General features: G+C 51.0%; 3 protein-coding genes across 5 annotated transcripts in view; all 3 read right to left on the minus strand.

The window, feature by feature from the left end:
• Positions 1 to 425: 425 nt before the first annotated feature.
• Kif21b (kinesin family member 21B) lies at positions 426 to 48,256 on the minus strand. The gene is made up of 35 exons (XM_027417488.2): positions 47,906 to 48,256; positions 34,664 to 34,886; positions 34,177 to 34,359; positions 32,027 to 32,176; positions 31,806 to 31,940; positions 31,305 to 31,475; positions 30,906 to 31,021; positions 30,199 to 30,394; positions 27,918 to 28,107; positions 27,146 to 27,209; positions 26,831 to 27,049; positions 26,384 to 26,468; positions 25,880 to 25,997; positions 24,911 to 25,102; positions 22,910 to 23,109; positions 20,226 to 20,333; positions 19,679 to 19,747; positions 18,509 to 18,741; positions 17,952 to 18,099; positions 17,559 to 17,753; positions 17,361 to 17,462; positions 16,165 to 16,330; positions 15,945 to 15,996; positions 15,705 to 15,762; positions 14,390 to 14,595; positions 14,233 to 14,310; positions 12,414 to 12,527; positions 10,155 to 10,193; positions 8,011 to 8,147; positions 6,858 to 7,038; positions 5,601 to 5,765; positions 5,235 to 5,352; positions 4,546 to 4,716; positions 3,868 to 4,067; positions 426 to 2,831 (listed from the first exon to the last, which is right to left on the minus strand). Exons 1-35 carry the CDS (start codon positions 47,944 to 47,946, stop codon positions 2,777 to 2,779), a joined length of 4,878 nt encoding a protein of 1,625 aa, XP_027273289.1. The 5' UTR covers positions 47,947 to 48,256; the 3' UTR covers positions 426 to 2,776.
• A 10,531-nt stretch (positions 48,257 to 58,787) lies between these two features.
• Positions 58,788 to 59,983, minus strand: LOC100765797 (spermine synthase-like). The gene has a single exon (XM_035445174.1). It carries the CDS (start codon positions 59,946 to 59,948, stop codon positions 58,848 to 58,850), a length of 1,101 nt encoding a protein of 366 aa, XP_035301065.1. The 5' UTR covers positions 59,949 to 59,983; the 3' UTR covers positions 58,788 to 58,847.
• Positions 59,984 to 62,601: 2,618 nt separating this feature from the next.
• Positions 62,602 to 69,514, minus strand: part of Cacna1s (calcium voltage-gated channel subunit alpha1 S) — a 63,613-nt gene continuing 56,700 nt past the window's right edge. For 2 of the 3 annotated variants that reach the window (XM_027417492.2, XM_035445209.1), the window contains 10 exons: positions 69,460 to 69,514; positions 69,217 to 69,319; positions 68,372 to 68,473; positions 67,976 to 68,100; positions 66,160 to 66,288; positions 65,215 to 65,465; positions 63,872 to 63,954; positions 63,323 to 63,414; positions 62,918 to 63,070; positions 62,602 to 62,775 (listed from right to left, as the gene is read on the minus strand). The exon at positions 69,460 to 69,514 is cut by the window's right edge and continues 42 nt beyond it. In XM_027417492.2, the coding sequence (XP_027273293.1) occupies positions 62,602 to 62,775; positions 62,918 to 63,070; positions 63,323 to 63,414; positions 63,872 to 63,954; positions 65,215 to 65,465; positions 66,160 to 66,288; positions 67,976 to 68,100; positions 68,372 to 68,473; positions 69,217 to 69,319; positions 69,460 to 69,514 (1,267 nt within the window). Of the gene's footprint in view, positions 62,776 to 62,917; positions 63,071 to 63,307; positions 63,415 to 63,871; positions 63,955 to 65,214; positions 65,466 to 66,159; positions 66,289 to 67,975; positions 68,101 to 68,371; positions 68,474 to 69,216; positions 69,320 to 69,459 lie in introns of all 3 variants that reach the window. The other variant, XM_035445208.1, reaches the window with a different exon arrangement.

The raw sequence follows: 69,514 nt of genomic DNA on the forward strand, positions 1-69,514 counted from the left end.
ATCCAGATGGAAGCCAATCAGCTTTGGAAGCATGGATGTGGAGGTTAGCTCAGGAGATGTGAGCCTGGGTCCAGGCTCTTCAGGCTCAGTATGGTGGGGTACAGCTATAGGGGAGTTTTTTAAAGGCCTGGGGTATGGGGATCTCGGGAGGGCCCCACAGCATACAGATGTGGCCTGGGCCTCAAGTCTTAGGATGGGCACAAGAATATGAAGTCCCAGAAGTACGTGGTAAGTCAGGGGCATCCCTAGTCTAATTTATGATGGAGAGTTACCTGGGAAAAGCCTGCTGGGCCCAAGTTTGCCCATACTGTCTACCTAGGACCTACTATTGTGCTCAAATCACAAAGCCTCCTGGGCCCAAGTATGTCCATACTGTCTACCCAGAGACCTGTTATAGGCCTAGTCCTATAATCACAGCTACTTGTGCTTCTGACAGGTAGGACTGTTGTGCAATGAGTGGAACTAGGGGCCTGCCCTGACTATGTACCTTGGACACCCCTGAAAGAGTGGGCAGGGACTCCAACATTCCCAGAACACAGCTCAGAATGGCTCGGGGACGATGCGCTTAGAGCTCTGAAGTATTTCAAGTTTAGTCAATGACACTCGCTGGGACAGCATAGCAGCCCCGCCATGAGGTAGTGACCCATCAGAAATGGCAGAAGGGGCAATGACGGTGAGCACCTCTCGCGGGGCTGTAAGACCACACTTTGTACAAGAACTGGCCTTGCAGCTATACAGTACAGACACCCCAGGCTGGGCAGCCCAGCCCATGGGGTCAGGATAAGTCTCATGTGTTTCTGTAGTTTGTAAACAGTCATGCAGATAGGTTCTGGGTTTTCTTACAGGATGTGAGGTTCAGGCTTTCCATTCAGGGAGAGAGGGGTGGAGGAGAAAACGTGGTCACTTCTGAGTGCTAAGGCTGCTTCTTAGCACTCCCAGGATGCACGGAGGGAGGAGGATTTCTGGTCACTGCAGACAGACTGGCCAGGTTCCAGGTGACCCGCTTTCCCAGAACATTCTAAGAATCCACATACCCAGACTTAACACCATGTCCAGCAAGGGCCACAATAAGCGGGCCATCATCTTAGTTTCAGCCTCAGACACAGCTCTGGGATGGTTCAGAGAGGGTCTGTCCTCAGCAGGGGACCTCCCATCCTAGGGCCACATGGACAGGCACCAAGGTACCTGGCCACAGAGGGAGAAGAGTCAAGTGCAGATGCACTATGCTAGCTCTCCGAAGTCCACACGTTTGCCATGTCCTCTGAATGGAGCTGGGGTTCACGGCTCCCGGAATGTGACCAGGAAGCACAAGACCAGTGAAGCAACAGAGTAAGTATGGGCCAGCTTAAGGGCAGGGGAAGCCAGGGGTGAGGAACGGAGTTGCCCCCTTCTCAAGGCCTAGTCCTATAAATTCAGAGTTGTTCCGATAGGGGGCGCCAGACATTGATTCCACCTCATCCCTGCAGCTGAGTCCACAGCCCCACGGGAGAAGCAAGGAAGGAGGAGTGTGAACCTCCTTGTGCTAATCTAAGAGGGAGGGCTTTTGGCCCAGGCTGGTTTTAAGGCTTGGAAATCTGTTTCTAGAACAACTAATGGAAAAGAAGCTGAGGAGGCTCCCTCTCCCCTTGGGGGCAGAAACATAATTAGCTGGGGGTTAGGCTGGTAGTCTTACTACCCAAGCCGCAAGCTAGTGGACAGTCCACCAAGCTGCATCCCACTGGACCACACGGGACTCTAGGGAGCCTGGGTTCCCTGGTCGTGGGCTGATGGTCCTAGGTGGACTCTGACCTTCAGGGTTTGTGTGCACAAGGCCCATAGGTAGAAGACACATGTGGGCTGCGGACATAAGGCTGCCCAGCATGATGCCAGGCCTCAGGATGGAGAAAGGCACTGCGGCATCAGGCGGCCTAGAGACCTGGACTATACTAGAAGGTGTGCTGGGGTGAGGCAGAGCTGCAGCAGTGGCCAGAGCTGCAAAGGATGGAAGAGGCCTTTCCCTCCTCTGCACACCAAGCAAAGGAAGGTGGAGGTGGAGGGCAGGAGGCTGGAGTGCCAAAGAGAGGACCCCCCACCAAGGGCGGAGGGAAGAAGATGGGAAGAAACTTCAAGTCAGTTTCCAGGAGGCAACAGCAAAACATAAAAATAAAAAAAAATAAAAAACCAATAAATTAAATAACTGCGATATTGCTGACCTTCTCCCCAAAGGAATTGTAAGAGCAGCTCCACTGAGGCCTCAGCAGAAGGGGACCCCACTGGGGTTGGGTGTTGGTGGCCATAGAGTCAGCTGCAGGACTTACATGTGGTTTCCATGGTTACCTGAGAACTACCTTGGTGGGCTCAGAGGCAGGTGCAGTGGCTCCAGAGGTGGGGCTAGGAGACATGGAAGAGGCTAGCTCACTGGAGGACAGACGGTGGGGGAGGGGTTAGGACTGCTTCTCCCTCACAGTGTCACCCTGGGCTGAGAGCCCAGGGGAAGGGCAAGGCTGGCTCAGCAGGAGACAGTGTGACCAGTTGTGCGGAGGGCAAGGAACTCAGTGGGGGGAGGAGGGGTCATGGAGTCATGCCCTTGGCTTCACAGCTTATTCCCTCCTCAGCCTCTCCTTTCTTAGGAGGCAGGGGAGGGACAGAGGGGACCATGAAAGGAAGCAGAGCAAGAGAAGGGCCACACCCTCTGTCCTCAGTGCACCTGGCTGGTCTGGTCAGGACAGGCCACAGCTTCCTTTCCATGCTGGGTAGGCCGCTGGGTCCGAGGGTCTGGCCACCCTCAGTCCTAATTTCAAGGGTGGGCTGCTGGTAGCCGCCGCATGCTCCAGAACTTCACTGTCAAGTCACTGCAGAGGACAGAGTGAGGATGCTCAGCCCTCGATGTGAGTCCAGCTGGCTGCCCCAGTAAAGGTTGGACAGATTTCCCACCTCCCTCACACATGGCTGGGCTAAGGCAAACCCTGCTCAGGAGCAGTGGGGACTACATGGAGACGGGCACTGGACAAAGTGGGGGCCCGGGCCATGGTCTCCAAGACCCCACAGGACTGGTGTCCTGGGCTTTCTCATTGTTTTGTCCAGGCCTCAATGCCCCCGCCCCCTCTGCTCTCTGCTACCTAGGGTTCTGTCCCACTGCTCATGCTTGCAAGACAGTTTGGTGGGGCAATCTGCTGGGTCAGGCAGGGCATGAAGGGAGAATAAGAAGGTCAAGAGTAAAACAATCTCATACCGTGAAGAAGCAGCTCAGATCGAGGTGGGGAAAGACAGGAAAAGGCAAGAGGGAAGAATGAGAGAGGAAAGGGGAGGGTTGGGGAGGGGTCAGGGCAGGGTGGTGGCGCGGCCCTTTATGGCCAGGACTCGTCGAGGAAGGCAGGGGGTGAGTCCAGGGACGTAATTCCACAGCTTTACCCGGCAGTCACTATGGGGGGAGAGGTAGAGAGGCAGAAAGGAGAGGTAGGAAGAGATGGGAGGGGAGAGAAGGGACATGGTGGGAACAAGGAGAGAAAAGAAGAAACCCGGCTGAGTAGTACCCCTGGGACTGAGGGCCTGACACTGCCTGCACAGGGGGCCAGAACCATACAGCTGGAGGAACAGAGGTTTGGGAGTGGCAGGGCAGGCCTTAGCTCCTGCATGGAATTGCTGGGAGTCCCAGTCCTGGTCTGAGGCCCAGTGGCTCCCTGATCCTCTGCCTAGTGCAGCACCCAGGACATTGGGTGCTTAGTGCTCAGTGAAGATGAACAGGAGGTATAGAGAGGAGGGCTCTGTGGGGTTCTGCTCTGTGAATCAGATCTGCGGGGGACAGCTGCATAGCCCTAAGCCAGTTGTCAACCTACTGACTCTAGGAAGTGGGAGGGGAGCAAAGAGGTCCTTCTGCCTAGCACCCACCTGGAGGCCGTAAAGATGTGCTTGCTGTTGGTACAGATGGCATTGATGGGGCTGTCGTGGCCCTTGATCTCACCAATGGGTGTGAAGTTGTCCACATTCCAGACCTTGATGAAGCCTGCCCGGCAGGCGCTTAGCAGCATGGGCCGGCCAGGAACAAAGGCCAGGGCACACACCCAGTCCTTGTGAGCATTGGGGATTTGCTGTGGGAGGGTCAGGGCTGATAAGGTAGAGAGAAGGGAGAGAACCTGCCCCAAGGCCCTGGGAGCACACACGCATCCCTCTTGATAGTGGTGGATGCTACTTGGCTCCTGGCATCTACAGCTATCACGAAGACACCCCAGCATTCCCAGGAGCCAGGCTGAGCTATGCTGCCAGGGAACTCTAAAGCCTAGAAAGGTTCTTCTGCACATTCCCACATTCAAACTTCTGCACTGCTGGAAGTCTTCAACCTCCAGAAGAGCTAGGCTAAAGTCAAGGGCTGGGTGCTGCACATTCAAACTGGAGGCAAGGGCTTTGTGGAGAGCAGGGAACAGAGGGCTCCAAAGGAACCACACCACAGGCTGCAGGGAGAGGAGGGATGGAGACAGCAGGGAAGATGGTAGACGCCAGGCGGTCTTAGAGGGGCTCTGCTAAGGTCTGCCTGGGGCCTTGTCCTGAACCATTCCACCACCCCCGAACCTGAATGAGCTCCTGCTGTTCCAGGTCCCATTTCTTGATGCCATTGTCTCTGGAGCCACTGAACAGTATGTCTCCTTGGATGGCCAGGCATTCGATACCATCGTAGTGAGGGGGCTCAAAGTTGTGGGTTGGACCAATGGTGCCCATCACACAGTCGCCCAGCTGGAACATCTGCAGAGGAGGAGGGGCAGAGCCCAGAGAGGAGCATGTTTGGGGCAGGCCTTGAACACCGTTGGAAGAACATTGCCAGAGTCCCACCACCCCCATCTCCCCTTTAGCCACTTCTTTCCACTTTCTGGCCATATGAAATGTCCAGCTATATCCATAGAGAGCAAACCAAATTAGTGGGTTTTACAAATTTTGTATTTTTTTTCCTATTTATTATTTTAATGGTTGCATCATACCCCATTCGGAGGCTCTACCTACAAGCCTCACACATTTAGGTGGTTAATTTTTTCACCATTTACAGAATAATTGTATGCCCTTAACTGTCACACACATCTTCCTGTCTTCTCTGAGATGCCCCCTCCAGCAGCAATTCCCAGAAGTCTCCTCTTTTTTTATGTGTTCCCCAGGTAACAGGCGGTGAAGGTGGAATAGGCAGAAATAGTGAGAGCAGCATCATTTGGGCCTCAGAGCAGAGGTGGCTCTAGTGGGACCCCAGCTGGTGTCAAGGCAGTTACAGGTACCTTCACATAGTGGTCCTTGGAGCCAGTCACTACGAGGTCATGCTGGTTTGAAGTCTGGGTGACTGTCAGGCACATCACTGGGCCAATGTGGCCTGTCAATTTGCCAATGGGCTGGAACCTACGGTGGGGAGAGGCTAGAGGTTAGAGGCTAGAGGTTGGAGGGAATCTGACCTGGCATAGACAGGCCAGTCTACTGTTTTTCCCTTCAAAGCAGATCAAGGACCAAGGTTTTCAGAGGCAGGAGGTAAGCTCATAAAGTGAGGGACTGGAGGCATAGAACTAAGGTCCTGTCCACCCTGGGGTGGGCTACACCATGCTGAGGGCTGTGGACCTTCCCTGGGCCTATTCTCCCGACATCTCACTGACCTGTTAAGCTCCCAGATACGGACCGCATTGCCAGAGGCAACATACAGCATGGTGCCTGAGGGGCTGAGGGCCATCTGGTTGATCTGATGCTCTCCCTGGGCACTGGTGATGGCCCGTGTAGATGTGGCTATGCAAGCATCTCCTGAGATCACCTGGCCCGAGGATCTACTCAGAGAGAAAAAAAGCAAAGCCAGAGGTCAGAAGAGCCTATCCACACAGGCCAGGAAAACGAATAATCTTTACTCAGACCAGTTTGGAAAAGCCACTGCTTTCAGGATGCCTTCCCTATGTGGGCAGAACAGCTTCCCCTATTCTGCAGGACCAAAGGGAGAGCTACACTCTACCCAACATGTCTCTATGACCTCTTGGTGTGCCCTGGCAGGTTTGAATAGACTGTAAGAGTCAGGGGCAGGCTCTGAACCTGGTTCATGTAGAAATCACTTAACTTCTCTGAGCCCCAGTTTCCTCATCTATTGAAAGAGGTGATAATATTCATTTATGTACTACCCCTTCCCCAGACTTTGAGAGAGAGAGGAAGAGAGAGAGAGAGAGAGAGAGAGAGAGAGAGAGAGAGAGAGAGAGAGAAAATAGCTTTAGGTTCACAGCAAAACTGAGTGGAAGGCAGTTTTCCCATACAGCTCTTTCCTTCCCAACATGCACAGCTTCCCCTGTTGCCAACACTCCACACCACGGCCTTTGCTACAACAGGTGAACCTATGGTGAACCATAGCACCTATGGCATTCAGCAGGGCTCATCCTATGTGATCTACATTCTATAGGTTCAATCAAATATATGACATTATCTGTGATTACTGCATCATGCAGGGTAAGTTTTCAGCCCTAAATATCCTGTGTCTGCTTTTTAAGTATCAAACTCAGCAATTTGTGGCTTATAATGCACACATAAGGACAGAACCTGACTCCTGGAAAGTTTGTGTCCCTGCTCAGGACTATGGTGGGTGGCTCATCTGTGAGGCTGCTGCCCCCTTGCTGGTGTTTTGGATTCCTAGGGGTGTATCCATCTCAAATGGTAGCTCTTGGAGGATTGAGACAAACGTAGGGGCCCCTGCAGGCCAAAGGCTCAGTTAGCACCCTGCTCTTCAGAAACTGTCTCCTAAACCACCTTGTTCCCCTATGGGCCAGGAAGGACCTTTGTGTCCACCTAATCAGGCTGTGCTGTGATCAGTGGACACCAAAGTGGGGAAGCAGTTTTTTCAAATCTGGCCTGGTAAAGCAGGCCTGTGGTGAAATCCTTACGTGAGGGTCCGAATACACTTGGCTGAGTCCCGGATGTCCCACACTTTGATGTAGGAGCTGGACACAGAGAACACCAACCCAGAGTGGCTGCAGTATTTGATAGAAACCACATTGTTGGGGTGGCCCTTGAGAGCTGCGATCTCCTGCCCTGTCACCAGGTTCCACATCTTGCAGCTACGGTCTGCCAGAGACAGGGAAAAGACCATGAAGAGGAGGTAACATCAGGAGCCAGGAAGCTCCCCCAGAGGAGAGTGGGGAGAGACATTTCAGAACTCCAAGTCAGACATTTCAGAACTCCAAGCATGCACACATGTGCAGTCTCATAAAACAAACAAACAAACCTCATGAGACAGAGAAGGGGCTGAGAACTTTAAGTAATGGTTAGCTCTCTGATCATTGCTAAGGTGACCTTGGCTGAAAGAAAATTCCTGCATATCTCAACGATGTGTTATTGTGCTGTCTTTACATTGTTAGATTGCTGAGGAAAGAGCAACAGCTGCTAACAGACATTTGATTATAAATGCTGCTGGGTTAATCCAATACATATCCACTGCTTATTAAATGACAAAGTAGCAAGCACACATGGAAAATTTGGAACCAATCAATCACACCTCAGCTGACAGCTATCCCCTCTCCTGTGTGTATAAATGTGAGTGTCATATATATGCATACATCTATTCATATACGTATATACAGGTCCCTAACGTGCATGCATGCTACAAATATGTTCTTTCTTCTGGTAAAGTCTTTAGCGTCTTTGCTGTGATTGTTTGTGGGACTGTGAACTCCTGCAGCTGAGCACAGAGGAACTCACTGACCGATGCAGCTGCAGAGGTGACTTGGCTGCTGGGTAATATTGGGGAGGAAGCAGTGGTATTAGAAAGCAGAAATGTTGGACTTGAGAGAAGCTTCCCAAAATGTCTGAAGAAGGAGGTGGGGGTAGTGGTAGAGCCAGCAGGATCATGGGAGGGAAGGCTCAGCCAGGAGTGTGTTGACTGAGAGCCCTGAGCCAAGGCAAACGGTAAGCAAGTTCTCCATGTAGCCTCAACTCTTGGGGGGCTCTGTATGCTGTTGCCTTCACAGCCCACGCTGGGGAAGAAATGTGGCGTGGGTGAGAGAACCTAACCCCGTGGCCCCTCAAGTCTCCACGCACCTTTGGACCCCGTGAAAAGCAACTCATCGGTGGCATCCAGGCAGAGGATAGGCTTGGTGTGGCCCTCGGCCATGGAGACACACTGCAGTGGGGCCGTCCGCGCTCCCTTTGCTCCGCCAATGGGGGTGATGATGCCCCTTCCCAGGAGAGAGGGAAAGAGGATGCGCCAGTCAGCCAAGGAGACCATGGCCAGGCTGACTGAAGCACACGTAAGAGAGGGGTCTGAGCTGAGAGGGGACAATGAATAATGAGAGATTCCAGGGCTGCTAGCAAAACTCCACCAAGATCTGGAAGCCAGAAAGTGCTGCGGTTGCCATCCTCAGCCCTGCTGGAGAAGCCCATGCCCGGCACACTGGAAGGAATGGAAGAGGAGAGGCTACCTAACTTGAAGCCAGAGGTAGGCATGCAGCCAGCCCTGGTGGGGCAGGGCTGAGGACCAAGTGCTAGCAGTGACCTCTGGAGCTCCCATCAGTCTGCACACTTCTTGGTGGTCAGAAATGGGGGGAGGGCAGGAGACAGGAAGGATGTTCAGGATGCCACCCTCCCCATACTTCATTTGCCCGTCAGTGTTCCAGGGCTGGCACCTTCCAGCAGTGAGGCAGATGGGACACCTACACAGAGCTTCGAGTTGGACTAGCATGGTCAGACCTGTGCTGATCATTTACAAAGGGATAAATCAGGGCTGGGCACACACCTGTTATCCCAATACTTGGTAGGCTCAGGCATGAGGATTGTTGTGAATTTGAGGCCAGACTGATCAATATAAGGAGCTTAAGGCCAGCCTGGCACACATAGGGAAACCTGTCAAACACAGCAAACCAGCCAACAAATAAACAAAAATCCCTTAAAAACTGCCAATGGATAGATCAAGGGACTGCAGCCCAGCTGGGGTCTGGGATGCTGGGCCCCTCTGGAGCAAGACTGCCTGGGCCTGCCTGGACCTGGAATGGTACCCGCTAGTTCTGCACAACGTTCTGGGAGCAGGAATAATGCCGAGCTAAGTAAGCGTGAGAGCTCTTGGGTTTCTGAGGATGATTTTGACTTTCTCAGGAAGGTCTTTGGGGATGAGACCCAGCTAGTTTACATCGAAAACCACATTCTAGCTCTTGAAAAGAGAAGGCTGCTGCAGACAATAGCACAATGGCTGGGGGTGGGTGGGTACCAAGATGACCCACATCCTGCTTGTAGCAGACTTGCAGGTGCAACACCAGGACACTAGTCAGACATGCCCACATGCCAGATAAGCACATGCATAAACAGCTCCCTGCTTTTGCCTCCAGCTTATGACTCTGGTTTGGGTTGAATTAGGCCGAGATTGTCATGAACATGTATCCAAAGGAGTCCAAAGAGGCTGTTGTATTACTGGTAATATCTATCGGCAAGGCCTCACTGCACAGGATAAATCAGTGGTGTTAACCACAGTCTGGCAGAGCATGGGAACCAGAGAGCATGCCTGGAGAGCTAGAGGGAGCTCTTGGCCTTTATATGGGAGCCTTCTGCTGCCAGGGTCCTAAGTCATACCCCTTGCTGTGGGGGATCTGTGCTCAGTAGGCTTGAGGGACCAGCCTCTGGTTGTCCTGTAGGCTGAAGGGGAATAGACACCCACAAGCTGTGTGCTAATAGATACAAGCAGGGTACTGTCTCCCTTGGTGCCCCTCAGAGCTGAAGTTTGCAAGACTCACCTACCATCACACAGGCTGTTAAGAGAACCACAAGCCACCATAGCCAATGGAACACTCAATAAAGACTAGCAGACTGACAAGGTCCTCATGGCACCTCTTGGCACAGTGAAGCTCTGCTTCAACTCCAGGGCTTCCGTGTCCCTCCCCACCTTGCCCAGGGCAGGAGGGAGAAGAGAACAGGGCTAGCCACAAGCAACTGCACCCTCCCCCATCACAAGCCCTTAGCTCTAGCCAGGCATGGCATAGTCTGAGGCCATGGGGTCACCATGAGAGGAAGGAACCATGGGGCGAGAAGAGGTCTCAGGAGGGCCATGGATGTGGAAGAGGCAGGGGCTAGGAGAGGAGGGGCAGCATGCTGAGGTCAGGGGTACAGGCAGGAGGGGCTGGTGTAGCATGAGGCAAAGAGAAAATAGAAGAGAGAGCAAGAAGGGGGATCAAACACGAGAGACATTCTGTGTGTACCTCAGGACCTCCGACAAAGAGGAGTCGCTGTCATCAGACCTGGGAAGGGCAGAAAATTAGCTGGATTAGGGGAGAGAGGAAAACACACACATAGGAATGGCGGTAGCAGCAGCAGCAGCAACAGCACAGGGAGTCAGAGGGTGGTTATTCTCTTCAGGGAAGGCAGAGAGAGGCAGGGGAGGGGAAGAGGGCCTTCGAGGAAAGTGATGGGGTTGGGGTGGGAACAGACTGGCCTGGGAGCTGGGAGAGCCCCCCAGCAGTGGACCACCAGGGGGTCTCTCAGCTAGCAGGGTAGGGGGGAGGAGAGGGCCATAGGAGTTGTGGGAGGCCAGCCCACTCTTGGGGTTCCAGGGCTCTCTGCTAGTTCCAAGCTCTCTGGTTGGCCCACTGTAAGCTGGGGCCAGTTGTACCACCCCGGCAATGCTCAAGCCTGCCCAAGGACACAAGAAGGCCCTGCTGCTCTTTCCCTCCCTGAGACCATGTCTAGAAGTTAACTCTGTGCTGCATGTGGGTCCCAAGACTGGACCAATGGCTAGGACCAAAGCCTGTAGACCTGGCTAGGATGGGCAGAGTCCTACCCCAATTCGTGGGGGGGGGGACAGGGAGGACAAGTCTAGGATGGATGTAGTGGCACATGCCTGTAGTCCTAGCACTTAGGAGAGTAAAGCAGAAGGACAAGGGTTTGAGACTAGTCTAAATACACATCAAGACCCTGTTTCAAAAACAAAATAAAGAACTAAATGATAGCCAGATGGTGGTGATGCACACCTTTAATCCCAGTACTCGGGAAGCAGAGGAGACAGGCAGATCTTTGTGAGCTCAAGTCCAGCCTGGTCTATAAAGCAAGTTCCAGGACATGCCCCAAAGCTACAGAGAAATCCTGTCTCAGGGGTGGGTGGTGGGGGTGGAGGGAATAATAAACAAAGTGACCAGTCAAGTCAGTTGCATGGCACTGGGGATTGGTGTATCACAATGGGAAGGGAGCATGTCCATAGCTTCTGTATCAGGAGCTGAGATGACGTAAGCTTGGGGAAGAACAGAATGCAGCATGCTGACCTGTGGGGTCTACCCCTCATGGATTTAGCATCTAGGGAGCAGCATTTTAAGCCAGAAGGGGATGTTTCTGTGAGAGCATGGGCAGAGCATGTGTCATGTACAAAGGACAAGCGGTCTATAACCTGAGGCACCCCTGAAGGTCACAGCATCACTGCTTCTCATGGCAGGACATCTTTCAGTAGAAAGAAAGGAGCCCTTTGGGTAACTATAGAACTATGGACACAGTGTGCTTGGGGGAGCACAGAAACGAAGCCAGGACCGATGAGGCCCTCTCCAAGGCAAAGCCCATTGTCAGGGTTAGCTAGGGTCAGCAGCTCCAGAGTTCTGGGCCACTTTTTAGGCAAAAGCTTTGGACCATATTCTTATGCAAATCGGGGAAGACAGACAATTCTTGGGCTGATTCACAGTTCTCATGGAATCATGCCTGCACAGCAGACTGTGAAGCAAGGTTGAACACCTTCTGAATACAGGGGTGACTGCAAACATAGTAGCCCCATAGCAACTACAGCATACCAACAGGAGCTGTGAGTACAGGTGTACTGAGCCTGCCACATAGAGATGACCCAGAGGTCTCTGTTTACCTGGCAATGCTCAAGAATTGCTGAGGCTTTGTGTAAAGCTTTTGCAGTCAGGTAGAACAGTAGTTGGGGGTGTAAGAAAGGGCTTCAGAGCCAGGCGTTGGTGGCACACGCCTTTAATCCCAGCACTCGGGAGCAGAGGCAGGCGGATCGCTGTGAGTTCGAGGCCAGCCTGGTCTCCAGAGCGAGTGCCAGGATAGGATCCAAAGCTACACAGAGAAACCCTGTCTCAAAAAAACAAAAAAATAAACAAAAACAAAAACAAAACCCAAAAAAACAAAAAACAAAACAAAAAGAAAGGGCTTCAGAGAGCAGCAAAGACAGCAGAAGCAGATGAAAGGGGCACTCTAGAGTATCCACTGGTATGCTTGCCCCCACAGCTACCACTCCTAACTGTCTCACCCTAGCGAGGTAACTTCCATCTTTTCCTTTCCTGACAAGCCAGCATGCTCTGGGGAAAGGAGAGACCCTTGGTCAGTACAGAAAAGATGAGACTTTCAAGGGTGTCACGGCTCAGAGGAACTGGAACAGACTGGCTGGAGTCTACCCAGTTGACTGACCGGCTCCCACACACTCCCCTCCCAGCCTCAAAGCCCTGCCTGGCTCTCCACAAGCCTGTTCTTACTTGTCCAGTGCTGACCCCTGGCTCTGGTTGCTGGTGAGTCGAGAGAAGACGTTGCGGTCATTGCGGGGCCGAGTAGGAGGTGATGATGGAGGTGTGAATCCCATGTCTGTGGATCTGGTAAATGAGAACAGAGTCATCAGTGACCACACCCTTATCACAAGTCTACCCAGTATTGGGCTTCCAGCTTCTGTCCCACCATAAAGCCCCAGGATGGCAGGGCCTGTTTTGTAGTGACCCTAGTCAAAATCCTAGATGATACTTTAAAATATTTATTTTATTTTATGTGTGTGGGTGTTCTGCCCACTTTTATATCAGTGCACAATGCCTGTGAAAGCCAGAAGAAGGCATCAAACAACCTAGAACTGGAGTTACAAGTGGCTGTGAGCCCCTGAGGGAGCTGGGAGTTGAAGCCATCATCTCTCTAGCCCCTAGATGCTGTTCTTAAAAGCACACCCATGGTGTATTTGGAGTTTCACTTACTCTTTGAAATTTGTTTGTAATCCCACAGTCAGTGCTCCTGGTGATTTTCTATCTGATTCTCAGACTTACACTGAGCAGTGGAAGTTTATATTTATAATTTATTTATTTTTATTTTATGTGCATTGGTGTTTTGCCTGCATGTATATCTGTGTGAGGATTCTGGATCCCCTGGAACTGAGGTTACAGAGAGTTGTGAGCTGCCATGTGGGTGCTGGGAATTGAACCAGGGTCCTCTGGAAGAGCAGCCAATGCTCTTAACCACTGAGTCATCTCTCCAGCCCCAAGAAGTGGAAGCTTTCAGTAACTCAAGTGTGTGTGTGTGCATGTGTGTGTGCTGTGTGTGCTTCCAGCTGAGGCTGTGTCCACCCTGATCCTGCAAACACATCCCCTGTGGATGCTCTAGTTACTGCCTTTATTGATAATTGTACTTTTGTGTTTCTTAATGATGATTTTGATTTTGATTTGTTTGTTTTGACACATGATTTCACTATGTAGCCCTGTCTAGTCTGGAACAAACTATATAGACCGGGGTGGCCTTAACTTTGCAAGGCTTTAACTGGCCTTCTGCCTCTGCCTCCTGGGTGCTAAGAGTTTAGGTATCAACCCCAATTATGTGGTGATTTTGATTTCTGAAACAGTCCTTTCTGATATTGCTAAGCGTTAGGAATGCTGAGAAACGCTAGACAAGCTTCACCGGGGCCCGAGTAACAGTGTTCATGGCTGAGCTTAATACTATCAGTCGATGCTATACAGTAACTAAAGTGTCTTTGTTTAAACAAGGTGATGCAAATACCACTGAAAACATGGTCAGCTCCTTGAAGGAAAAGGGCCCTCCATCTTCCCTAAGACCAGTTCTGGCTCTGCTTCACTGACTCGGTGTTCAGAACACCTCAAGGAGCTGAACTGTGGACCATGAGAACTGACAGTTCCTTCAAGGAAGAGTCTGTTCATTCTAATCCTCAGACAGCATCTTCCGTGTGTTCTCTGAGTTCACAGATGAAGTCTTTTAGGCTACAAGTATACAGATGTCCTTTCAACTCCTGACTACCAAGGTCATTTACAAGTCAGTGCTATGGGCGTCTGTTTTGGTAAAGGCTGGGGTCTGGAGCAAGTTCTTTTCCTGCCTCTTACAGACTGCAATGATCACTCTGAGTCCAGACGCCTCATCATCTAGCTGTGAAGACCACCAAACCTCTTAAGATTAAGTTTAAAACCATGGAGTCATAAAAGGCTGCATTAGCAAGTGTGTACGGTGATCAATAGAGAAGAATCTCAGAGCCATTCATGCACCTAAGGACTGGACAGTGACTTGAGCAAATTCTAGAACATATTCTCTCACCTGATAGGCTGCCCCCGGTCATAAGACTTTCTTCGGGTCAGAGGGGATGTGTCCGTGCCACCTCGAGACTGTCGAGGGCTAGAAAAGAAGGGTCCAGTGAATCCGAGATCTAACTTTCTGCCCACCTTGACCCACTTACCCAGATCCCCCTCCTTACAAAGTGCTGCCCCGGGTGGGCAGGCTGACCGTGCGTGAGACCTTGTCCCGGTAATAGGGGTCCCGGATAGAGAAGCCCACTCCATCCTCTTTGATCTCAACAAGGGAGGCCAGAGACTTGGTAATGTTCTTGGTGGAACTGTCCAATGGAGGTCCCAGGCATTCTGCAGACACAGCTTTCATTTGGGCAGATAGCTTAGGCTCACCCTAGGAAAGGAAAGATGAGCGGACCAACTTGACCAACTGATGGACCATAAAGGGGAAGTAAGAACTGGGCCTAATGACACAGACCTGTAGGGGAAGCTACAGCCACGCCTTCTTAGGGGCTGGCTACAGGAGTACCTGGGCAGGCTTGTGAGGGCGTGGTCAGAGTGAGTAGGGGGTCTGCCTTTCGTTTTCGGTTTTGCTTGCTCTCTTTGCTGCTTGCTGTACAGACTACCACCGGCTGGCTGGTTCGCTCTGTAAGTAAGGCTTTTCCCTATTAAGTACCCTTATATTTCTACCTGACTCCGTATTGGTAATTTCCTACTATACAGACCTGCTTATTCCAGATACATGGGCGGCTAAGAGTCTAACTCAAAAAAAAAAAAAAAAAAAAAAAAAAAAAAAAAAGCAAGAAAGCAGAAGATCTAGCTCAGTGTGGGTTCAAACTCCAGTATTGGGGAGGAAAAAAAAAAACAAAACAAAAAACCATGAGAAGTAGGTAAATTCTGAGGAAAATGATACTGCCTGGCCTGAGGGAGAGTTGCTGATGGAAGCCCTTAGACTATCAGAGTGTCCATCCAGAATGATCTAATCAGATCGCTCCAGGCCTAGGCATAACTCACTGCTCACGGTCTGCAGTTTCCTACATCTGACTTTAATAAGTCCTGAGTGCTGGTTCGTTCTCATCAATGATCCCTCACCGGTAAGAAAACTTTCTTACTGTCAACTTTCATGTGGTTGAACAAATAGTTGCAGGAAACATAGCCCATGGTTCCAGAGTCAGCTTTGACCCCGAGTCTTGGGCTGGGAGGGAGGCATTCTGAAAAGCAGGGTCTCTGGATACAGTGATATCACAAGGTAGAGCGGAAACAGCTCTAGTCATTTCTCCCATCATGAAAAGAGTGGGCTGCCTGGTCTACATAACAAATTCTAGGTTGGTTTCCCACCACCCCAGCCCTAGTTCCAGGCTACATCCTTCTTGGCATCTCCATTCCTGCTGTAGACAAAACTGAATGGGGGCTGGGGGCATGGAACTATAGTCATAGGGATCGGATGGTGAGAGGAGAGGTGGGCCCTACTAAACCTATAGCCTCATTTCCAGCAGGGCTTACCTTGAACTTGAAGTCGTCATGGCTGGTGGAGCCTTTCATGGTGAATGACTGGGAAAAGCTGGGGAAGAAAGCAAGAGAGCTTAGGGCCATGATAGTTCTACTGTAACTAAGTATCTCTAGGACTTAGTCATATGGGTCCCAGAGAACCCGCAAATCCAAGCTTAGCCCTGGGGGCCCTATGATGACCCCTCCTGCACCCCGACCCCTCCTCTACCCTCAGGTGCATACAGTAAAACTCACCTTCCCTCAGAGAACTCTGAGACTTCCTCATCTGTGCTCGCATAGCCATTCTCTGAGGGAGTGGGGGAAGGAAGGAAGAAGATGGTTGAGAGACCCCGTCAGAATATGCAGAAAGGGGACACAGCCTTTCTCCAGCCTTTCTCTCAGACCAAGGCTTTGGCGGGAATTCTCATGCAGGGGGTTTTGGGAGCTGGAGAGCCTTCCCCACACCGAAGCATACCCTGTTGCACATTGTAGATGAGGGCCTGCAGCTCAGGGTGTGCCTCAGCCTTCTCACGCAAAGCATCTAGGAGCAGGTGGTTCTGGGAAGAGCCTGTCATATCTGTTTGTCTTAGTCGTCCTTCCAGCAGCCGGATTTGGGCTTCCTTCTGTGCTACCTGTAGTCCCTGGGGACAAAGAACAAGGCCTGGGCTTACTCTTCCTAGCCTGTGGCTGATGATGTAGCCCTTCTACACAGACACACACACTCACACACACACACACACACACACACACACACACTCACGTACGTTAGTGAAGGTCACCCTAGTATATACTCCGTTATGGATAAACTTACAACCCCTGCTTCAGTGCAGAAGTCCCAATCCCTGTTACCATAAAATGTAACTGTACTTAGAGACACATCCTTTAGAGTGGGAACCAGGATAATATGAGGTCATAGGGGTGGTCCCTAATACAGTGTGACTGGTGTCCTTATAATAATAGATCATGACAAGCCACGCAGAGGAAAGATTATGTGAAGACATGAGAACAAACAATGGCCATGGAGACAGGCTTCAGAAAAGAACACCCTGCTGACACTAGGATCTTAGACTTAGGAAATCCCTGCTGCACCAGCCACCCAGTCTGTGATGTTTTGTCATGGCAGCCCTAGCACACTAATACAGTACCCTAAGACACAAAGCAACACTGAGGAGCCACTGGCATTCTGGCTAAGAGTTAGGCAGGATGGCTTCCCAACTTCTTTCCAGACTAGCTGGTGTCTGTAACCAAGACTCAGGCCCTAGGACAGGAAGAAACATTCTCCAGCCCAACGACTCCTGGTATTCTAGTAGGCAGGGGATGGGGTGTGAGGGATGTGGAATGTAATTTTTGTTTTCCTGCTCCCCAATCCCTAATGTGCACACATTTCTCCCTCTGCTCCAAGACCCAAGCCCAGTCCTGCTGTGGATGGGCCTGGGCACCTTTAACTGAAGCCATGTACTGTGCCAAGCCCCTTACATGCTGCGTTCTGTACAACCAGCTACAAGCTCTGTATTGTCAATTCTCCGGTTTTATAGCCACAGAATTGGAGGCTTGCAGGTTCAGTAGCTTGTCCCAGCCTGTGAATGACGCAGGTGGGAAGGAGCCAAACCTGTGGGCTTCACCACCAGGGCATGTGTTGCATGCCCAGTGCCCAGGGAGCTGCCAGCTCACCTTGTCAATGGACGCCTTGAGGAAGTTGTCTAGCAGTAGGCGGGCTTCGGCTAGCGAGCAGGAGCTAATGACCACTGACGTATCTGTTGAGTCCAGCTCCTCCTTTTTGAGACCAAAAAGCAGAAACCCTGTCACACAGGGCTGCCAAGCCCACTCATTTCTACCACCCCACCCAGCCAGGATGGGTCCTGTGGGTACCTTGGTTTCCTCCAGCTGCACAATGGTGGCTTGGCAGTCAGTGATGCTGTCATTGATGTAGTCAATATTGGCTGCCAACACTTCAATCTCCTCAGCCAGCTCTTGTAGCCCCTTCTCCTCCTCAGGGCTCTCAGCCTGTAGACGCTCCCGCTTCCTCCGCAGTGCCTCCTGGAGGAGGAATAGCTCCTCCCTTTTCTGAGGGGCACAGGAAGGAGGATAGTTAGTGATGGGGGAGGAACGTCAGCCTAAGCAAGCTCTGCTCTCAGCTCCTACACCAAGCCACCCCCCTGTCCCGGATCATCCAGAGGTCAGAGGTCAGAACAAGCATGAAGAGCCAGAGAAGTGGGTCGTGACTGGGAAGTGGGGTGGGAGAGATGAGGAGGGAGTTCCCACCTTTATGAGACGCTCCATGTCAGCCTCCAGGTTGACAATGGTCATCCTCTGCATGACAATGTCGATGATCCTCCGTTCCAGGGACTGCCATTTGAGTCTTGCGGCCTTACTGAAGCTTTGGCTGGCCCCCTTCTTCTGGAACTTTTTCCTGGGAGACAGAGGCAAAGGGGCTTTGGCTGACTGCTCTGAACCTCCAAAGATCTACTGAGCTCCTACACAGAGCCTGACAGACAGCCCGGGCACCAGAGCAGTTCCTGGAGCTTCACAGTCTCATCCTGTCCTCAGGCACTGCTCACACGCCTCACCTGGCTGGGTTCTCAGGCACTGCTCACACTCCTCATTTGACTGGGCCCACAGGCCCTGCTCACACTCCTCACCTGTCTGGGCTCACAGGCACTGCTCACACTCCTCACCTGGCTGGGCCCACAGGCCCTGCTCACACTCCTCACCTGGCTGGGCCCACAGGCCCTGCTCACACTCCTCACCTGTCTGGGCCCACAGGCACTGCTCACACTCCTCACCTGGCTGGGCTCACAGGCCCTGCTCACACTCCTCACCTGGCTGGGCGGGTGCCATTGACAGTGGCTCCAGGGTGGTCCCCCAGGAAGTGGTTGATCTTTCGGTTCCACTGGCGCACTATACTGGAGACAGAGCGTGCTCCTGATTCAGCCTCAGATGAGGTAGTACTGGCAGACACCTCAGCCCCAGAATCCAAATTGGGTGGCTTCGATCCTACACGCCCAGCCACTCGCTCAGACATGGGTTTTGCCAAGCGCCTCAGTGCAGAAACCTGGGCAAAGTGAGGACAAGAAGAGGGGACCCAGTGAGCAAGGAAGACTGAGCTAGAGGTGTTGGGAGAACACAGGCACTCTGCGCAGGCCTGAGCTTGGGGCTGCAAAGGGATAAGAAATCTTCAATGTAAAATAAACACGAGATGTTTATTCTCTCTCTCTCTCTCTCTCTCTCTCTCTCTCTCTCTCTCTCTCTCTCTCAGGATATGTGTTTTATGGGTGTGTGTGCATGTGCACATCTGTGTGTGCATGTACACGTGTTTCCAAGTGTGTGGAGGCCAGAGTTGGACACCGAGTGTCTTGCTCTATTACTCACTGTCTCTCAGTGAACCCAGAGCTCTCCAGTTAGCTTGATTGGCTGGCCAGCAAGCTCCGAGATCCATCTGTCTCCACCATGCCCAGTTTTTAATGAGGGTGCTGGGGATTAACACCCAGGTCCTCAAGCTTATGTGGTGAGTCATTCTGCTGACAGAGTCATCTTCCTAGCCCCCCTCCTTTTTTCTCTTTGCTGTTGTTGTTTTGTTTGTTTTTTGTTTTTTGAACAGGTTTCTCTGTCTCAAACAGCTCTGACTGTTCTGGAACTCATTTTGTACCAGGCTGGCCTCGAACTCACAGAGATCTGCCTGTCTCTGCCCTCCAAGTGCTGGGATTAAAGTGTGTGCCACCACTACCTGGCTTTTTTTAAATGACCAGCCAGGCCCTGGATTTGAGATGTATGTATCTGCCCTCTAGGCTCTGCTCACTGGTTGAGAAATCATTTTTCACAGGCTACTACAATTTGGCAAGGCTATGCTCACTTAATGAAAGGAGATCCAGGCCACAAGTAGCATGGTCGTCCATCCGTCCGTCCCTGTTCCCTGCCCATGCATCCATCCTCCCCACCCCCCATTGCTTAGAGGAGGGTAACTTGAGAGCCAGCCTGATAAGAGCACGCACCTCCTGGGTTTTCCTCCTCAGGACTATTTCCTGTTGCCGCTTTTGAGATTCCAGGGCCCGTATCTGAAACTGAAAGGAAAGGGTTGGACCACATTTAGCCACCAACCACACTCTTGCTGTCCAGACAGGGCTGGGTGCTCTATAGCCAAAAGCTGAAGATTTTCTTGTGTTGGGTGATTCTCAACACTGCCAAATGGTAGATAAAATGACACTCAGAGTTGTGCCTTTCTACCAGGGGTGGCCATGAGGAATTCCTGCCCACAAGGACAATTCTCTTGGTCTTATCTCCTACCGAGAACATGAATCTGAACTAGCCAGTCTTCTTAGGCTATTTCTTCTGGGCCTGAAGCTCCATGTGTCTGATTTTGCTGGTGACCTTGGAAAATTCATGCCTTTCTCTGGTTGGGACCAAAGTCAACAGTGGCTCTGCCTTGCTGATAGGCTGTATTGTGCTCCAAGCATGGCTGTTGACACTTGGAACAGTAGGAACTGAGGGTGGAGGGTCCCTGGTAGGGAAGGGAGGCTGAAAGCTCCAGGGAGTTCTTACCTCCTGCCTCCGTTGTTCTTTCTTGAGCTGAGCAATCTCCCGGTTCCTCTTGGTCTCCACCAGCCGTCGCCGCTGCTGCTCCTCACGCATCTGCTTCATGAGGGCCACCTGGGATGGCAGAGACAGTGGAGGTGAGGTAGGGCTGGGCAAGAGTGGCTAATATGCCCAGTCACAGCTGGTTGTGAGGACACTGGTCAGGGAGGTAGCCCTCTAGGCATCACTGACTTGGGAGGGTCTGAATCATAAGATTTCCTCCCCGCTTGTCCTAAGAGGCTAAAATAATCTGACAAGCCGTTAAAGAAGTGGCCTTACCACTTAAAGTCTATCCCAGCCCCCACTAAAAGCCACCATCCTCAGCTTGGCTGAGATTCCAGGGTCAGTCTCACAGTGACAGCAATATAGTGAGAACTTGCTACGTGGCAGGCCCCATCCTTATGACACGCAGATGAGAAAGGCATCTCTCCTGTTTTACAAAGAAAGAAATGAGTCTTGGAGACAAAGTGACTAGGAGTCATCGAACTAGGAAGAGCTGGCTAGACATGGAGCCTGGGTTGTCTTGCTCCCCAAATCCAGGCTCCTCTATGTAACCTGCATGTGTGTCTGCATTCCTCAACGCAGGGAGACGAGTGCATGCCTGACGCACACCTGGCACAGGGCGGTATTGAAACGGGCTCAGCACTGAGGCAGCACTGCTCTGCAGGTCTACTGTCAGGAGACCCTGAAGCTGTGGGTCTCACCCCGACAAGATCTGCAGACACAGGCTCTGCTTGCAGTCCTTGGCTGCTCCTCTTCCTACCCTTCTAGGGAAGAACCGGGCCCTGCTCGGGTACCCTGTGAGATAACCCTAGGCTCTTGTTTTCCACTTGCAGCCCGGGGATCACAAGGACATTGTCAGGTGATCAGAGCTAGGTCCTGGATGAAGGGCCTCAGAGGTCTAAGGATGGAGAACATGTACATGGTTGGATTCTTCTGTCTTTGTACCATGTCTTGGGCATTTGGTTGTTTTTTCCAAGATTCAGAAACCTGACGAAAGTGATCCCTTGTGAGGTATCTGGGGTCATTTCCACTCAAGATGGGAGCTGGCTAGGGGAGGTTGGGACTACCCTGAACGGGCACCAGTAAGAAATTGGGGAGTGGTGGTGGTGGTGGGGCATCAACAGGCAAGCGTGTCAGAGTTGGCTTAGCAGTACCTGTAGAAAAGGGCCCAGGTCCCAGTGGACTGCAGACAGCCTGGGGATAGAGCTCACTGGGCCCCCTCTGCATTACCAAAGGGCTCCAGGGGCCCAGGGGACTCTGTGAGTGTTTGAATCGCAAGTCCTTTTACCATCAATGGTATCATGTCTACAAGGTGGAGGCACTGAAGTAAAAGTAAGAATGGGGCTCTTTGGAGCCATGATGGTTTGATCACAGCAAGGCAGGGAGGGACTTCTTCATCAGCAGATAGAGGGCTTGGACCTCCCCGAGGACAGAGCCTGCTCAGGTACAGATCCATTTCCTCTAAAATTGATTAACTGTGTCTTTCCTGTGTGCACTGGTCAGCATCAGTCAGGCCAGCAGTCAAGACACAGTTCCTAGTGGCTCCTATTCCATGAGTCCCCAAGGAGCCCAGCTGGCTGGGGCTAGCACCTTTGCCAAGCTTTGTTAGGGATCTAGTCCCAGAGCTTAGCTCGGGGCTGTGTGGAGAGCTGGGAGACACCAGAAGTTAAGGGCCAGGACAGGAAGGTCAGAGGGTGGTGGAGGATATACACAGAGCAAGGATCTGCAAGCCCCAGCTAAACCACCCAAATGCCAGAAGTTCAAGACCTGAGCCATCAAAAGAGCAGACCCTGCAGACTGTGCCCTGTGAGCTGTGGCCAAGTAGAAAAGGGAGCCCAGAGCCGGGCGTTGGTAGTGCACACCTTTAATCCCAGCACTCGGGAGGCAGAGGCAGGAGGATCTCTGTGAATTCGAGACCAGCCTGGTCTACAAGAGCTAGTTCTAGGACAGCCTCCAAAGCCACAGAGAAACCCTGTCTCAAAAAAAACAAAACAAAAAAAAAAAAACAAAAAAAAGAAAAGAAAAGAAAGAAAAGAAAAAGAAAAGGGAGCCCAGAGCCACCAAGAACACACACCAGTTTGGTACATCAAGGGCAGAAGTTGCATCCCAGCATTATGTCCTGGTAGCAGGAATTACCTTCCCTGAGCCTCAAATCTCCATGAACACAATGGAAATGCTAAATGCTAGCCCCCTTTCCTAAGGATGGAATGTGACTGGGCATGCAAGATGCCTAACCAAGAGCTGGCCATGGTGCCAATTATTACTACCACTAGAGGCTTGTACCAAATGAGGCTTTAAGGCTTCCTTGTGCAGACAGGAAGTATTAGTACAGCTATAGTGCTATATACTAATAGTACATATATGTGTGTGTGTGTGTGTGTGTGTGTGTGTGTGTGTGTGTGTGTGTAACTATTAGTACAGCTTCCCAATACGATGGCAGCATTGAGCAAGGTGCCTGCAATGAAGCCAGCTCTTGGATGAGGGAGGTTACTAGGAAGGAGTGTGCATGCTCGGGGCAGGACCAAATCAGGTGATGTGTATTCGGTGGAAGTTCCACACTTGACAGCAGTGATAATATTTAACGTGGAATATGGATCCTAAGATACAACATAGGTCCCTAGGCCCCACTGCTCACGTCCTCTGCCTACCTTGGCCTTCTTCATCTCGGCTACCTCTGCTTGCAGCTTCTTCAGCTCCCTTTCGTAGCGGGACTGGTTCTTGAGCAGCCTGGCATGCTCCTTTTGGGCAGCCTGTAGCTTCTGCAGGTCCCGGTTCATCTCCCGCAGCCGCTTTTCATAATCCGCCTTTATTTTGTTGGCCTTTTCCTCCGTGTAGCACTCCATGGTGCCTGGAAACAGTGGAAAGCAGTGTCAGAGTTGCAGGCTCCACGGCTCCCACTAAATGTGGGCTCAATGGGGAGACAGGCCCTGAGTTCTAATTTTATAGTTGACCCTTTCCCTGAGCCTACTCCTTCATTTGAACAGTGAGGATGTGGGTTCAGCAGCCGCCCTAGTCCCTTTCCTGCTCTGACACCCCATTGTTCAGTAGTGTTTTCAGACCAAGACTTTGGTCCCTGGAAAGGTGGTGCCAGCCAGAAGCAGATGGTTAACAAGAAGAGCTGGGGTAATGGAACTGCAGCAGAAGGAATACACTGGCTCCTCACCAGACGCTCCCACCAGGACTGGGAACAGACATCCCCAACTGCAGGGCTAAGAGCAACCCGACTTCCACACTTCACTCCATCTCAGAAAACCTCACTGCCTCCTTCCCGGAGGCTCAAATCCCCAGACCCGGCTCCCTTATCCACCATGCCTCCTGTCCACACAACCAAGTCTTGAGCTCAACCTCCGAAGTCCTTGAATCTGACCACATCTTACCACTTGTCCAGTCTGCCTCCTAAGTGGTCTAGTTTCCACTTTCATCTTCCTATACAACAGCAAACATTGTGGTTTAGAAATGCCTTTAAGTCTGTATCACCTCTCCCTCAAAACTCCTTACCCTGTCAACACTCTGAGTCAAAGAAACATCTAACGACAGACATGACCCATTCTCGGACTATTCTAGACCGCCATCCTCCAGTATGCCCGGCTCACGGCTGCCTCTGGGTGTTCACAGCTTCTGTTCCCTCTCTCTTCTTTACATGTATAGTTCTGCTCTAGTGCTGTCTCGTCTCTTTCGAGCCTTGTTCCGAGGTCACCTTCTCCACGAAGCCTTCCATGCCCCAGCCTGCCCACCCCTAAGCTCCCCATCCCCTTCCCTTTCCATATTAAAAAACAAAAGCCCAACTTAGTTGGGCCAGCCTTGCTAGCAATTCTGCTCACTTTATGCTGTCACCCTGCTAGAGTGTATACTCTATGAGAAGGATTTTACACACTAAAACAACTCCAGTCCCCAGAACAACACCTGCTCTATAAGCCCATTCAATTAACATTTGCTAAATAAGTGGACAAGGAAAGGAATCACCGAATGAGTAGGCTACAAAACAGCAGAAGGGGACACAATTTGAGAAGTCTTATAAACTGGATATAGTGTATGTGGGGGGAGTGAGTTTGGGAGGTATCTTAGTCACATGCCTAGGGAGATAAAGGATTAAAGATTTCTGATATTTAAGATAAAAAAAAAAAGAACTAGGCATAGTAGCACCTGCATATGGTTCTACCATCAGGGAGACTGAGGCAGAAAGATTGCCACCAGTTTTGAGGCCATCCTGGGCTACATGGCAAGACTCTGTCTCAAAAAGAGGGGACCATCAAAATAGCTCAGCAGATAAAGGCACTTGCTGCCAAGCCTGATGACCAAAGTTCAATCCTTGGGACCCAGATGGTGGAAGGAGAGAACAGGCTTCTGCAAGTCTGACCTCTGACCTCTACATGTGTGCCACATCTCTCTCTCTCTCTCTCTCTCTCTCTCTCTCTCTCTCTCTGACGCATGAGCATGCACACACACACACACACACACACACACAATTTGAAAGCAAAACAAAAGCAGCAGAGAAACTGGGTTAGATATAAAAACACTTTAACTATGGGCCAACGGTTGCAGCGCGTTGGTCAGAGGTCCCTTGTGCAGAAGGCCAGGTGTCAGAATGATGCTGGGTGTCTTTGGACAGAGCAGGGGATCAGGAAAGAGAAGCATAGTGCTGGCCTCACTGAGGTTCTGCAGCACTCGGTCACGCTCCAGCTGTGTGTCTCGGATCTTGTTCTGCAGCAGGATCAGCTTCTCCTCGTACTGGTGCTTGAGTGTCTGCAGCCGCCGCTGGCTGTTCTCCAGCTCGTCAATCAGCTTCTGCTTGATCTCAATCTCACATGTCAGGTCTGCCAGGTCTGCCTGGAAGTTGACTTCTGCGGGCCGGACAGAGCCAGACTCAGTCCCATGCCAGGGGCTGGGGCAAGGGAGCAAATGTGCCAGTCTGGGGTCAGGGGGCATCCTTTATAAGTAGTGAGCAATCAGTGACTAGAAAGGTAGGCAGAGTGCTGGCTGCCACAAGGGGCAATACATTCAATGATCTGCTTCAGAAATGCACATGGGATCTCAGGAGCTTGGAGGAAGTCCAACACCTTCCCCACCCTGTTGGGCTCATGAGCCATAGGACCATGCTTGGGTGGAGAAGGGTAAAGTGACCCAGAGCACCCTGTAGGGCTGTAGGTGAGAAATGACAACAGGACAGAGCTGAAGGACAGATATCTGCACATCAAAGAGAGGGTGTTGGCAATAGCCAAAGTCATCCATTCAGAAAGGCAACCCTTTCTGGATCCACCAAAGTGTGCCAGGAACCTCTCTGATCATGCTCAGTGGTGACTCAGGGAAGCCTAATACCTTTGCACAAGGCAGTGATAAGCACTGGCTTATTCAAGTCTTGTGAAGGGTCAAACCAAGCATGGTGGTGGGCATATAAGGAGAGTTAAGTGCTACCCATCATTTGTTATTACTATTGTTTTTGTTGGCTTCACATGCAGGAGTCCAAGCCCTGTCTAGACAAGCAGTCTCTGACAACATTAGTAGGCCCGACCCCACCCCAATCCATCTGAATTTTTTTCTTGGGAGCCAAGTTCTGATTGACAGTCCCACCATGGGGACCGACCACAAGCCTCTCATCTCCCCGGTCCCAGCCCACACACCCTTTTCTTCAGGGTCGGAGTCTGAGTCTACCAGGCTCTCTTCGCTGCCGGAGTCTTCATCCTCATCCTCACGACCTTCCTCCTCCTCACAGCCACTCTCCTCTCGCTCCTCCTCCTCCTAGGCACGATGTACCATTAGGGGCTGCACTTGCCTCATGAGATGGGGGCCCAAGGCAGAGACTGGGCCAAATACAAGACTTCAGGGCTATCAGCAGGGGTGGGATCCAGCCATACCCTCCTCTGGGAAGACATTTCACTCCTAGTAGCCTGGGCACAGCCTTTGTGGTAGATGCTCAGTCTAGCATCATCCATTTGGGATGAAGCAAAGGCCAGAGGGATGGAGATCACCATGGCAACAAGTCAGCATTATCAAGAAACTCAAGGATGAACTAAAGGCAACTCTGTTCCATCCCACACAACGCTGATGGAATCTCTACCCCAATAGGGGTGTGGTGCTAAGCCCATGGTGAAGAAGGCAGGGGTGGGGTGAGGGGGTGTCCTCACCTCCTCAGCCTCGTTCTCATCAGTCTCCTCACTGTTTTCCTGATGGAGTTTTGCCCTCTTTTTGAAGGCCTCTTTCTCTGGGCTGCTAATGGAATGAAAATGAAGCCAGATAAGAGACTAACCCCACAGGTTGGTGGTAGTAGGACTAGGTTCCTGCTTTGTAGAGAGCCAGATCTACTTCTCCAGTACCTACCCCCAACCCTGCTCTATCTCCTGGAATTAACCTTGTGAAAAAGCACACAAGAGAAGGCTAGGGAGGTATCTTTGCTCCAAATTGAATAAGTGCATTACTGGTGATGCCCCTAGGAGTGGGGTGAGGTAGTCACCCCACTGTGTAGGGGTAGTCATCCCTGTACATGGGATGGGGAGCAGTCCTCCTGGTTGGTGTGTGTGGGTGTCCACTTTCCAGTGTTCTGGCTTCAGGGGAGGTAGAGACATTCCACTCACCTCTTCCTCCGCTGCCTAACCTCTTTCTTTTTCAGCCTCTCCAGGTCTTGCTTGGCCCTTCGGATCACTTCAGAAGCATCTTCCATGGAGTTGGCCGGGCTGCCCCCAAACACTGGGCCTGCTGGAGATGCTCCCAGGGAGTAGGGATTTCGAGCAGAAGCCCGTGACAGGCTTCTGCGGAGGGACTCATTCATGGCCTCACTCTCCAGCAGCTTTGTTCTGTGTGGACAGAGTGAGTGGGTGGGGCCAGGTGAGCCACACTAAGTTGCCTGGCCAAGGCCCTCCAACCTACTCACAGAGGATGAGCTTACTCACCGAAGCTCCTCAATCTCCCGGATATAGTTCTGGATCAGAGCACCAATGGCTTCATTGCCGTCACCTGAATGGAGAAGACAGACAGGCACAATAAAGAAAACAGTAAGGACTGAGGCCATGGCTCTAAGACTGGTGGCCTTACGTGTGCTTCCAGCATGGTAGCTCACACAGGCTTTTCCGTAAGGGAATCTATGTGAAGGAAATGCTTGAACATGATCACAGTTGTAACCAAGCACTGTTGGATAATAGCATGAAATTGGAAACAATCTAAACGTCCATCAATAATTGCTGTTCAATAAATTATTCAACATCACATATGGAGCACCACGAAGCCATTTAAAAATTAAGTGGATTTGAATATGGAGATTTATAAGACATGATGCTAAATGAGGAAAAGGAAGTCATAAAATAGAAAGTATGACCTCATCCACAGAAAATGCAATGCATATTATTCACATACGTACAAATGATATATTCAAGAGCATTTATACCCAAAACAAATGTACTGAGAAAGTGTGGGAAAACACGGACCCAGCTGCTCAGGGAGGATCCTTCTGAAAGCAGAGACGTGGGTGGAGAGCCTGCTGTGGGGATTTTCATCCTTTGCTTAATGTACTATGTGTCTCTTACATGTTGAACAAGACAGCTATGTGTGTATCACGCTACTAATCTGTGCACTGGCTGGAGCCATCGCAGCCTGCTTGATACCAAGAGGCTGGAGTGGTAGGAGGCATGTTATTGCTCCAAGCTAGTCCACTGTACCCCAACATACCAGCCTTGGCCAGAAGCAGGTTGGCCTCCTGGCTCATGAGTTGTGTGACTCTGTTGTTGATGGCATCAATGGCCTCCTGCATGGCCTTCACACGAAGTCGCAGAGCCCCATTCTCCTTCTGTAGCATGGCATTCTCCCGGAATAGGTCACTGTAGCCCTCTGCACCATCCTCCCCAATTACCCGCTTGCCCTGGGTTGGAGACAGGTAAGAAGTCAGGGGTTAAAGCTCATGGGAGGGGTACAGTGACAATCCTCTTCCACCTGTCTTCAGCCTTCCCCAGGGCAGGGTGGCATTTCTGGTCTCTCCCTTTCTCTAGGTTTCCTAACGCAGCTCCTGTCTCCCAAGGCTCAAAAGCTTACAGTGCTTGCTCACACAGCACTGGATATGGAGCCTTACTGCTTATATCTCACTGCCTGGGAGTCTGAGGCATGAGGGTCACAATCTCAAGGCCAGCCTGGGCAAAATGAGTCCCAGGCCTACCTGGACTACATGAGACTCCTCTTTAAAAAAAAAAAAAAAAAAAGCCTGGCTGTGGTGGTACCAGCTTTAATTCCAGTACTCAGGAGGCAGAGGCAGAGGCAGGCAGATTTAGAGTCAGAGGCCAGCCTGGTCTACAGAGAGAATTCCAAGACAGCCAAGGCTACACAGAGAAACCCTATCTCGAAAAACTAAAAAACAAAAACACAGTTCTCTCCCTGAGTCAGTCTGGTGTAAGAAAACAGGGAGTGACAGGGACTGGAGTGGAGAAAAGTCACAGAGAGGCAGCCACTCTCTTGGTATCTTCACTCCCTCATGTTTAACTGTCTGCCTTAAAGCTAAAATCAGCAACTACTTATGCTGTCACCAAGACACTGGGCTTACAGAGCTGTCTGTTGTATAAATAAAATGTCAAGTGTTGTAAACTAATGAATTTCATCCTTTTAAACCCCACTCTGAGTCAGGTGGTGGTGGCCCATACCTTTAATCCCAGCACTCGAGAGGCAGAGGTAGATCTCTGTGAGTTCGAAGCCAGCCTGATCTATAGAGCAAGTTCCAGGATAGGCTCCAAAGCTACACAGAGAAACCCTGTCTCTAAAAACCAAAAAACAAAAAAACAAAAACAACAACGACAAAAAAACAAAACAAAAAACCTCTGTTTTTGCCCACGAATGTTACTATAATCCGTACTCAGTCAAAGAACAGTACTATTATTAGGGTAAAATTTTAGCAGTACAGAATTTGCCATTACTTCATTGCCTTGACTCTGACAGTCTGTGTTCTGAGTTGCAAAGGAGGTCAGTGGTTCTAACAGCTTACAGACAGGATATGATTGTACAGTTTGTTTGTGCTTGAATTATGAAATGTCTTCATATAATAAACACTGCTACTCACTCCAGACAACTTAGTGCCAGTTGTTGGTAGAGACAAATTTTTCTGTAGAAGTCGAGACTTCCAGAAAAATTGTCAGACAAGTTGCATTCTTCTGAAACCAAGTCCAAACCCACCCATCTGTGTGCCAGATTCAGACTAGGGGCCACCAGCAAGTGACGTCAACCTTGGATATGTAGAATTAGACATGCTCCTCAGAGCACCTGTTTTTCTCCTTTCTGTTGTATTTTATATGGCTTACTCCCTACCCAGAATGCCTGCTGGCCTCCTTCTGCTGATACTCCATTCTTTTTTCAAAATCTACATGAAAAGCCCCTTCCATAAAGCCCTCCCTGACCATCCAAGCAAGCAGGCTGACTCTTCTGCTCCTGTAGCACACTCCTGTACCCCTACTGTCAATGACTCCACCATAGTGGAGTGGTCTCATCTATTCCAACGCAGTACATTCAGTGGATATAAAAGCACCTGGGAGACAGGGTGTTGGTGGCTTTTAATCCCAGCACTTGGGAGGCAGAGGCAGGCGGATCTCTATGAGTTCAAAGCCAGCCTGGTCTACAGAGGGAGTGCCAGGATAGGCTCCAAAACTACACAGAGAAACCCTGTCTCAAAAAACCAAAAACCAAAAGAAAGAAAAACAAAAAAAAAGCACCTGGGAAGTACCTTCCCTGAACTAAACACCCATCCTATAAAACCAAGGTGCTCTAATTCTTAGGCTTTGTATTCTAAGACTGGATGGGTCAGTCTGAACTGGATAAAACCCAGTACTAGTACTGTGATGTCTAGCAGACATGATGGATGGGTGATGGGAAGATGGGAGGCACACTCAGGCCCTTGTGGGATGCTATAGAAGAGGGTATAGAGCAGGACACCAGCTCCTTCTAGGAGTGCCTGGGGGAGCCTGGGCATGCTCACCGCTTTGTACTCCATCAATTCCATCTGCAGGCGTGCAATCTCAGCTCGCAGCGCACTAATCTGCTGGCTGGTCTTGTCCTGGTTCACCACCACCTTGTTTTTGATGTTGCGAGCCCGATTGGCATATTTGAGAGTGTTAAGCGTCTCCATGAAGTCTCGATCCGAGGGACTCACACAAGCGATCATGATGGTCTGGCTAAGAGAGCAACAAGCCTGGGTGAGGACAGAGGACAAAGCCAGACCCAGAAGTGCTGCTCCAGAGCAAAGGTTCTGTTCGTCCTGTCCCCTCCCCAATTTAATGCTTAAAGGACCCTGAACCTGAGATGTGGGACCCTGGACCACCTGGCCAAGATCTTCCACAGCACGAGAGGAAAATCCTCGAAAGCAGTTAATAAGGGCGATGCCTAATTGTAGAATTCTCTGCCCGGTGAAGTACATATGGCATGGCCTCTCTGTGGCCTAGCGTTTCCCGTTTCTTGCCTCATCGGGCTATATGGCTTTCTTTAGGATTGGCTTTCGTTGCTGTGAAGTAATGAAACTGAGTCTACCTAGCCACAAGTCACTGAATTCCTCAAGATTCTGACCCCCAAGTCTTCAGCCTAGGCTGAGAAGGCCCCCTAGGTCCTGGGAGTCAGGCTCTAAGCCCACATCAGTATTCTCCATCCAGGAACGTCCCCTACCCTTCCTGGACATTGGTCTTCAGATACCTGTTGCCCCCCAGAGAGTCCTGGAGCAACCGAGTGAGCTTGGAGTCCCTGTAGGGCACGTGCACTACCTTCTTGCTCTGGTCCCCCAAGGCGCTGATCACATTGCCCAAGGCCAGCTGTGGAAGAAAGTGTCTGAGTTCAAGAGTCATACTAGGAGGGCAGTGAACACAATCCCAAACATCTGTACCCTCTAGCACCAGCAGCACTAAGGCCTCTGGGGTGGTTTACAGACTGATATGATAAACTGAGGCCTGGGGGTGATGGAAGGAAAACCCAACAGGAGTGACTATGGGTGCCCCAGTTAGCAACTCAAAGAGGACTGGGCCGCCATTGAAGTATACAGCCTGCTTGAGCCTGTACCATCTGGCTCCTGGGGCTGGTGACTCTCCATATGCCTACCAGACCACAGTTGATGGAGATGCCCTCCTTGGCCCGTTCACCGGTGGCCCCTGTCCGCTTCAGCCGCTCGGAGCCGGCCAAGTCCACAAAGTGAAACTTAGCAGTGAGTGTCTCATACTCGGTACCCGTGGGGGCTGCTCCATCAGGAAGCCCCGTCACTGTCTCATTCACCTGCAGCAGAATGTGACAACTGGCTCACCCAAGCCCTACCTCCTGTTCCTCTGCTAGCCTTCCACCCCACAGTACCACCATTGGCAAGAGAGAGGGTAGGCTGCACAGTACCAAGCAAGCCCTCATGTGCAGAGCACCTGAGAGCAAGCACTGTATTTGTATACACTGTCAATGACCCCGCTGCATAACGGAGTGAGAGGCTGAAGAAGAAACACTGAGTGGTAGAGGCTAGTCCCATCTCTGGAATTCTAGCTTAGTCCCATGTTTGTTCATCCACTCCCTGGGATACACTTAGAGCATGTAGCTCCTGGGCCCCCAAGAGCACCTCACCAGGTCAGGTTGGGCACACACTCGCATCTGGCACAGGTGGATGGTGAAGATGGCATGGGATCGGGAGCTCTGAACATTCATCTGGGTGCTGGCTGTGGTTCGTGACAGGGCGCCCTGCTTCAGGCACTGGATCAGCTAGGAACAGATGCAAAGAGAAGACTCAGGACCCATGTGCTATATGGCTGTGGCCTTTAAAGATGCTCGTGTATAAGGGTGCTCACCTCCTCCTGGGAGTTGATGAGACGAGAAGTGACACCTGTGGTATAGATGCCACCGTTGGCATCCTCATGGATCTTGATGTTGGACCTGCGGTGGCGGGCATCAGGGTCGCGGGTGCTATCAAATAGGTCAAGGATCTCTTCGTTGTAGAGCTGTGATGGAAAGGAAACCATGGCTGCATTCATATGGTACATGTCCCAGAGCCCCAAGGGCTTTTTTGTATTTAAATACGATCTCAATTTGCTAAAGTGGAAACAAGCTCTGGAGTTTAACTTGCTGACCCCTGATCCTCCTAGACAGTGCTATCCTGCTCTGCTCCCCGAGGAACAGTATCCAGCAGCTCTCAGCTCCAGAGGAAGACTGGGGACAAGGACAGAGGGATACGGGTCCTAGGGGTAAGGAATGGGGAAGACATGAGCCTGCATTGGGAGGATCTCATCACGTTGCCAGTCTGGCAGAGATGGCACGAGGCTGTGGCTCCAGAAGAAGGAAGACAAAGCTCTAAGAGTCCACAGAGACTGAAGCTCCAAGCACTGTAATCTCTGAGGTAGAAGCGATGACTTGTTTGGATGGGGGGAGATCCCATCCAAACTACTGTGTGCCTTGCCCAAGGCTCAGGAGCAGAGGGAGCTAGAATGGGCACTGTGGGCCAGCCTTCTGGAAAAATAGTGTGCCAGGTGGTCAGGAGTGGCCAGCCCATTTTTAGATGTCTGTTGAGGGAATTCCTGTGATTGGAGCTGGGGAGAATGAAATGCTATGTTGTCAAAGGCAGGGGGTGGGGGTGGAGGGTGGGAGAAGGGCATTACCCAATAGAGTCCAATGGAGTCAGAGGAGCACTGCAGCCCTCAGACATCTAAGGCTTTGTTGGCCCTAAAGGGCAAAAATATCCCACAGGAAGGGGAAGAGGAAACAGAAGGAAGAGATGGTGGAGACAGAGTGCCATGGTGTCTGTCTATCTTGTATTAGGGTAGACAGACTGCATCAGTTAACCCCTTGTGGTTCACCCTTTGGCCTGAATTTACTAGTGTGCTCTTTGAAGTTCTCCATTGCAACAGAACAGCAAAGGGAAGAAAACAGAGACAAGCTTAATGGCATACAGACAGCAAGAAACACACATTCATGAAAACAAACATGCATACACACAAACACTCACGTACACACATGCATACTCACAAACACTTATGCAATCACACACGAACACACATCTATCCCTCTTATGGGGAAATCAGCAACCATGGGTGCACAGGAAAGAGACACTGGGGCAGGATACAGGGGCAAACCTCAGCCCTGTCCATCCCTCTGATGGCAAACAAGGTTCAGTTAAAGCCTCGGGGCTGGGAGGTGAGAGACCAGGGTGGTTCCAAACCCATTAAACACATCAGAGCAGGGCTCATTGGCAGGGGAAACTAGATGTTGAGAATCAGAATGACCAACTACACATTTCATAGGAGCCTTGTCAGGTTCCTGTAAGAAATATCAAGGTGGATCATCTTCCTGGACCTTTACCCCCAAGAAGGTCATCTTCTGGACAGAGTACCTACGTATGGGATTACTGAGTTGTCGGCACGGCCCAAACGTGAAAGAGACCAGAGAGCCCCTATGTGCTCCCCAAAGCTCATGGCTGTGCAGTCCAGTCTGATACCTCCCAAAGCTAGAGGACCAGAATGGAGGAAAGCCCCTCCTGGAAACCCTTCTGTAGAGACAGGCTAAGATACATCTCAGTCCAAAAGATACAAGTAGGTGCTTGGAGACAGAGGACAGGCTTGGTGGGGCCAGAACACAGTGATAGAAGCAGGGCTCCCACTATGTGCCAGGTAGAGGCTTCCATGCCAGACTAACTCCTATGGAAAGAGGTCAAACCCACTTTGCAGAAGTAGTTCAGAGTGGTCACATGACCTGCCTGCCTAGGGCAGGCCAGAATCAGTCAGGGTCTGAGGAGATCTTGGGCTACATCTGAAGCAGGAAACACTTCAGTTACCCCCAAGATTTTCTCCAGCCCTTGCTTAGATTTGCCTAGCAGCAGGGAACTCAGCCTCTGTAGATGTCTGCAGGGTTCCCTAGGCTCATTTCTCTGCATTGCCAGAAGCTCCAGCTTCCATGGTTTTAGGTTCCGACATATCTCCTTCCCAACCACCCTCCAAGGCCATAATACCTCTAGGAATTGGGCGCTGACTTTGAACTCAGGCCCAGTCATGCCCTGCTCCTGTGCCCGCCGCTTGCGTTCGTCGATGCCCCTGAAGAGGTGTGCAATAGCCCTTGGGATGATGCCCTGCTCCTCTTCTGATGTCACTGTGTCGAAGCCAGTGCCCATAGTGTATGTCTTCCCAGCCCCTGTCTGCATTGGCAAAGACAGAATGCAGGTGGTGACTAGGACTCTCTGGGGAACCAGCAAGCCTTGGCTTGGGTCCAACCCTCTTACCCATTACCTCCAGTCAAGTTGTCCCTTTTTCAATCCAAGAGAATTCAATCCTACAGAATTCTCTGATGGAAGCCTAACCAGCCATGCAGCCATAACTCAAATGCAGGGCAGAACTGCACAATTGGGCCTAGGTTGACTGCTCTCTGGTGGGCCTATCCCTCACATTGGGTGGGGTAGACTGAGGTTGAAATAGCCACTGGTTAGGGTAGGGGTGGCTTACCTGTCCATAGGCTAGCACTGTGGCATTATAGCCCTCAAAGCAGCCTTCAATGAGCTTGCTCACACAGGTTGAATAGATCTTCTCCTGCCAGGTATCCAGGTCAAAGACAAAGTCATAGGTGAAGGCCTTGTCCTTCCCCAGCAGGACCTGGGGCTCCCCAGGGGTGACGGAGGTACAGATGTGACAGCCTTCAATCTTCTCTTTTGAAAGCTGGGGTCTGATCCTGTATAGAGTGGAAAGAACAACTGGGTGGAGGTGACAGGCCCTCCTCTTACTTTACCAGCCATATTTCTGTTTACCCCACAAGCCAGGAAAGGAAGTAAGGTAGGAAACCCCAGGGAACACTTCAGTAATATATATATGAGTATCACCCAAAGCAGTGGTTGCTAACATTGATTGAATGCTTGGAACCCTGAACGTATGTTAGGTATGTTCTATATAAATGAACGCAAATGTTCTACATTGTAAACTCACAAGGGATCTATTTATTTGCCTGATTGTCCGTTGTACAACCTTGGGTCAGTCATTGAGGCTGAGGATGCCCAAGGTTGTACAATGAAGAGTGCAGGGGTGAAACCTTGGTGAAGGCACCCCCTGCCTCTCAGAGGCCTGGAAGTCAGTATCCCTCTTGCAAGGAGATGATAGCTAGCCCATTCTGGAGAGATAAAGCTTAGGGACAAGGTTGGTGAGAGAGGGTCAGGCTAGATGGCTCCACACAACTCTGGATCACATTCCTCTGTGCCAGAATCAGTTTGGGAGAAGGCCAGCACCTCTGCTGAGACCTGGAGAGGCTGCAAGGGTCTTCAGTGCAGCAACCACCTCCCCAAGTGCCAAGGCCTAGTGGCACTCTCAAACACAAGTTCTGGTTCTTTCCAGGAGTTGAGGGGAGACCAAACACAACCAGGGCAGCCTAGGTCAGGTGAAAAGCACCCTGTCAAGACAATGAGAAGGGACACTGAGCCAGCTGCAGGGTGGGCCCACATCCCAGACCCTGACTCAGAGGAGAATCCCAATTAGAAGTAGAGGTGGCACCAGTACTGAGTGGGGAGCCAGCCACGGGCAGAACTGTCTCTATCCAGCCACCCCTCACATCCTTTGCTAAGCTGCATCACCATGATGAGGTCCCCATGGCAACCAAGCATGAGTCAGTAAGCATGTGCATGCAAGGACTGGCAGAAAGCACCCTTCGGATATCCTAAAGCAAAGGTGGGGGGTAGACTCAACTGCCATGGGCTCACACAAGCAGCCCCATGGACTGTGCACTTACAATGAACTGCTTGTCAGGCCCCTCTCCCTAAGCCAACATTTACCAAGAGAAGAAACAAACAAGAAGGGCTAAGCCAGCACCTACTCAAGGCCCAGAGGCGCCTAGCTGCAGAGCCCAGTGTCTCCAAGTCACCATCTTGTCCTTGTCCCAGTTGCCACAACCCCCAGAGACCCACTCAGAGCTATCAACTGGGTGAGGAGCTCCCAAGCTGCACTCTGCTGTGGATGAGTGGACTGGGGCAGGGCAGGTGTGTGTGTGTGGCTGACTCAAACAAGTTTCTACCCATATGTGGGAGTCTGGCTTTCTTCAGAAGTGTTTTCTTTGAGGTATAAACAGTCACTTTAGTGAATGGCTCTCTCCAGAAATGGAAGCCCAAAGGAGTCCCCATTCTTACATTCTTAAGAGCCATACCAAGATCGGAGCCCAGCTTCTGAGCCTCTCCTCTGCTCATCTGAACTGGCTCCTGACAGAAAGGGCAAAACTGATTCTCATAATTCACTCTGGACTTCAAGACCAGAACCCTATGCGCGCGCGCGCGTGCGCGCGCGCGCGCGCGCGCGCACACACACACACACACCACACACGCACACACACACACACACCACCACCACCACCACCACCACCACCACCACCACACCTCAGGGCCAGCAGGTTCCTTCCTGGACTTCTACTTCTGTCTGAACCACTGCAGCTGATACACAGAGCTCACTGCCTTCCAGGCAATGCCTAAGAACTGACACATCTTAACTCTTGACCTCACAGCAACCCCAGGGGGTCATTGCTAGTGCCCTACTGACAGATAAGGAGACCAGGGCACTGTCATTCCCAGTCACAGACAGTGAGGAGCCATTCCAAGCCCTGGCAGGCCGAGTGCACTAGCCCTTCCACAGTCCTGTGGTAGGGCTTGGAGAGTAGAGAGGAGCCTCAGACACCCTGGGAGCACATGGGCAGCTGTAGAGAGTGAGGCATGGTATAGCATAGAAATTGGAGCTTTTGGTTCTGCCCTGGGCCTGTAGGGCCTAAGACTGGATGCTTCCTCCCAAGCACATAGATGCTTTTTTGGTGAACTGATGCAGCGGCCTGGAAGGACCCTCCAACTGTGTTGGCCAGCATGAGTTCCTAAAGACACCCTCCCTACCACGTGGCAGCCTGTGATGGGATTTCTGGATCCAGTTCAAATACCATTTCATTACTGCAGGCAAATGGCAATGCCGGCGATTGGAGAAGATTGAATCAACATCCCTGGAGACAGGGGGGAGCAGGCCTGCCTTCAGAGGCCTCCCAAGGTCTTCAGTGGCCAGCCCCCAGAGCATCCAAGGGCCGGTAAAAAGAGAGTGTAGGAGAGCAGTCTAGTAATGTACATAGGGTCAACCTGGGCTTTAGGTACCAAGAGTTGTGGGGTCTCCCTGGGATTCTATTTTCAGTCCAACACATCCTGATATAAGGGGTTCTGTATCAGAGAGCCATCTAGCCTCTTTCTAGCCTATTCAAAACACCAGGATGCAATTTATGAGGCGGTTCACCCAAGGGGGAAAAAAAAATGGGAGACAGAGGACACAGGCCTTTGATAAGTCACTAATTCTCAGAACAACTGATCTGGAAGAGGGAGAGTGTGTCAGTCTTATGGATAATGAGCGTCTACGGAAGCAAGCAAAGAATGAAGATCTCACAGATGCCTTCCCGTGTGTGGGTAGTGGGCCGGCCAGCACCCGCTATTATTTTACCTTGCTGGTTTATGAGCTGGGGTATCAATCCCCACTTCCCAGCAGGAGCCATGGCTAAGTCACTCAGGTAGTAAAACAAGAAGGCTGGTATTCAGCCTCTGCCCAGGCTAAGAGCACAGGCATTCTCCTACCTCCCTCACAGCTTCCTCTCCCTAAAAACTCCGCCCCGACCTTGCTAGAAACTTCCTCCCTCCTGCCACTGTTGAAGCTGGATTAAGTACTACATGTCCATTCAGGCAGTGCCAACCAGGGAACGGGGCTGCCCTGCCCTCAAGGGCACACTGTCCTGTGACAGCTGAGCTCATCTCTGGTGCCTGGTGGAGATTTTGAACCCTCAGCCCAATAGGCCAGAGACAGGAGACTTTGTCATGCCTCTGCCCTCTCATGGCCTAAGCCTCAGCCTGCACTTGGATTATACAGATCTCTAAGTTTTAGCTTTTTAAGAACTGCATCACCTTCCTGTCCACCAGTCTCTTCCACTGGTCCCACCCTGGATGACATCACTTCTGTGGGTTGCCCTCAGAGAGGCAGTGACCTATAGAAGGAGAAGTTTCTCTTTATAGCTGTGGGAGGAGGCACAGATGGCAACCACACAAAGCTGTATTCTTCCCAGTGGCATGGAAGGAGGGGTTGGGGTCTGTTGCCAGGTTCTCTCAACTGAAAGGTGGTCCCTGGGAGCTACCAACCAGGCCAGGACTAGGAAGAGGCAAGTGGGACACACATCTCAAGCACAAACCTGAGAAGGCAAGTATCAGTTGATTAAGACAGACTCTCTCATGATCCAGAGGTACCACGCCTAGGTACACTCCAGAAGGAATCAAACGCAGGTGAGCGCCACGCCTGCTCATCCATGTTTACCACGGATCTTCTCAGAATGGCCAAGTTATGGTGCTTATCAGTAGTTCAACGGCCAAAGAAAATGTACACATATACAATGAAATACTACTCAGCCATTATGAAGAATGAAATTGTTATTTGCAGAGAACAGACTAGAGATCCTCTTGTTTAAGCCAGGCCCAGGAAACCCTAATTACTTAAAAAGACTTGAAAAGGGAAAGAACAAGCAAAAGTCAGGAGGAAACATTAGAGTATAAGAGTAGGTCCAACATCAAAATACATGAGATGAATGCATGAGAAAGGCATTGAAATTCATTACTGCAGGATTAGAATAAAAGTGAAACATTTAAAACAATTAAATTGGCATACTATGGCCTCAGGCTAGTTGTCTATTATTATCAATGAAAGCTCTCAGCCTAAAGATGTTGTGACATTTCTGCACAGGGACAGTGTGAATCTCACTTCAGACCATCACTCTACCCTTTTTCTTCGCCCTGTAGGGGAGGGAGGAGGGCCCTGAGACCCTCTTCGAAAGGTGGGGGCCCCGCTCCACCCCCTCCCCCGGAATCTCCCAGAACAGAGCCTGCCTATTCGCCATTTGGCAAACGGCAGGCAGGGCGGCGCAGCCAAGGCTTTTCAGAGGCAGGATCTGGCACCGTGGCTGAGGTCGCCGGGCTTCCTCTGCTCACAAACGAGCAGTGGCTGGCGTGATGTGGGCGGCTGCCCCCACCCCCGCAGCGCTGAGCCGCAGCACAGAGACTTAAAGACCGGGACAAAGGCGGCAAGCCGAGCCCGGGGCCACGGGAAGAGCTGAGCTCAGCGGTTCCTTGGCTCTTCGGGAGCGGGACAGGACGGAAGCGAAGGGCAGAGGACACGGTGAGGGGGCAGGCCGGGGGATGCTGAGAGGCTGCCAAGGGCAAAACACATTCTCTGAAGAGGATAATAACTGAGTGCATCCGGGCACGTGCCCGGGACCCCATACCCAATCCCAAAGTTTAGAGGGAGCCTTACCTGTAAGCCTCTAATGACATCATACAACCCCTCCTAGAAGCTCTGCTCAGTGACCTTGGGCTCCTAGAGGTTGGCTGTGCTTTTTGGTGAAACTAGTTCCACCCACTCCGCTAGTGGCTAGGTGTCTCCCAGAGTTCCTAACCTACTCTGTCCCCAAATCTTCAGCCAAGGCTTCCAAGGGTGCAGCTTTTTGTACTTGAAAAGACTTCACTGATGAAAAATAACAGGCGGTGACTTTAAAATAACCAAGAGCTGTTCCAGGTTCAGAAGCTTTAATTTTAAAAAAAATGAACATTTATGTTTATATGTGTGTATGCATACATGCATGTAAGCATGTGTGCAGGTGCATATATATACAGCAGAGTGCACATGTGAAGGTCGGACAATGACCACTAGAGTCTATTTCTTCCCCTATGTGGGTCCTGGAGATTGAATTTACGATATTCTGCTTGGCAGCAAGCACTTTTACAGGCTGAGCCATCTTCTCTGGTCCTCAGAAGCTACTTTAAGATGATGATAAGGGGCTGGAGAGATGGCTCAGGGGTTAAGAGCACTGGCTGCTCTTCCAGAGGTCCTGAGTTCAGTTCCCAGCCTCCACATAGCAGCTCACAACTGTAACTCCAGCTCCAGGGGACCTGATACCCTCATACCAACAATATACATAAATTTAAAGATGACAATGAATCTGATTTCTGATGCCCTTTCTTTGTTGGAACATTACCTGGAACCCAATTTATCAAGTACTAAACTTCAGTTAAGGACTACCACCTACAGGGGCAAGACAACTAGATGCACATGGTGGGTCATCACAGTATGTCATTCCATTTATGATGGTCTATCCTGTCCACTAGCTCAAGGTCATTTGGCTAATAAGGAACAAGGCTGCCTTTCCATAGAGCTTGGGCAAATTAGTTTGCGCGCGCGCACGCACACACACACACACACACACTTGTATAAGATTTGTACCTGAGGGACTTCTGGGCTGAGAGATACTCTCTCCTTAGACCCATACCCCAAGGCTTTCAGAACCAGAGACCTGGACTAGCATTACCCCTCAGATGGCCAAAATAATCAACATGCTAGAACTTTCTGAAGGATCCTTCTGAAGTTTCATGGAGCTAAAAACACATCTTTTTTTTTTTTTTTTTTTAAATAATGAGTCCTTTCTAGAATCTTGAAAAGGAGCCCTTGAGGGCTGGTGGGAGAGCTCCAGAGGGACTATAAAGGAGCTTATCACCACCCAGTCTCTGGCTGTGCTGTATCCAAGCTTGATAGAAACCAAAGGCGGCTTTAGACCCAGGGGCTTGTTCCTCATGCCCAACCTGAATCCTCATGCCTAACTCCAACCACAGGTGGCAGAGGAGAGTGATGGCCCAGCTGCTGTGCTCTTCATGGTGTGCATTTGGCTCATGTATGCAAGGGAAAAGAAAGGAAAGGGATACAGAGGAGCCTCATGGTCTCTATTCTGCCCTTTTGATGCAGAGTCACTTTGCTATGCTATGTGACCTGCCAAGGGGCAGCTCTTCCTCAGCAGTGACCAGGCAAGATCAAAGGGGAACTTAGCTACAGCCAGAGGGATTTAGATAAGCTAGCAAAAAGAACTTCCTGCCGGTGAAGATTGTTAAATCATGGAAAGGAGAGCCTGAGGGAATTGGAAATCATTCCTTGGGGGAGGGGGGAGCAGGCTAGCTGTCCTTCCTGCCTTCTCCCACTCCCTAGTCTCTCCTCTGAGGATAGTCCTGAACACCTACTGATAACCTGGGTGCAGGTACACTTATGCACATGAACACAGGTAATGTGTTGTGATAACACTGTGAAGCAGGGGACACATGTATCATTTTGCTGAAACTCCAAAGGTGACATTTCACAAACCCAGAATCCCACAATTTATAATATTGCAGATGAAATTCAAAGCAGCCTTGTCTGTGCCCAATCCTGCTTCAGTCACCAGGCTACACCTTGACAGGGCCAGAGGGGTCAGGCTGGAGGAAAATGATCATTTTAGAATCCCTGCTGATCCCACCAGCAGTTGCCTGCCTGCCTGCAGGGAAAGTATTTTCACCACTTTGTAGCTAAGGAGGCTGGGCTGGGCCATTTGTAGAAAGCAGGTTTCCTTTGCCCTCTGTAGCAGCCCCAACTCCCAACACACACACACACACCCCTCTCTCTCTCTCCTAGGCAGCCTGGCAACCTGCCAGTTCTGGGGAAGACTGCTAGAAGCAAAATCCTTGCTCTCTCAGGGGAGTCTGGCTTTCAGACGCCCAGGGGCTTTTAGCTGACTTAGCCTAGACAGGGCATCTTCCCATCGGGGCTAGTCTTCTCTCTGTCAGGGTAACAACATCTAGTTCAGGGTGCTGACTCTTCAGCAGAGTGGAGAAAACCCAGCACTACTAGAGACAGAGCCATCAGGACCCTATGGGAGCCAGTAGATATCACTGTTTGCCTATTGGAACCTTCCCTGGGTTTTCATAGTCAACTGGAGTCCAGTCTTCCTATGGGGACAAACTGGGCTGGCTCTGCACTCCCAAACAAGAAGGTTTTGTATTGTGGGGTCAAAGGGCATGAGTTTATGAGGCCCTGGCAGACCTGGTGAAAAGGGTCAGTCAACACACTCTGCCCATCTTCTGCCTCTGAGATCATGGGGAGGGGGGCATGACACTCCACAAAATCCTAAAGAGGCATTGGAGTGTCTGCAACTCCAACCCCCTCCCCTCCGAGGGGGATGTCCTCAACTTTACCCTTTCAGTTCATCCTGGAGTCCTGGCCACTGAGTTCTGAGTCACACCCAGAGGCAAACAGGGGAGGGCACCTGTTCTGAGACGCCTGGGGAGAGCATTGTTGTCCATGATCTCAGCCTCAGGGGCACACCCCAGGAGAACTGAAAGCAGGCAGGCATGGAAGCAGCAAGCAGATGAGTGAGATGTCAGAAGCCAAAGAGCAGGAGGTTGGGAGAAGGCTAGCCCCTGTCTGAGGGAGGTACCCCAGCCTGTGATTGGCTAGTCAAGCTGCCAGACTGTGAGCAGCACCAGGCACTCCCTGAGACCGGTCAGGGTCAGACTCCTCAGCCTTTGAGCCTTTGAAAAGGCAAACCCAGCTCAGGGAAGTGCCACTCAGCTGTGCTTTCTCTGTCCCTACCCCCACCCCCTTTGGGCATCTGGTAGGGGTTTTCCATGACCTCCCAAGAGACAGGAGACACTGCAGCATCAGGCTTAGCACAGATCCCAGAGCTGTGCCGGCATCTGCATCTGGCGGTGGTGGGGGCAGCTCAGTAGGGGCTGGGCCCAGGGGACACTCCCCAGCTGAGGAATGCCAAGCAACAGGCAGCTGGCTGGCTGGCTGGGATAGAGGGCTGTGAGCAACCCCCCATCTCACTGGCCCTGTTGCCATTCCCGATTACAAATCTGTAGGCAGCTGGCTTTCTGATAGGGTGCTCCTCATTTAAATAGGGCAGCTCAGCCAAGAGAAAGGACAAGCAGTTTGCCATGTTACCAAGGTAAACAGGCATCCAGGGACAGGGACCATAGCATGTCCTCTTCCATACCCTAGAGAAGGTGGAGGTCAAAGAAGAGTCCACCAGAGACCCAGATGGTGCAGCCAGTAGGCCACCACCTGCCCTATGGCTTCAGGTTCCCTCAGAGTACCTTCCCCCCAATCTTCTCAGTTGAGGCAGATAATTGGCAGAGTTAGCTCCAGCTGTTCCAAGGTGGAGGGGCAGGAGACACTACTTCCCTCAACGCCCTCAAGGAACTGACATCCAGAGGATAACATGAGAGGCCTGGGAACCCAGGACACCTAGGGCTCCGCCTTTGACTGGAGTGGCTACCCCACAGTTCTCAGCCTGTGGGTCACGACTTCAAAAAGACCATTGGAAAAGACAGATATTTATATTACGATTCATAAAAGCAGCAAGATTACAGTTATGAAGTAGCAATGAAAATGATTTGCCCGGGGGTGGGGGTGGGGGGTGGGGGTGGGGGGTGGTTCAAGGTAACATGAGCAATTTCATTAGGTAGCAGCATTAGGAAAGGTGAGAACCACACCTCCTTGCCTAGAGAGGACAAGGTGGAGCTCAGGCAAGAGACAGCTTCAGGGACCTAAGAACGGGAGAATAGAAGCTTCTGTAACACAAAAGAAAACAGCAGGGATTTGGGAGCTCAGGCCATGGTGGTGATAGGCAGCTATGCCCAGCAACCGCTAAGGCAAATTTGGAGAGCTTTGCCCTTGCCACACATCTGCTCAACATCGTTTGCATTTTACACATCTTTCACCACAACAAGGCAGGGCCATGACGCTTCTGAAGAAACTGAAGCTTAGAGACCACAGCACTAAGCCAATTAGCAGCTGGACTGAGGAGCCAGCTGGGGCAGATTAGGAATGTCTGGTAAACCTGTGCTTGCAAAGGAGAGTGCCCTGAGTTCAGATCCTGCCTTTCCTATCCCTGCTCTCCTGTGTGTACTCCTGAGACTCCTTGGTCAGCTGAGCAGGACAGCACAGGCACAGCAAAACTTTTAAGCTTCCTGTCCACTACAACATACTTCTGCTAAAATAATAATAGTTGCAAGTGAATTAATTTTTACTAAGTAGTTCATTATCACTTAAACTAGAGAGACATCTCTTAAGGTAGGGTTTTTTTTGTTTTGTTTAAACATTTTGCATCACATCCTGTATTTTCTTCCCTGCAAGGACACTACGCCCCTCCCCTCCTCACCCTAAGAATGTATCTGCGCAAGGAGCAGACCAGAATCAGCCAAATGTTCCCATTCTCCAATGGGCAAAATGAGGTCCAGAAAGACGAAGAGGAAGGGGCCTCGGACACAGGCTTAGCCCTGCCCTTTGCCCCCAGAGCTCTACGAGAGTGAGCAGTGAGCGAGCATCAGGCTTGTGTTGCCTTGGTTGGTTCCCTGGCCCCAGCCCCAGCCCCAGCCCCACCCTACCTCTGCTCTGATGTTTTCAAATGCTAAGATCCAATCAGGCAGGCAGGCTGGGTAGTGGAGGGGGCCAGTTTCCGGGGCCTGTGGTTGCTACACTCCACTTCCTAGTGATGACAGAAGCCCTGTTTTTGAAACCGGAGGCCACTACCACGATTCTCAGGTCTCCACACAGCCCATAGAGGGCCCAGTTTCCCAGGTCTATAAATGGGGCAGCATGGGGCACTGGCATTGAATGGCATTGCTTAGCTTTGGGACCCTGAAAGCACCCCACATAACGACCCCACAGTTTTGTCTGTCTTTACTCTCCTTGCCTCCCCAACAAAGTCTTGATTAAAAATTTAGGTAGCCATTGACCAAGATTTTAGAGAAGGCTAATACTTGGGAAGTAGCTGCAGTGAGATATCCCAGCTAGGAGAGGGAAGGGGTGGTCCCCTGGGTCCCTCAGTAGTCTCAGTGCCAGCTGTGGGCTAGCCAACGCACCTCCCCCTCCCCAGCACACTAAAGGAAGAAAGCTGAACAGTCAGGCTAAGATAAGGGGAAGGGGCTAGGCAACACCAAGAACTCTCCTTATGGTGTGGCCCAGAGCTGGGGTTGAAAGGGTCTCAAATGAACTCACCATGTGACTTGGCTTCCTTCCCCAATTTTAACTTTGCTAACTTGCTTTTCTCGCCCCCACTTGTGCCCCCCATTTGTCAGGCCTCTGTATCTGCAGCATGGCGCTTACAGCTCTGCCTCCTCCCTCTCTGGCTTCTGTTCACCCTTCTCCGCCACCCCAGGTAAAGGCCAGTTCAGCCTTTAGAGTACAGGGATTAATGGCTAAAAGGATCACAGGCAGGCAGAGGGACTGATTGGGAATCTCTTGTGTGAGGGTGACTGGCCTGGATTCAGGGGCACATGGGTCTGACTCCACCTAGCAGGGGAGTCCAGTGTGAGGATTTGGGGGCCTGCACACCGATGGCCGGCCCTCTTTCCTCCATCCTGAAAGTTCCCTCTTTCTGACTCTCAGAGTTCAGGCCTCCAAGCAGTGCTTTGTACATAGGCAGCTTCATCCCAGTTACAAGCCAAGAGCCCCAGGGTCCCCTTTCTAACATTCCAGGGCCTCTCTTCCCACACATGCCCTGATTAGCCCCAGATCCCAGAGTTCACCATAAGTGATTCTCATGGGAATTCAGAAAGCACTTCAGTCAGAGATGCGAAAGGACTTCCAGGAAGTCAGAGAGACAGCTGGATTTGCCAGCAGCTAGGAAACTTAAGGCACTGGGTAGGTCTAGGCAATCCCAAATCCTTGCTCCTTTTCATAAATGTGCCATTGGACTGTAGCCCCAAACCCAGTCCCTTCAGTGACACAAGCGATTTCTGGGGGTGGGATGTAAAAAGAGATCCTAAACCAAGGAGAATTCCCCCCAGAGCACCTCACTGGCACCATCTGCTCCCTTTGCCAGCCCAGTCCCACCCTCAGCTCTCTGATTAGAACCTGGGTTCTGTCCAGGCATTGTCTGCCTTGCACGGCCTGCTGCCCATTGAGGTCTGGCGTGTGCCGGGCTGGCTGATCAAGAGCCAGAGGGGATGAGTGGGCGGGGCTCTCACCTTCCTGGAGCCGCTGCAAAGGCCGGCTCTTCAGCAGTTCAGTTTCCCCACTACTTCATCTACACAGGTGACTCTAGTTGGGAAGAGTATCCCAAAGACCTGGTTGCAGAGGGCAGGCACCATCCCTTCTCTGTGGTTAAGGTCCCAGAAACTTCCTGATGGTGGTCATGGCAAGGGATCATTAGCTTTTCCCTGACTCTCTACATAGCTGCCCATGCCACTAGGCTCTTGAAGTGGGAACCCCATTATTTTACCATGCCGGGCCCTCACTGGGGACTCTGAACCTAGGGGGAAGGCCTTTGTTTGGCTCTCTTCTGCAAAATGGAGTCTAAAGGAAAGCCCCCATAGTTAGGGCACCCCACCTCCTGCTCTGTCAGTTATGGTTCACACTGGTTGGGGGTTAGGGCTCTGTTTTCTTTTTATGGTAGGTAGCTCGCCTCTCCCCATCTGCTGTAGGTGCCATATTTACACTCCCACCCCCACCAAGCTTCCCTCGACCTCCAAGGGTTCCCGCTGCAATGTCAGCCTCAGTAGCAGCCTGGCTCCGCCCCACCAGCCCACTAGGCACCTGCAGGGCTCCTCTTTGTCTCAGGCAGTTCAGTGCCAGGAAGAGTGTTCACAAGCGATGTTCTAAGTGCTATAGGAGCTGCTGGACTGGGGGGCCCTCAACCGCCCTCCCTCAGCAGCTGAGCTATATACTGTCTCAGTGCCTTCCCTTTGGGTTGCACAGAGCAGGGGTATCTTCTCTGAGGTAGGAAGAGGGAACCTATTCATTCCATTGCTTTCTCTGATCTTGTCTAGAAGCAGCTTCCAGAATCCCTAGAATCTGGGTCATCTCTGACCCAGGGGATCTGGAGATCTGTTTCAGAGACCCACCCTCGGCTTTGACTATGCCCCTCCCCCATCTACAAGACCCGAACAGAGATGGGTGCTCCTCTGTATATTTGAGAGTTGGTGACCAGCTCTACATTGATACTCTCCCAGTATGTCCTCAAAGAGAAGGCCCCAGAACCCAATCAACAGAGCAGGTGAATAGCATCTCCACCCAGCACAAAGAACACAGATGGTTCAACTTTGTAGCACTTCCTGTCCCTCCTGCACCTGTGTGCCCCTTGCAAGAGAACCCATTCAGTCATGTCCTCTGCCCTCCTAATGTCTGCCAGATCACTCCTAGTACCTACAGATATTGGGAATGGGACTCCAGATAAATCTAGGGATCCTCCCTCCCTGCTCAGTTTCACCTATGTACTTGTAAAAGTAGCATTCGGATCGTGCCATCCCCTTTCACCATTCCGGAGCTGGTCCCTCAGATACACCTTTCCCTTCCTCCCCTCGCTCCATCTCCTTTTGGGGCAGGACCAGCAGGGTTCTCTCCAAAAGCCTTTGGCACCCTGTGGAAGGCCAAGGCACCATTCCAACCCTTTCATGGGTCTCACAACCGATCTTTGTCTGCAGTACCAGCTCCCAGGATAGTGAACTGGATCAAGAACACAGAACTAGCTAACCGGGGTAGATGGGGGGAGGGGGGATTCCCTCCTATACCCCAGAATGAGACAGCAGCCTCATGGGGAAGAGAAGAGGAAACACACAGACGCTCCGGCCTGGGCCAGGGCTGGGTGTGAAATACCGGATTTCCTTGTTTATTCGATTTTCTGATCATTAAGGGCTCCCAAGAGGGGACAGAAATTACCACCCAAACAAAGCCACCTTCCATCAGTCCGCAGGGCCGCCGCTCCCCTGCAGCAGCCGGGCCAGCGCGCGTCGGCCCCTCCTCCTGGACTGCGGGCTCCAGATCGAGCAGTGCCCGCGCCCCCCTCCCTGAGTCCACGCGAGACAAAGCCCGAGCCCCCTCTTCGCACGCCCTTTCCCCGCCATCGGTGCTCACCTGACGGCCACTTTGACGCAGCAGTCGCCCTGGCCAGCCATGGTCCTCTGGCTCTAGGGTCTGGGCGCGGATCAGGGGCGGGGGTCCGGGGGCCACTGCTCCAGGCAGCGGCTGCGGCTGCAGGAGGCGGAGGCGCGGACACTGCTAGCGAAAGCGACCTCGCAGGCTGGAGGTGACATGCTCGCAGGAGGCGGCAGAGGGGCTCACCCGCGGCCGGCCCCACGGGGCTGGTCCCGCGCGTCTCCTCCAGCCATCGCGCGGCGATGCTGAGCTAGCTGACAGCCGGCGGTGAGACCCGCACTCCCTACGGCGCGACACACGCGCGCACACACCTCCCACCCGGGCCGCCACCTCCCGCCGCAGCGCGAACAAAGGGGGCGGGGGCCGAGCCGCCCCAGGACCCACCCCCAGCCCCTAAGAGCCACACAGGGCTCCGCCCCTCCCTGGAGCCGCCAATAGAAGGCCCCAACGAGCAGCAGAGGCGGGACTTGAGCCTTTAAAGGGACCTCTTGGCTCGCGTCCACCGGGTTGCTGGGAGGGGCTGGTAGGATTGGAGGGCTCGGGAGCGGGGGGAGTGTGGAAGCGGGAGTGGCGTGATGGACTTTTCGCTAGGAACTTGACCGTTCGGGAACCTCGGCCCTTGAAGTCATGGTACCTCAGCCTCAGTGGAACCTTCCTTTCCTAAACGGGGAACGGGATAAAAGAGGAACAGCCCAAGGTCATACAGCGAAACTGTGGCTAGGCTTGGGTAAGAACCCTGACCTCTGGAGAGTGTGCTGCACTTCAGAGCATCCCACAGCGATTAGCAACTCGGTATTTGGAAAAAGCGTCCCTTCTGCATTTATTCCCGTAAATTCGCCAACCTTTATTGAAGGGGATTCTTGATAATGTCTAAGTAAATTTCCCCACCTCCACCCTGCAGCTTCTTAAAGCCCATCTTTGGCTTTGATTGCTGGCCAGCTCAGACTCTCTCTACTAGACTAGGGTCCCATTGACCTTTGTGACCCACAGATGACCCACTGAGCTTGTTTCACACTCTGCTTTGTGACAGTGGGGGCAGAGGGTCAATGTGGGAGGCCAGAGCTGCCTGGGAAGTGGTAGGAACAAAGGGGCACTTTAACTCTAGATACCTGAGAGAGGCTGGATAGTAAAATGTGTGGGAAGGAAAGACAGAGGCCAGCAGCTACTGTCACAAATAATTATATAAAGGACAGGGGGCATCCCTGAAGACTTCAACACAGCGCCTTGAGAGAGGAGCCAGGTGCTGGGAAGTCACAGTTCCCTCTCCAGTTCACCTCCCCTCCCTCTGAGGCCCCCTCCCTCTGAGCCCCACTCCTTCTCCCTGCCCCCCAACTCCCAACATTAGGGCCATTCACAGGGCCTCTTACCAGCTGCCTTCCCTCCACTGCCTTCACCCAGCTCCCTCCTCTGGAAAAGGCCCAAGAGGAGGACCCAGCTGCAGCTCAAGATGAGGATGGAGACCTCTGGGGGAGGGGAGGCAGGGGAGCCTGACTCCCAAGCTTCTTGCATCAGCCTCTGATGATGAAACCATGTCAGAGATTTTGGCAAGGGCTTGTGTGAGTTAGGGTCTCAAGGACACAGTTCTTGGTGCTATCACCCCCCCTCCCACCCCATCTGTGGCTGCTCTGCCCAGGAACCCAGAGTGGTAGTGGTGGTCTGTGTAAGGGGTCCTGGTGGAATCCAGCATATTAATATTAGCATCTGGAGCCCAAAGCCAGTGAATCACATCTCTTAGAGCAAGAGGCTGGCAGGGTGCGGCAGAATGGAGATTCTCCCTGTCTTCCAACCAAAATGGCCAGAGGAAGGACAGTGATGCTTACGAGCCACCTACACAGGCAGGTACCTTCTTTATGTTCCTGTTCATCCCCCTAGCCTCATGAGCTAGGTTCTAGTGTTCTTCTTCAATATTGCAAGTGGAGAAATAGAGTCTCAAGCAGCAGAGGATATGAACTCACTCATGTGGTTCTAAGCTTCCCATCACCTCTAAGGGGATGCCTGTGGGGAAGGGAGCAGGACTGGCCCGGCTTTCCTGAAGGTGCCTCAAGCTGCAGGCTTAGGACTCCTGGCTAATAACGTTGTGTTTTCACCAAAATGCTGTCTCTCCCATCTATCGCTGGACATCTTTGGTACTTAATTCTGGTTTCCTGTTTGCCATAGTCTTCTCAGACTTCCAAGAGTAGGTGACCCTTCTGACTCATAGTTCCACTGCTGGGAAATGCCACCAGAGCTGTCCCCCACTACATCCTCTGACGTCCAGGGTGTCCAGTTAGGGTGAGCAAGGAGGCACATGGGCTGCAGATTCAGGTCTCCTAGATGGGCTTCAGGGTTCCAGTTACCCCACCCACTTCAGCAGCTACCTCCTGAGCCATCAAGGAGCAGAGGTCCAGACCCTGGCTCCTAGGCTCTGCTGTTCAGAAGTGAGGGACTAACTGGGCTGAGGTCATGTGGGGATCCAAGGTGAGAAAGAGGCTTATGCTTTGCAGTTTGGAGAGATTTAGATTAGGTCAGAGAAAGCCTAAGACAATCTCTGCCCGTTTTGAGCTCTATCCAGCTTCAATAACCACTGCTTCTTTGCTGTGTTCCCACCTCCAACCTCTTCCCAGCTGCTCTTCTTTCCTTCTCCCCTTCCTAAACCCTGATTGATGTTTCTCAGGATCAGCTACTGTATGCAGCCCGCAATGCTTACACATGCGTGCACATATATGCGAGAGCGTGCGCAAGCACGCACACACACCTGGCACACACCCATGATGACTCTCAGGATCAGCTACTTCATGCATATGCAACCCTCAATGCTTCACACACACACACACAGAGAGAGAGAGACAGAGAGAGAGAGAGAGAGAGAGAGAGAGAGAGAGAGAGAGTTGGCTCTGAGCCCCTAACTGGACTAGAGTATAAGCCTTGAATCCTATTCTGAGCTGAGTCCCTTCCCCCAGGCATCTTGGGTCCTCCATCATTTCTCCTGACAGGAGCTGTGGGCGTCTGGGCAGATGGGAACCTAGGGGAGGTGTGGGAAGCCCCCTCCAAGTCAGGAAGCTCCCACGCAACTGTAGTTAAAATACTCCAGCAGTGACTTAGGGCAGCCATCTGGTCCAGAGCTCTCTCAGACACATTCCACTTTTTAACAGCAATGCTGTGGGAACAAATAAAACCACTGAAGGGATACCCGTAGGTACCAGGAATGTTTCCAAAGGTGGTCTGAACTTGTGTCTTCTTCCTCCCTCCCCTGACGCCTTCAGGGGTGGCACAGGGTGATAGCATTACAAAATCTAAATAAGCCCAGGTATAAATGGTGGTGGTGGATGACACAGGTATAAATGGTGGTGGTGGTGGATACAGATCCGGGGACCTTGAGTTCTAATCCCAGGCCTTTCCCAGCAGCCATTGTGTAGTTCCATGGCAGCAGACCTTAGCCTGTCCTCCAACAGTATCCTTAGCAGATGTCCAGCTATAACCTGCCATGTCCAGCCAGAGGCAGGGCCCCTTCTTCCCACCAGCAGGAAGCTCAGAACCCCAGAAAAGGTCCGCTGAGCTGCAGACTCAGGAGATCTGAGCCTCACTTCCTGTGTTTAGGAGGAGACAGACTGAGCCACAGAGGAAACCAAAGTCCGTTATAAATAGCAAGGAAGGCAGAGAGCTGTGGGTTTCCAACATCCATCAGTCTTAAACAAACTCTATTTTTGGCTTCAAATAATAATTAGGATTTAGTTAATGCTCTATGTAGCCTCCACCATGTGTCTATTTTTTTAAAGCAGGGTCTTTCCACGAAGCACAGGCTAACATTGAAACTTATGGTCCTCCTGCCTCAGCCTCCAGAGCACTCCAGGCATACCTCATTGTACACAGTTCTCTCTCTACCCCTCCCCCCTTCTGTGTTTTGAGACAGGGTTTCTTTGGGTAGCCCTGCCTGTTCTAAACTCACTCTGTAGACCAGGCTGGCCTCAAACTCAGAGATCCTTCTGCCTCTGCCTTGGAGTGCTGGGACTAAGGGCATGCACCACCACCACCCTGCCGTACATGGTTCTTTTTTTTTTTTTTCCTTCTTCTTTTTGGTTTTTCAAGACAGGGTTTCTCTATGTAGCTTTGGAGTCTATCCTGGCACTCGCTCTAGAGACCAGGCTGGCCTCGAACTCACAGAGATCCACCTGCCTCTGCCTCCCGAGTGCTGGGATTAAAGGCATGCGCCACAAACGCCCAGCTCGTACATGGTTCTTAATTAAACATGATGACATTACCTACCTTTCTACTTTGCTGTACCTTCGAACACTATCGATGTGGCAATTCTCAATGTCACCAAGTCCTAGACTCAAAAAAGAACCCCCAGGTCACATTTTCCTGCCATTTTATTTTCAAGTGAAGACACCGAGGCCCAGGGAGGTAAAGAGACTTGTCAAAAGTTGCATAGTACAGTAATTAGGGGCTGTGCTGCAAGACTGGAAGTTTGGTTGCTGTGCTGTCCCAGGGCAGGCTCCATGGCAGCATGATAAGGACCCTAAGGCTAAACATCTGAAATTAGACTGTCGTGAGTTTATAGTCCTGACAAAACTTTGGTCTGAGTGAAATAACGAAAGACAGCCCAGAGGTTGAGTTGTGATCTTCTGAGTCACAGAGATCTGGGCTTCCAGCCCAGTTCCTCCCCTTATGAGCTATGTAACCCTGGGCCAGTGATGTAACCAGGCTCAGCATTAGCTCCCACATCTCAAAATGAGGAGGACCACAGTCTCAGGACCATTATGAGGTTACCTACAAACATCCAGTGCTTGCCTCAAAATAGGTGTCAAGCCTTGACATTGTCCTTGGATTCTCCATCTTTTCTCCAGTAGAGAAAAGATGTCTGGACAGAGGGGCTGCTTCATTAAAAAGAATAATATGGGGAGGGAGAGGATTCTCAAGAGTGAGTGTGAACAAGGCTGAGAGGGACAGGTTATGAGGTTGAGGTGTCATTAGTGTGGGGGCAGGGATGGAGTTCAATGGTTTGCCCTGCATGCTGGGAGTCCTAGCTAGGTTCCTCTAAGCAGTCAGTGTAAGATCTGCTGGGCTGAGAAGGGAATCTGCAGGAACTTACCCACCCTCTGCTGACTACATAGTAGCATCATGGGAGCCAGGGTGCTTTCCAGGAAGAAACTTTAGCTGTATGGACCTTTTTATACACAGGTAATCCTAGACCACCTCCCTGGGGGTTGGCCCTCTGAAAGGGGAGAGTTTGTACTCATCCTGTAACGACATTGGACTGTGTTATATACATGTTTTAATCTACCCTCAGAATCTTCTATGAGGTATACAGTTATGACTGTTTTGTAAAAGAGGAAATGGGCTCAAAGGTCACTTGGCTAGGGTAGTGGTCATTAGTGCTGTTCACATATTTCCTGCACTCGGCCTTCCAGCATAGGGCAGGACTACATGTCCTTAGTCCTTTGATAGTAAGTGGCCATGTGACTTCCAATAAAAAGTGAAGCTTTAAGAGCCATGGTCACTGTCACACCTGTGTTGTTCACAAACAATACATGAGAAATAAACCTTTATTGTGTCTAACCTCTGAACTTGTGAGTTGTGTGTGGTCCTAGCAGAGCCTAACCTGCCCCAATGCTGTTAATAAAAGCAGATCCAGAGGCTGGAGATCTTCCATCTGTAAAGATGCCAAAGAGCCCAAGTGATTTCCGGGGCCCTGGCCCACACACAGGTAGAAACCTCTTTTGGGTTCTGATCTCCTGGGCTACTTAGAGGCAGATGAAAGAAGACAGAAGTCTTTTACCATCTACCTCCATTCATCCTGATTTAACTAAGATTTGACTACATTTCCTAGTCACTGGGTTGTCGTGACTAAAGAAATATGTGGCTACATATTAACCCTTTGGGGTCCCATAGCTACATTGGCTGTGCTGTTCTGATCCCCAGGGGTACAGGAGTACAGGAACCACCTCGAGAAGTCAAGGGAAAACTCGAAGGGCCTTCCTCTGCCTCTGCCTGTCCTGTCAGTAGGAACAGTGCCCAGGTCAGGACTCAGGACATATCTGTATTCATCTTTAGCTCAAAGATTGGCCCTGTTCAGGTCACTCATTCCTTTGGGACTTAGTTACTCCTCAATGAGATAAAGGCACTACAGCCGGCTATGGTAGCTGCTCAGAAATATAGGACAAATCCATTCTAGAGCATAAAGATCTCAGAGGCAAAAGCAAGATAATAACAACTCCCATTTCTGAATGTTGTGCTGAGCACGTGGTAAACATTTCGGCTTCATGCAGTAATGTAATGCTCACACCCTTGGAAAGAGGAATAATTATCCCCCACAAAACAAACCAGGAAGGTCATGATGTAACTCACAGACAGGGTTCAAACCCAAGCAAGACGATGATGGTGATTTCATCTTGTGTTGAACTGCCCATGAAGGAAAAGGCTGGACCCACCCTTGACAGCTAATGAGCTAAGAAAGTGAGCAGAGTTCCCTAGGAACTCACCAGCTTTGGGCGTGAATGGGCATGATCACAACAGCTTTTGCTATAGGCACAAATGCCCACCAGCAAGGAATGGGTACAGAAACAGGCATTTTCCTGATGGAATCCTACTCAGCAATGATAAGTGATGAGCTACGGACACGCTATTGATGCAGAGTAGATGAATCTCAATGGTACTCAGTGAAAGAAGCAGACCAAACAGCACATGCTGTGTAAACCCACTGAAAGGAACATCCTAGAAAATGTATGTAGTGAGCTGGGCATTGGTGGCGCACGCCTTTAATCCCAGCACTAGGGAGGCAGAGACAGACGGATCTCTGTGAGTTCGAGACCAGCCTGGTCTCCAGAGCGAGTGCCAGGACAGGCTCCAAAGCTACACAGAGAAACCCTGTCTAGGAAAACAAAATAAAACAAAACAAAAAAACCAGAAAATGTATGTAGTGAACCTAAAGTGTCAGAAAACAGGTCAGCGCTTACCTGGCAGAAGGAGCCATAGGGGCAGTAGATGGCACGAAAAGGTCAAGAGGGGCCGCAAAGGGGCACAAAGAAAGTCTTTTGGGTGGTCGGTATATATGTAAGGTAAAGATGATCTGACGGGTATATGCGTTTCTCAAGGCAAAGAGAACTGCTGTATGTGCTGGAGATGTGCAATTTACTCGGCTAATTTTATCTCAACAAAGCTTCTTTGTGTGTGGAGGTCAAAGGTCATCATCTGGTGTCTTCCTTAATTGCTCGACACCCTTTCGGAGACAGTCTCTCACTGAACCGAGATCACCATGAGCCACAGGGACCCACCTGTTTCCCTTTCCTATCCCATCCCCCAAGCTGGGATTACCTACATGTGCCACAGTACTGGGCTTTTTACATGGGTGCTGGGAATCTAACCTCAACTCTTCATGCTTATCCAAGTGCTTTACCAATGGAGCCATTTCTTTAGCCCAATATAGCTGTTTTTCAAAGGTGACTTACTCCAATTTCTTCTTTGCACAGAGGTGCAGACTGACTTACAACTTTTCTGGGGTCATAGAGGCAGACCTCAACCCCTGAGGCCCTCTCTCCCCTGTATCACATGGAAAGGAACTCAAAGAGAGCCCCCCCCACCCCGCCCAGTGGGTTGGGGGTAGTGACAGGGAAGTAGAAAATGTGGCCTCAAACAGGAGATGGGGGCAAGAAGAGCTTCAAGAGGTCAGTCAAGGCAAGCCAAGTGAGGCAAGGGAAGTAAACGGATGAACCCCAAACCTGGGGAAGAGCAGCAAGCTTCCAGAGGAACGAGCCCCTCCTCTGTTGACAGCACTTTCTCCTCCGATGAGACCTGAAAGGCCACTCTTGTCCTTGAGTTATTGATTGTCTGTCTCCCTGGACACATCATTTCCTTGGCTGTAGTAGACATGTGTCTGGGCCAGGCCCCACCCAGCAAATGGCCAGCACTTAACACTTTACACTCTAGGTTAACCTTGAAGGTGCCAGCTCTCCAGAAATGCAGCCAGCCTGAGAATGTTACTAGGCAGTGGTGGATGCCAGTCCCTAGGCAGTATATGTTGGATCTCATGGGCCATTTTAGGAACAGTTCAAAGGCCCTTTTGATTGACAGTCAGTTGGCCTGAGGTGACATCACTCTTTAAAAGTTTGCCTGTGTCCTTCCTTAGTTCTGTGTTTTTTGAAACTTGGTCCAGTGGACAGAGAGATACATTGCCCTAAGCAGAGTGTCAGCAAGGTCAAGGGAGGGCGCACAGAAGAATGAAAAGACCTTTTTCTTTCTTCCCTCCTCTCTGTAATCTCCAAAGTAAGTTGGAGGACACAAATGTCAGGCTCAGACTGGGTGGAGCAAAGATTTTAAGTCAAAACCCAAATTAGAAAAAGCCCAGAGGGTCAGGTGGTGGTAGTGGTACACGCCTTTAATCCCAGCACCCAGGAGGCAGAGACAGGCAGATCTTTGAGTTCAAGGCCAGCCTGGTCTATAGAGTGAGTTCCAGGACAGCCAGAGCCCTAAACAGAGAAGCCCTGTCTCTAAAAATAAAACAAAAAGAAAAGGCCCAGAGGAACCCGCCCCCCCGTGTCCCAGCTCCCCACTCCTGGGCTGATGTGGGTCCCTTGTGCTAGTCAAGAAGAAAGGGATGCTGGGGCCGGCCTTTCTAACATCAAATCCCCTGTTGTCAGTCTGAGTGTGTCTTTGCCCTTCCCCCACATAGAGGAGACTGAGAGCCAGGAACAAGCCTGTAACCCAAGCTCTCAGGAGACTGAGTTTGAAGCTGGGAAGTGCCACATAGCCAGACCTTGTCTCAAAAATCAAGACATGTGAAGCAAGCTTGTCTGAATTTGAACTATTAAAAAAAATTTTAAAATTAAAAAAAAATCAAATCAAAACAAAACAACCAGAATGCTTTGCAGAGAATAACCATCTTGGCGAGCTCTCACTCAGGTCATTTTGGGTGCTCAGAACAGGTGTGAACAGCTTTAAGACAAAGGCCAGGAGCAATAGCACTGTATGGAGAGGGTGTCACCTAGCATTATTGAGCTGTCAGCCCCAAGGCAAGAGTAGCATGTGCCTGGGATCAAAGATGCCAGGGGAGCAGGGATCAGTCTCTGAAACACCAGGTGGAGAATTCAGATCTCTTACACTGGTCTGAAGCAGGAGGCAGCTCAACACACATCCAAGATGGTCATGAGAGCTGTAAAGACCTGTAAGGGAGCTGGCCTGGTGCTGAAGAGGGCCATCACGGCTCAGCTCTCCCTAAAAGCTCAGGATTGTCCCCTTCAAGTCAGCTTCCTCCTGTCTTAGAGATAATGGACCTCACACACAGCATCTGATAGAACCAAAATGAGTACTTATTTTACCAAGCAGCATCAGCTCCTGCCTCCAGGTTCTTGCCCTGTCTGAGTTCCTGTCATGACTGCCACTAATGATGTATGGAAGTGATCTGAAAACATAAGCCAAATAAACCCTTTCCTCTCTGAGGTGCTCTGGTCATGGTGTTTCATCACAGCCACAGAAACCCTAACTAGGACATGGGCCCTTACATAGTTACATATATACCCTAAGGTTGAGCAGGAATAGACCTAAAGGGCAATGTGGAATCCCTGGCCCTCAGGTGACATAGCAGTCAGGGATTATGACTCAGTTCCCAAGTAATCTGGATCCCAAGGTTGCTCTAACAACTGCAGTGTGGCCATTTCTCTCCTTTACAAATACCAGGAAATGTGGTATGTAGCTCAGTGGTAGAACACTTTCTTAGCATGTACCAGGCTGTAGATTCAACCCCTAGCACCCTGTCCAGACAGCCCTATGAAGCCCCAGGGCCAGAACAGAGCATTCTTCTAGCTTTGATGGGATGGGACCTGGACCACTCTTTCTGGCCTTTCCAGGCAAGCTGTATCTGAGCTTTGCATCTTCCAGATGGAAGAGGCTCCCCTCCTCTCTACAGTTTTTGTGTTCATCTTGTGCCCACCCCTTCCTCCAGTGGCACTCCTGCCCCTTCTGGCACAGTCCCCACCCAGCAGCTGGGTTCCAAATCTGCTTCCAAATAGAATTGTCAGGAGCCGAGAGGGGCCTTGCAGATACTGGTGCCTCCCAGTGACAGAAGGGGGACCCACCTGCCCCCATAGTACTATTAGGTGGTCCTTCTGAGGGGACATCTGTCTTCTCTGCAGCCTGCCCACCCCTCAGCTCCCTTCTGTCACCAACCTTCCCTCATGGGCTCTCTTTGAGCAGTCTGGCTGCCCTGTTGGAGACAACTGAAGCTGGGTAGGGGATGGGACCTGCTTGTGATGAACTGGACCATTGTATTGCATAGGAAATTGCTTGAACTTTTCAAAGGCATGAACAATTAGTTTCTCAGAGCCCGTGTGTGCATTTTTATCTGGCAGCCAGGCTAGGAGGACAGCAGAGATTTGAGTGTATCAGCTAAGAAAGTGGAATATGATGCCAAACTGCCAAGGTTTAGCTTCCTTTGTGGCCTTTTTGTTAGGTGCACAGGCTTAGGTAAGTTATCTCTTACCTAAGTTGCAAAATGAAGATAATGATATCTTTTTTTTTCTTTTTAAAAGCACCAAATTTTAATATCTAAGTCAATTTGGGGGTGGGGGGAGAAACACTATCAGGAACTTCTCTTCAGAACAAACAATGATGTTCATTCCTCTGCATGTCCAATTTAAAGTCTACTGAAACCAAAACTAAAACCCAAACCTCACACAGAGAAGAAAAGATACTAAAATCACATTCTAGGGGGTCAGTGCATTCCGCAGTCTCGGCTGGGCTAATTGTCCTTCGGCTGACTTTCAAAAATTAACACCCTAGCTCATCAAAACATACATCTTTCCCATTGGCTTTTTAAAATTAAAAATAATAATTAAAATAAAAACACTTGAAGGAATTCAGGACCAGTTGCCTGACTCAGTTGATGGCATATAGGGCATATGGAAGTCAGGAAGGCAGCTTGCAGCACACGACATTCAGGGGATGCTCATCTTTAAGGCTTAGCTTTCTTCCAAACAGTGTAAAATACCCACAATTCCAAGTATGAAGGGACACAGACAATCTCTTTTGAGAATTCCACAGGACAATACAAGCGCCCCAGCTGTTCTTCATAGAGAGACAGGGCATCAGTCAAATTGACACAGTTCCCCTGTGTGAAGTATTTCCCATCCTGTTTCAGAACTTTCATTGACAGGTCAAGAATCACTCTGAGAAACTCCCATGTGGAATCTTCTTCTGGAGATGTAGAAATTGGGACAGCTGTCAAATCATTAATCACATAATCAAACTCTCTCCCTTCTTTGGCGTACCTCTTCAGTACTGGAATACAGTCTTCTATGAGAACCCGATAGCAGTCTCCTTTAAGATTGTCTAAGACATCTCCGCATGTTCTTCGCATGTATTTCTTACATCCATCAATTACCATTTGGTCAATCTCTACCATGGTGACCATCTTTGGTTTCAGTTTGACAATTTCACATAATATGCCCCCATCTCCACCTCCCAGAATCAGTACATCTTTGCCAGTGTAATCTTCTTTACCACTGCCCATGATGGCTCGGGTGTACGCCAAGTCACTCTCTGCCAAATTAACATCACCGCTGAGGATGAGAATATTTCCAAACTGTTTTGAGTGTAGAATCTTAATGTTCTGATAAGGTGAATCTTCGTCATACACCACTTCGTCTATGTCGTATTCAACCAGGCGCCCATCAGCAGTAGGCCAGTATCTGTCAATAGCCCCTCCTCGAACTACGGGTGGTAAACGCTTCGCCCTCACAGTACTGTCCTGACCCAGTTCTTTCATTTTTTCTTCTATTTTGTTCAAAAGGCTGTCAGTTTCTTGCTTGCCTTGTGCGTCGCTGTCGTAACTCTGAAGGTCCAGCAACACCAATCCATGGGGATAAATCCTCAAATTGGCAAAGCTGCCATTTTTGTTCGTGTAGGTTGCTAAATAGCCATGGTCCTGCCAGGTGTGCACTGACTCTGCCATCCCCTGCTCCTGAAAAATGGGCTGAAGGCCTCTCAGAATGGCCTCACCGTCAGCTTTGGCGCCGAGCGTGAAGTCGAGCGTGCTGTGCCTTGCTGCTGCCATAGTGTGGCGAGGCCCTGTGCCATGCCTGGGGAGGCGACCGCGGGGGGCTGAGGGACCGGCGCGGCGTGTCAGGCTGCGGGCCAGCGGGGAGCGCGCCGCGCCGAGGAAGGCCAGGAGTGGGCGGGGCCGCGGGGAGCGACCCCGGGCGAAGGGGCGGGGCGAGCCGCCTCCTAGAGGCGGAAGCGGGGACGCCTCCAGCCCCGAACTTGGAGCGCTGGGTGTGAGGCCTCGCGCTAATTGTTGTAGACCAGGCTGGTCTCGAACTCACAGAGATCCGCCTGCCTCTGCCTCCCGAGTGCTGGGATTAAAGGCGTGCGCCACTAATGCCCGGCCAATGATATCTTTTTTAATTGCTAAGAAGACTACATACATTAATACATAAGCAAAACTACTGAGACACGACCAGCAGCTTTGGTAGTATTTTATGGCAAAAGGAGCACTTTAGTGGGTCAGGTGAATGGGAGACAGTGTAAGCACCCGTGGGTGGGTTAGGAACTTCCTCCATCCGGAGGCTCCAGTATAGAATCCAGCCTGGCACATTTGGCACAGATTTTTTTTTTTTTTTTTTTTTTTTTTTTTGAGACAGAATCTCACTGTGTATCCCTGGCTTTTCTGAAACTCGCTGTAGGCTAGGCTTGAACTCATGGAGAGATACCTGCTTCTGCCTCCCCGAGTGCTGGGATTAAAGGTGTGAGCCACTATGCCTGGTAATACTGAGGGTTTGTTTGTTTGTTTTGTTTTTGTTTTGTTTGTTTTGTTTTCCTCTTACCGGCCCCTTGCTTAGATGGATAGCCAAGGTGGCTGACCTGGTGACACTGAGCATGTAGGGTCTACACTTTGGCTCTTTTTAACACCGATTTAACAAGCAGCTGCTGGGCCACCAGTGAATGGTAAAGAGTGCTAGGCCCTAGGGGGAAGCTGTGAACAAGGTGGGCACGGCTCCAGCTTTCAGAGAACTTAGCGTCTGGCTGGGGTAAAATGCAGTTACAGCAGGACTGCAGTCTCTTCTGGAATGGGAAGATGGTTGTCTACACTTGGGAACCAGGTTCTAAACAGCTTGGCAGTGTCCAGGGAAATGACAGCAAAACAGGGGTTTGAAGGATGATTGAAGGTCAGTGAGAGGTCAGTGAGGCAGAGTGCTCAGGAAGATTCTTGAGAGAGACCCAGAGGTAAGCATGGCCCCTTTTGGGTGAGCAGGAGCATCACCAATGAGAGGGTGGTACTGGTAAATCTGAGCCACACTTGGAATACGGCACAAACAGGACCCAGAGCAGAGACAGGGACAGGGTGGAATGGCTGGGGTAGGAAAAGGATTTGCCTGGAGCAAGGACTCGGCTTTTATTAGGTCGAGAAGAAAGAAGGGGTAGATAGATAGTATGGTTAGAGGAAGTGAGGGGAGGGCCTTCTGGTGGCTTCTGTTAATCAGTGCGGTAGACAAGGCAAGCTATTGGTGCTGAGCTTTGAGGAGAGTGGGAGTGGGGTGGGCAGGGCTGGGGCAGGGGTTGGGGGGAGTTGAAACTGCTGGACTGACAGGGCATCAGGAAGCTTTGGGGCCTAGCTGGGGCTAGGGCCCGGATGCACAGGTCACCAAGTGTCACCTCTGCCATGTGCTATGTGCGTCCTCAGGCAGGCCCCAGAAACTCAGAAGCCCACTCGGGGTGTTCACCAGGAGGCTACACAGCAGGCCAGCCTTGTTACCACAGCAACAGCCATGGAGGAGGCACCTGGGCCACACTTAATGAAGGAAAAAGTGTCCTGTGAGGGGAAAGGGCAGTCCCAGCCTTGCCTTGCTTTAGAGACACACTACAGGTATGTCTGGTTGCATTTCCATTTCCTCATCTTGAATGTGATGGGAGCTGAGAGGCTATTGTGTGAAAGTGCCATGCAAGTACATGGGATCCCTTGGCAGGAGATGGTAGCTGAAAAGGGTGCCCGTGAGGCATTTGGTTGGTAGACAGCAGCTGCTAGTTATTGTTGGGTAGTATGGAAGAGGAGCCATGGAAACACAAATCTGTGACAACCACAGCCATAAACCACTGCCACTGAGACTGGCCTTGGTGTTGGCAGTGGACTCTGGCCAAAGTCACAGGGTCACAGCTTCAAAAAAGGTTGGCCATGGTGTAACCAGGGCGTGGCATTGCTTCTGATGCCATCAGAGGGAAAGTGCAGAGGGCCTGGTACTCTTCTGCAAGGCCCAGGCTCTCTAAGGAAGAGGATAGAGGGAGTTCAAAATGTTCTTAAAAAAAAAAGACAAGCCAGGTGCCAGTGTCAGGCCTGGAGACTTTAATGTCCAGCTGATTGGAGTGGCTTTGTGACAGATGGACCCTGGCACTGATCAGGCTTTGTGAATGACATCAGAAGCTCTGCCAAATCCCGCTTCTTGCTGGAGAGAAGAAGGGCCCGTCCTGTCCATCTGTGGCCTCCTGCCTGGTTGAGGTGGTTCCTGACCACTGCTACCCAGTTCACGCAGCTTGCTATTGAGGGAGGGGAGGCTGCTGGGCTGGGCTAGCCCTTCTCCATTCCAGCACTTTCTGGCCATTGGTCATGGCAGTTCTAAGCTCATGTCATTCTGTGTAGGCCTCACACGTGGGAGGAAAAAGTATCTTCTGGGAGCCCTGACACTGGTTCAGGCTGCCCAAGGAGGACCTGAGGCTCAAGCCTCCCAGGGCATGGCCCTGCCCTCTGGGGATTCTTGCTTCAGTAGCTCTGTTGCCGCCACCTCTACTTCCTCTGGTTCCATCTGGCAGGCATCCGCCAGGGCCTGGCCTGTTGCCATGACGAAGTTAGCATCTGCTGCTAAGGAGTCTAGTCCTCCTCGAACCAGAGCCTGCGGGGAGGAGAGGAGGTTGGGTGGGTCTTCCAGGAGAATTGCCTTCTAGGTCCCTCCACTGTTGGTCCCACCCTCTCCGCATGACAGACAATCACAAAGGCCACCCCTTGGTGTGGCCTGCCCCCCAGTACCACCTCACCTCCTGGATCAGGAAGGCAGTAGCTGGAGCCGTGCACCTGTGAGATGAGTTCCTGGGAACGCTCTCCTCAAAGTTCCCGCTGTGGGGTGTTCCCAGAGACCTTGGCTTGGAGCCCTTAGTCTCCTCCTGGACAGGAGCCTCTGCCTGGAGGAGCTGTTCCAAACACATAAAATCAAAGATCCCCCCTAAACAGATATACTAGAGCCAACTGACACAGCGGAGCCACAGCTCATCCCAGGGAGTCTCAACCAAGACCCACAGACTGGGCAGGATGCAGGAGCACAGGATCCTTCTGTATGGAAGGATGGCTACCTACAAGGCCCTTCCCCTGCCAGAGCCCCACTCCTAGCACCTGACCAGGTGGGGTGTATATGGTAATTCCTCCCAGGCCTTTGCCTTTGATACCTGATGTGGGGAAGGAGGCACCAGGCCTCCAGGCACCTCTCTCTGGGTCATCAGTCCTTTCGGTTTGTCCACATGGGATTTGCTCTGAGGTCCTGTGGGCAAGGCCAGACAAGGTTAATGGGGCTGCTGACTACTGATGGCCACCTCATCAGAGCTTTTCTTGGCCAGCTTCAGAAGGTGGTTTAGAGTATAGACACATGTTGAAGCCTAACCAACTCCAGGTCAGGCAGAACTGGCCCAGCTACCCTTGCCCAGCGCTTTGTCCTTATGGTCTGGGAGAGGCTGAGGGCCAAACTCACCAGTAAGCACTTCTTCACTGTGGCTATGTGCATGCATGCTAACATGTGTTACAGAGCAAGGAAGTACCCTTATTGCTACTACACCCCAGAATTTTGGAGCCTTCCTCAGACTGGCAATGATGCTCCCACTCCCAGAGCTCAGCTAGCACTCATTATAAAGGCTCTAAGTGGCTCTCCCAGGCTCTAAGAAGTCACCATCAACTCCCACCCCAGGAGAAGGCCCAGCTTCTTAGTCACAGAAGAGACTGACCAGAGCCTCCGAAGGGCTGACTGAAGGGTTCTCTGGCAGCAGGTGTGTCTGCCTCTTCCAGGAATTCCCTTTCAAAGCAGACGCTAAAACAGAAGCAGAGCAGGTTGGAGCCCATTCAGTGAAGCACCAGTGTGCATCCCAGCAGACTCCAGTGGCCTTCATGCCAGGGCTGATTCTGCCAGCGCTTGACTTTGGGGGAGGAAGCCAAACTCATAGCTGCCTCCACTTTTGCTCAATGCTTCCCTGCCCTTCTCACATCTGCATTGCTTCAGTACTCTTAGGATGCTAGTTCTCAACCCTGACCACACATGGGCTCACCTGGCAAGACATGGAGACCATTGTCTGTGACCCACCATAGACACTGTCCATTCTGAAAGTTCCCCGATAGCTCTCATGGGCAATTGCAACCGAAACTTGTTCTGGATCAGCCCATGGTCATTGGTAACCACCTGTATTCCCAGTACACCTAATTGGCCCTCGTTGCTCCCAATCATACCACAGGGTGGGCTGTCACCCTGGGATGATGGTGTTAGGAGAAAGCAAGGGGATTGGAAGATGAAACTATAAGGCCAGAGGAGAATAGACCGAAAGGTAATATTGGAACATAGTCCCTGCCCACAGCAAGGTCTAAATTTGACAGATAGGGACAGGACACACCTAAGGACACACACCCCAACAACAGAGCCCAGGTTGGATGCTTCTGTGTCTCCACACCACCTAGCACCAAAGACACAGGTACCCCGTCAAGCATTCAGGGCCTCATTCAAGAGGCCTCTTTGGACTGGAGTGAAGTGTGAGCAGTCCTGAGCAGGGGAAGTAGCTGTTAAGTTGGCATCTTTCCTGCCCAGCCCAAAGAGACGGCACTCAGCTGGCCTGTCCAGAGCAGAAGCCCCACTGGGAACCCAGTCCCTGTGTTGTGATGGCTAAGGGACTCTGCTCCCATCTGATTATATTTTATGACACTTAAATCACAGCCTGGAATTAGTGAAATGGGAGCTACCCAAATCCAGCAACTGACCTCATCCAGAATTTCCTACAGTGTGTGCTGCTGCTGCTGCTGGAAGCCCTTTCTTAAACATTACTATGTGACCAAAATATTCTGCGCCTCCCTACTGAGAACCACAGAAGGGCTGGCTCAGGTTTGTTACCAAAGCTGACAAGAGGCTGCCCCCTGCTGGCAAAGACACCCTTCAGTCCAGGTTTGCCTCTTGTGTTAGGGGTGCAGAGCAGTCCCCAAGGGCACCCAGCAAACAAAGGACATTCTACAAATTTCATGGTGCCTCCTTCCCTCTCAAGAATATCAAAGAATTTGTACACCCACAGTTGGAAGCTAGCACTGTTACCTGGAAAACACCGGGCTGTTTCTATGGTTGCTGTTGCCATAGGCAACATTGGCATTGGCATTGTTGGTATTGGCACGAGCAAGAGGATGGGTGCCTGGGTTATGAGGGAAATCCTCCAAGAAGACGGGTGACTCCAGCTCTTCCATCTCTATCTCAGCAAATTGGAGGGGTCTTTGGTTGGCCATGACAGGGGGCAGGGAGTTGGTCCTTTCCAGGAAGTTGTCCACTTGACCAAACAAGCCTCCAGTCCTCTAGAAGCAAGGGGGAGAGTGGAAATCCTGGAAGCAGTGACAGGGCATGAGGATACAGACTGCATGGGGGTGAGGGGTGGGCTGTCACCCTGGGATGATGGTGTTAGGAGAAAGCAAGGAGATTGGAAGATGAAACTATAAGGCCAGAGGAGAATAGACCGAAAGGTAATATTGGAACATAGTCCCTGCCCACAGCAAGGTCTAAATTTGACAGATAGGGACAGGACACACCTAAGGAACCATGCAAGTAACACACACACATGGAAACATGGAACACTGAATTGGGAGTCTGCAGAACTGTGATCCAGCTCCCCTCTAATCAAATGATATGGGACATTGCCATCTCTTTGGGACACCATTCATAAAAACCCAATAGAGTTTAATGGGATGTCCAGGAAGAACCTTCAAGATTCAATAGGTGACAACTCTCCACAGAACTAAGAATAGGGGACTAGCCTGAGTGGAAACAGATCCTCAGGAGATAGAATTAGATGAGGATTTGTGGATAATGTAGGGAAGGGTGTATCATATTTAATACTTTGGGTTATAGATTCCGAGTCCCAGAAGATATGGGTGGCAAGGTGTAGGCGGTATCTTTGGCCCCTACAATCCGTGCAGCCTGGATTCTAGACCTTGTCTCTATTGCTACTTACTGTGTCCAGTCCCTCAGAACTGGGTCATGGCCCTCACTCACCCGGAATATCCCCTCCTCCATGGCAGCCTCCACCATGGCTCTCTCCAGTTCCTCCTCTGCTGTCAGGTCTCCTGAGATAGCACGGTGGATCTCAGGAGCTGCCTCTTCCTCTATGGTCCGTAATCCAGCCTAGAGAGGGTAAAGTGACAGGGTGGCCCTGCAGTCCAGGAGTGGAGACCAGAAACGCCTTCCCACTTGTTTTGAATACCTGCACCTACACTTTTCCTGAAGTTTGTCCCCATTCTGGATCAATATCGCAGGGCTCTGAGGCCCCCGTGGTCCTGCGCTGGTCTGGAGGAGACAGTTTGCATTTTGAAAAGTCTCTAAGGGGTTATCTGTAATCCTGTGGGCAGAGACTTTGTGCCCCTCCACCTGAGCCTCTCTTTAGTGGCATATGCTTTTTAGCCAATAAAACTTCATATCACAATTAAAGGCACATGAATATAAGTGTTACCTGATAATTTCACAGAGGACACAGCATCATGTCTGGGACATTCTTACTCAAAATGTACATTTTCTATCTAGTGTGAGGAAACATCAGGCCAACCCAACCAGAGGGACAGCATGGCTTGTGTCCTCAAAAGGGTCAAGACCACATTAAGGACAGAATGCCGAGTGATTCCCGAAAGCAAGTTGCCAAGGCAAGAAGGCGTGCATGCTGTGTTGGCTACTTTTCCCGTAAAGGAGATCACTGGGGCAGCAGGTAAAACTTGACCGAGGAGAGGGGTAGAGTGCAGGCCTGTTTCAACACTAACGGCCTGGTTTCCGTGGTCATATTGTGGCTATGTAGGAGAATAATGTAGGGCAATGTCACATTTTCTGGAAATTCACACAAAAGTATTTTGAACGGACAGAGTGCCATGTAGGATGTGAGTTATTCTCAAATGGTTCATATAAAAGTTGCAATTGTGTAAAGTATAAAGTTAGTTCAAAACCACAAGAGCAATTCAAATATGCCATTGAATGTATAGCCCAAATGTGTGTGCGTTTTATTTTTAAAGATTTATTTTAACTCTATGTGTATGGGTGTTTTGTCTGCATATTATATCTGTGCACATGTGTGTACAGTGCCTGAAGAGGCCAGAAGAGGGCATCAGATCTTCTGGAACTGGAGTTACAGGTGGTTGTTGACCGCCACATGGGTGCAGGGAACCGAACTGGGTCCTCTGTTGGAGCAGCAAGTGCTGTTAACCACCAGCCTTACATGTCTACTTTAGAATTTTTGAATCATGTGTATTACGATGTACACAGAAAAAGCAAAAAAGCAATCAAAAGCCCTATGAGATAAAACATACTCAGTGGAGCAGACCCCTGGGCAGGGGCAGGGCCTGCTCTTTTTCTTTTTCTTTCTTTTCTTTCCTTCTCCCTCTGTCTCTGTCTCTGTCTCTGTCTCTCTCTCTCTGTCTCTCTCTCTTTCTTTCTTTTTTATTTGAGACAGGGTTTCTCTGTGCAGCTTTGGAGCCTGTCCTGGCACTCACTCTGTAGACCAGGCTGGTCTCGAACTCATACAGATCCTTCTACCTCTCCCTCCCAAGTGCTGGGATTAAAGGTGTGTGCCATTACCACTACCCAGTGAGACCTCTGCTCTTGCTGTAGGTCTTTCCTTTGAAGAAATCAAATTTTCTCTGGTCTAGTCACTCAGAGATGAGGAGCTCCTGGATCCTCTCCTGAGGCCTAAACACCTTCCATCATGGACCAACCTGAACACCGTCTCATTCTGTTCATCCAGGGTTCTGTCTCTGACTGTGGATGAGGGACCCGGAGAAGGACTTGGTTCAGCAGGGACCCCCTTGGAACCCACCTAGGTTGGCCTCACCTGTATTTGAACTGTGTCCTTTTTAGGTCGATACCCATAATATTCCTCCTGGCGTTTCATGAACTTCCTGAAGTGTTCCTGGATGAGGAATGTGGCATAGAACTTCCCCACTGTCACCTCATCATCTGTAGACAGTCAAAAGGGAGATGGTGAAGGCCAGTGGGAGTCTCACTGGATTCGGAAAGGGAAACGGTGGGGCAGCAGGCCCAGGTGCTCAGTCCATCCTGCTGAGATGGTGAACGGGCTCCTTTCACCCTGAGTTGGTGCCCTGACAGATGCTCATGGCATCTGCCTACGGTATTAAAAGTGTCTAGATGTCAGATTGCTAAGGGACTTCCTGAGGAAGCTTCTCAACCTTTCCCAACCTAGACTCAGGTCTCCCCAAGCAGCACCCACCTCCTATTGGAGGGATGACTTGGTCCAGGAGTTTCATGCTGGTTCTCTTCCAGATTTTTTTGATGATGGCTCTCAGCTCCTCATTTGCTTGTTCGAAGTTGCCTGGGACATGAGAAAGGTACGAATATCCCTAACGTGCCTGAATTGACAAAGCTTGGTGAGCTGCCATTTGTCCAGCACACACTGGCTCAGTGTTCTTTTGTGGCAGCTGCTATACTCTACCCTGGCAATGGGATGAGGGCAGGGGCAGCCCAACCCTTGGGTCCTGTACTTACTCCCCAGAAGTCTTGACTCACAATGACCAGACTGGTTAATTGTAGGCCATCATCTCCCCTTCTCTCTATTAAAATGTCAAGTCCTTACACACTCCAGTCTGTCCCATGGTCCCCAAGCAGTCCTCTTGCTGCTCTAACTTGCTCCTTCTTGAGTCCTGGCTTCCCTCTTCTTGTCTGCTCATGGCTGTCTCAGACTTCATTGGCCCAGATAGTGGTGTGGCCCCAAAGACACTGAAACCCTGCCTCAACCTCCCTTCTTCCCTTGCTCCCACTATGGTTAGTGGAGTCAAGTGTGTGTTCTCATACATGCCCAGTACTGAGTCCTACCCCTGTCCCACTCGGAGCCACTCAGGGGGACCCTAGCCCTTAGTGAGCACCGTCATGTCTCTGGCCCTGACACAGCTGAGAATACGGGACAGAACCTTAGTGATCTTGAAATGCAGAACATTCCCAGACTCCCTACAGGATCTACAGGGCACGAGGAGTTGGTGACTGTGCTCCTGTCCACATTCCTGGGAATCTGTGTCAGTATCTCAGAGAGAAAGGGGGCATGCACGAGAAGTCCCTCACCTTCCGTCTTGATCTTGAGTGCTGTGCGTACCAGGGCGAAGAGTGTGGCATTGAAGGTGACGGTGCCATCGCTGTTCAGGGGCATGTTCATGCCCACCAGCCTCTGTGCAGGGAGAGGTAGCACTTGCCGATGCCCTGGGACCAGGCCCAGCTCGTCAGGTTGCCCACACCTGGTGTGGGATGGGAAGGGAGGTTGATCTTCCTTCTCCAAGCCACAGCTGCTTAGCCTGGGAGGTTTGTTACCTTACATGCTACCCTGTGTGGGCAGAACTTCCCGAAGCCCAGAGGGGGTTGGATC

Source organism: Cricetulus griseus, chromosome 5 (genome assembly GCF_003668045.3).
Source record: "Cricetulus griseus strain 17A/GY chromosome 5, alternate assembly CriGri-PICRH-1.0, whole genome shotgun sequence".
NCBI classification, from domain to species: Eukaryota; Metazoa; Chordata; class Mammalia; order Rodentia; family Cricetidae; genus Cricetulus; species Cricetulus griseus.

Coding starts and splice junctions, on each gene's coding strand:
- Kif21b (XM_027417488.2), bottom strand. CDS start 47,946: ATGGCTGGCCAGGGCGACTGCTGCGTCAAAGTGGCCGTCAG. Junction 23,110..24,910: donor CCGAGTGCTGCAGAACCTCA/GTGAGGCCAGCA, acceptor CACTGTTTCCAG/GCACCATGGAGTGCTACACG. Junction 8,148..10,154: donor TCTTTGTCGGAGGTCCTGAG/GTACACACAGAA, acceptor TCTCCTGGGAAG/GGGCATCATCACCCCCATTG.
- LOC100765797 (XM_035445174.1), bottom strand. CDS start 59,948: ATGGCAGCAGCAAGGCACAGCACGCTCGACTTCACGCTCGGCGCCAAA.